The sequence below is a fragment of the Dermacentor andersoni genome, chromosome 6 (assembly GCF_023375885.2).
Source record: "Dermacentor andersoni chromosome 6, qqDerAnde1_hic_scaffold, whole genome shotgun sequence".
In the NCBI taxonomy this organism is placed as follows: domain Eukaryota; kingdom Metazoa; phylum Arthropoda; class Arachnida; order Ixodida; family Ixodidae; genus Dermacentor; species Dermacentor andersoni.
In genome coordinates this window covers 40,601,847-40,669,814 of record NC_092819.1, presented here as the reverse complement: position 1 = coordinate 40,669,814, position 67,968 = coordinate 40,601,847, and the positions used below count along the sequence as shown (strand labels likewise).

At 47.7% G+C, this 67,968-nt stretch overlaps 1 protein-coding gene across 1 annotated transcript; it reads left to right on the top strand.

The window, feature by feature from the left end:
* Positions 1–33,253: 33,253 nt before the first annotated feature.
* Positions 33,254–66,705, top strand: LOC126521947 (uncharacterized). The gene is made up of 5 exons (XM_050170695.3): positions 33,254–33,837; positions 55,933–56,037; positions 60,769–60,924; positions 64,493–64,735; positions 64,995–66,705. Exons 1-5 carry the CDS (start codon positions 33,351–33,353, stop codon positions 65,807–65,809), a joined length of 1,806 nt encoding a protein of 601 aa, XP_050026652.2. The 5' UTR covers positions 33,254–33,350; the 3' UTR covers positions 65,810–66,705.
* Positions 66,706–67,968: the final 1,263 nt, after the last annotated feature.

Sequence of the window (67,968 nt, the reverse complement as noted above, 5' to 3'; positions counted from 1 at the left end):
CGAACGATACCTATGTACTCTCGGCTAATAATAATTTAACACAAATTTACACCCAGCCAATTCGTGTTTTACTCGAGAAAACGAGCACTTCATACAAAAGCCTAACTATGATACATAACAAAAAATAATACAGAGAGAAAATAATCAGACACATAAAAAAATCAATTTTTGCATTGAGCAATAGGGTGCTTTTGCTGTCCACAAAAGCCACTTTACGTGAACCTACGGCCCGCCGAGTGTCAAGGCGCACATCTCTTGACTAAAACACAGTTCACGTTTCACACCGGCTATATAATATGTACACCTGCGACAAAGCATAAAGGATGGAGGCAGTTCTCAATGGAAAAAAGAGAGAGAGAGAGAAAGCAAGAAATACGCGGACGGCTCGACAAGTTCCATCAAGGTGAATTTTCCGCCTCAATGCGGCGTCGATGTAGGCTTCTACGCACTCAGGCAGCTTAGGCGCTCACGCAAGTAATGCCTCGAGAACGACCACTTCATTCGCGGCTTACGGTGTTTGCATATTCATGAACGCGAGAAGAAGCTCGTTCCCCCAAAACTATCCCTGCCGCTCGTCGGCCAGCAGGTGCTTCCTCCTGCACGCTCCCAGAAAAAAAAAAAAAGAAAGAAACGAAGGAAGCCCCGTCGTGCGCAAATCAAACACCACCCGCCGTAACTGCTCGAACTGCGTGTTTTAAGCACTTTACAACAGATACCACTTACTCGTTTTATCGCATGTCTTTTCGTTTTATCCCGAGCACCGTCTCCCTTCATTTCATTCATGCATGAAAATGCGGTGGTGCCGCGAATTGAAAAGTTTTGGCGAAGAAGAAGTATAGTCGTACCCCTTTACCAACTTACCTTCGTGCGACTATGTATAAAGGACTGACGTATCGCGAGCATAATGTGCAAGAGCAGACAAGAACATGCGCCATTGCAACTTGGGAGCAAGTGCAGCATTCACGGGTATACGGAGAGATAGTCGCGTTTATAAGCCAATATGAACCCCGTTTCACGTATCCTCAAACGGCGAGCGTCGTATACTTTCCAATAATGCAGCGAATTCTCTTAAATCATTGCAGTCAAGGAGTAGGAGTCGTGTGCACAGGAGTAGAAGCAGGGACCCGGAGTTCTTATCATAAAATTATTATTATTAAGCACAACGACAGTACAAAAAAAAAAAAAACTGTCAAAGCAACGATGCGAACAGCCAGGATTTGACATAACACAGCGGAATTAGAAACAGTAAAGCATGCAGCAGCGCGAACCACAATACGATCACGTGTCATACACAGCGACAGTACCCCCCCCCCCCCCCATAAAAAAGAACGCTATTATAAACAAACCATTTTCTTCGTATGTGTGTGTTATTAACACCTAACAATGCTGATGTCTTTAAGAAATATGTGCTGTTTTGCATCACACTTGTTGGTCACGGGCCCAATTATTTCTTTAAAATGAGTGGTCTACGGTCTGATGTCATTGGGGACGATTTGAGTCGGCGTATTAGTGTGTCATGATGCCGTAATTTCCAAAGGTTACCAACGTCTCTTCATCAACAAAGCCACGATCATACCGCAGAATTTTACAGCGTGGCCAATTCTATTTAAGAATTGCCTTTTGTGTAGGTGGTGCCCAGCCGTAACCTGATAACCGTTTCTATGTTTAAAACTTATTAGAATATTGAATTCAATAAGCGGATCAATATAAAATATAACGGATACCTCCGAATTTTAGTCGAACGATGTCTTTCTATATACACAATCTGTAGCCCACTCCTCTCTACAACGCTCTTGCATTTGAGGGTATATGGAATAAATAAATTAGCAAATAAAGAAATTTTGAATGATGTTAGAATACACAACAGTTCACTTCCTGATAGTGCGATATCTCGGCGACATGTGTACGTGTTTGTCATGCTGCCGCATCGGCTGCTGTGTTGCCTGGAATAATGCAATGTCCCGTTATGCACCGAGATACTATTTCGGTTGCATCATATGCGTGTAAGGTTAAATAGCGATTGTACTCATATTTATATACGGGACGGGTACCTCTTCGATTCTCCCCGGGGTACTCGGCAGCTTAGTCTACGAAGTCCGCAACGGGATTCATCTATAGTATGACCCCATGCCACCTCAAGCTCAAATATGCACTACGAGTACAGTGTATTCCAGGCCACTCAACAACGGGAACCTTGCGTAACAGTTGCGAAGGCCGTACTTTCCCAGATGGCGCCTCAGGCACTCCGCGTATCAATGGCGGGCACAGGGAGAAGGAATGAAGCGACAATGGCAATGCGAGGATGTGGCCCTACGTAGCCAAATCGTAACAGGCCCCCTCGGTTGGAGCCTCAGAGAGAGAGAGAAAGAGAGAGGCTTTACTTACACGCTGCAGGTGTATAAGCCTGGCTGATCGCCACGCTAAGCTCGGGTGGAGCAGTTTGCCTAACTGACGCTGGTAAACGAGAGGTTCATTTCCCCATTCTACCTAATTCAATAAAATAGAAGCGAAATATTGGCTAAAGAAAGGGGAAAAAACGTGCGCAGCTTGCACTAGTGGTGCAAAGAGTCAACAGCGGAGCTTGGGATCACCTAGCTTTTACGTGGTTTGCCTAAGTTGTTTGTAGGTTTTGCGAGGTTATGCTAGGTTTTGCTAAGTTGTTGGCAGGCTTGGCTATGTCGTTTCTAGGTTTGCGAGGTTATGTTAGGTTTTGCTAAGTTGTCTAGGCGGGCTTGACACTGAAAGTTTCGAGCAGTCTCAGGCCGGGATGGCTTTCTCGGTGACGTCGAGCGTTCAGGCGCCGACTCTCGTCTTCCCTGGACGGAAACTCGGAATCCCCGACTCGGCGTCGCCTCTGCTCAGTCGCATCTGCAGCGTGGTGTTCCGGATCAGCTCGGCTGCGACGCATCGCTTCTCGCTTGGCAGTACGGCGCTCTTCCTGATAAGCCGCTTATTCTTCGTGCGTCCGGACTTTCTTCGGTCTTCCCATGGCAGCAGCACGTACGCACGGAGTATAGGAGGTGAGAGGTGTATCGCCGCGCCGGCTGTTCGGAGCTTTTAGTCGCCTGTGACGTCACGAGTCCGTCCTACGCGCGTGGGGTGCGAGGAGGTTAGGTGGTTCGGTGCTCTCGCAGGTGGTTGCTAAATGCGAGGTGGAGCACAGCTGGGCTGAGGTTTCTGGTAACGCTCGACGGCGGAACTAAAGCTTAAACAGCTGCGTTCTTAAAAAAACATCACATGCGTTTCCTTTCTCCGAGCGTCACAGAAATCGCAACGAACGAAACGAATACACAGCGGTACAAACAACAGAACGAGATCCTAAAGTGAGGACGAAATCGTAGGCGCGAAATTTGGGAGTGCCTTAACCATGGAAGCGCAAGCTGAATAGAGAGAGAGAGAGAGAGTAAAATGCCTGTAACGCTATACTAGCGTAGAGAACCTTGTAAGATATCGATTTGCGGCATTGAAAAAAATTATCATACGACGGGAAAAAGACAACAGAGAAATCTGAGGACAGGGATTTCAATATGCAATAAGCACAAATACGATTATGGAGCAAGCTAGACAGCAGTGTTTACAGGGAAATGTTTTACAGGCACGTTTTAAATACGAACCAGCGTAGTAAATCAACCATAAGTATACCAGCACGATGTCGAGACCATTGACACATCCGCATTTTTTTTTTTTTTCGTACAGATGGCTTACGCGAAATTTCATCATAGAAACACATTCTAGTAACTGCAGATTCTCTTACTTCTCACGCACTTAGCGCGCGCACATGCAAGCACGTACAAAACGAAGGCGTTTACAAGGCTACTTTCCTACTTTATTTTTTTCATGTACCTTTTTCGGAGCTCACACTTTTAAAAAATAATATCGTCTTTGTGTTATTCCTGGAAACTGCCTCGCACTGCCAAGTCAACCAATATTTCTGCAACCTCACCCCCAGCTCTAAACAAACAAACACACACACACACCACACGTGCATTCTTTGTGTGTGAGCCGACGGCGCAACATTTCCTACGTAAAAAGAAAGTATGCAAAATATACACAGTACACGGAGGAATGTAACATAATAATTTATAACTCTCCTGTAGAGGCGTGACAGGTAAAGAATAAGCTGATGTTCTTACCAAAAAACATAAGTATATACCATGGCTCAAATGCTAGCACAGGTAAAAAAAAAGGAGAATGGGTAGAGCGAATCTATACAAAAGAAAAAAAAAAGCCAAACTACGTTTGTTCCTTCTAGACAAAATGGATACTCAGCCTTAAAAAAAAAAAAACATTATTCTTAGAAAAGTGTCTGCCCAGCATAACTCACCATCATGCACAAAGCCGAATAGCCTGTTCTTCTTGCTTACTCTTTTTTTTGCCGCATGGTTAGGCATCCCAAGAAGTGTTCATTTTTTTTAGTTGCTCATTTTTACCTTTTACGATTGACGCAGCTGATAACCCGCTACTGTTCATAGGGAAAGCACGACTAACAGGCAAAGGTCGGCTTGTAAAAAAAAAAAAAATGCTGATGACTGCCGGTACAGAAGCCGACCACTTCGGTTTGTGTCTAGTTGACAGCGAGGCAAGAACAAAAAAAAAAAGAAAGACGACGGCTATGAAAACGGAGGGTAAAAAAAACCTCGGGTAAGTGAAGAAGCGTGAGAAATACAGGATTTTTTTTTTTTCATTCCCCCTTTTTCGGAATGAAAAAGAAAAAAAGCGCTGCACCATGCTGGATAACAGAAACTACCGAAAGGGTTAGGCGCGTTCACTTACCTGACAACATCCCCAGTTAGCTTTGTTACCTCCGTACTCCCCCCCCCCCCCCCTCCCCCCGTCGCCTCCTCCCCTCCTGCGTTTCCGCCATTATACGGACCCGCTCCTTTTTTTGACACCGCGAGCGCACTGGAGTGCCGGAAGCAAAGGGTGATGCGCCGCACACAGAAGCCATCGACGTGACAGACCGCGCGGGAGAGCGTGACAAACGGCAAGCTTGGCTTCTAGAGCCCCAAGTTTTCTAGCGGTGGATGAAAACGCGTAGGCGCTGAAAGAAATGCCTGGTTCTCCAACTTCTCAACACGCTAGAAGTGGTGAGATTGCTGACCACTTACTAGGCTCCTCAGTGCAAAGATTAGGAACGCTACGCGGGGCAGGGCGGCACAACTTCAAAGCGGAGACACGATGGGGAAAGTGCGAAAGGCCTGTAGCTTTTGAACGCGTAAGTTGGGAAGCCGCACGGACGACCGGTAATGAGGGACGATGACCTCTTGCGGCCTGCATGGCTTCCGCAGTTTTCACGGCCCTGGCAGCCGACAAGTGAAAGTGGTAGGTCACATATTACGAGAAGGCGGTGCTGTGTAATGAGAGGGCTGCCCCCCGATTCACAACACTTATACACGCGATGCTAACGGTTGTGAATCTGCAGTATATAAGAGCTCCGCATTTAGACTCTCGCCATTGGTACGAAGTAGTTTCAAGGCTGAGGAACCGACTGCAGCCAGCTACACTTCTCTCCTCCTCGTTCGTTTTGGTCGGCAACATTTAACAGAGCTCTTTGCGGTTCGGTCCTGTGACAGTATGAGCTGGCACACGAATAAGGAGTTCGGAAAGCGAGAGCCTCACGTTACACCAGTGGTTAAAGTGATGATCTGTTGCCTTAGCCTTGAGTGGTGCTAACGAACACTCCCAGTACTATATTCATGAGCACATACGGAAATACCGAAGAATGTGGACGGGAAGGCGGTCGCCGCAGTAGCTTAAGGGCTAAAGAAAGCACCGCATATGTAATACGGAAGATGTGGCTTCGGCTTCCGCCTACAGTATATGTTATCTTTCCGTCCAATTTCATTTCTCTTTAAATTGACACAAAGATGTGGAGCTCCCGCACCGCAGAACGGCGCGCGCAAAGGTCGGCGCCATGAAAGACGATGAAGTGCGCAAGCTGCACGCTCTTCTGGCCCGCCATTAAAAAGAAACGTCTCTTTTGTAACACCCAGTCTTCAATCTACGTTACATTTTTCTGGTGGAGGTGCTGGATACATGCTACCACTCCCAGATCGAACACCGTCTACAAGTCAATATTGCTTCTGCCATTTCATTTAAGTATAGCAATTAATTTCCTCTATACGATTTCTCTGCACTTCATTGCCCGTTGCTTCGTATGGTTGCCGCTAAAAAAAAAAAATGTAGCCCCTCGTATCCTCTTATTTTTCTAACTAGATGTTCGAGTTACAAGGTACTGTGCTGCAAAGATCGCGCTACACATTACTGACAATACGACGTTTTAACGAGGTAGGCAGGATTTAGGGTCAACTAATGCATCAAGTGCAGAGGGCGGAAGCCCTCGCTTCCGGTTATTCGGTTGTTCTCGCTAATCGAAAGAAAAATCGAATGAAACGCACGCTAGCACTTGAAAATGGAAAGAATAAACCACTGTGAACAACCACAGTGACTGCAAAGAAGAAAACTTGCGTAAAAAGTGACAAGTGATAGGACAGACAAAAATCGCAACCTATTAAAAACGACCTAGAAAGGAAACAGTTATACAAATGTCACCAAGTTAGACGCGTGCAAATTGCCAGTACTCTGAAGTTGTGACAGAGGTAAGACAATAATATTGCAATCCATCCGCTCGGTAAAGAAATTTTTTGCTGCATTAGCAGTTGCCAAAATATCAGTGAAAGTAATTATCCTTGCTTATCTCACATAAACATGTTCACACTGTTCTTTCTTTTTTTGTTCCGTCGTAATTATAACTTGGCTTTAGCGCTGAAATAGCCTGTAGTAAACTAAATTTTCAATGGACGTCAGTCATTAGGCTTCCAAAGAGTCTTAAGTTCAGTAACTCTCTAATGTAGCTTATTCTTTTAATCGTCGCTCTCAGATTTTCCGTGAAGGCATCGACACGGTTTGAAGCTGAAACCAGTATACGTTCGCGTACACCATGAAACAACTTCAAATTATAGGGGTGTGAGAATTCTTGAAATTTTTAGTACGAATCAAATGGTCTTTGATATTAGATTTGAATTCTATTCGAAAATTTCTTATTTGAAGTTGTCGACTGCTCGTTGTGTTCGCATATTGCGAGCGAATACATCTGTTACAATCTACGGAGAGAAAAGATGTGGTTAGAGGCTCTCCTGAATAATACTGCCGGTTTTCTCGCATAAAAACCAGTTCCCGAGCAAGCGCGCGGATGAGATCACTTCTGTACTATGTTTTTATCTCCTCATCTACTCTTCTCTTTTCCCCCTCCCCAAATGAAGGGTAGCCAACGAGGCACATCCTTGGTTAACCTCCCTACCTTTCCCTCTTCGTTTCTCTCTTTCCAAGTCGTTAAGCGAGTATGTATCGGCTTTGACAGCCTATATAAATGTGCTGTTTCGACTTAGGCAACGCAATTCATTATTTAGCCAGTCAAACAGCGCTTCGATTCCTTAGAACGGTGTGTAGTGCTGTTGGATTGCACTGTGGTCATTCGACGAACATGCACTAAAGTCTACTACACATGCATCTGGCGCTGTCATTTATAGCGAAGGAGCAAATATCCGCCTCAGAGAACTAGTTAACGACCCCGTGCTACAGTGTTTGTCTACGTCGACTGAAAGGGGAGCCACTAATTCTCACATTGTTTAGAGAGTGGAAATATTCGAAATTCGAAGGCCGTCTTTGACGAAAATTCGTATTCAATTCGATTCGGAAATTGTGCTATTCGAACACCCCTACTTTGAAATAAGGAAAGCAACGTCACGCCAAGCGACGACTCCATAGACTGCCGTACACCAGCCGATTGCGGTATATTTCAAAGCGCAGGCGATCGAGTCGCGAGACACCGACACTCCTCAGTCTGTCGGCAGGTACAAATATACGCGGACGAATAAGGGCTAAGCGAAGCGTTGCATTGCACGTCGCCGGTATAGCACGCGTGTAATCCACTGCGGGTGCCGCATAGACAAAGAGCAGTGCGCGACGGTCAAAGAAGGTTCCCACGCTTGCGGTCGGTTTAGTCTCCGCCGCTTCCGAGACCAAACGTCGACGCCGACCGCGACGAGACACGAAAACGGCCGCGTTACATAAACAAGTGTCGCCCGTTGGCGACAACTCTGCATAGCGTGGCGACATCCTTGCAGCGTTCCCTTGCCCGGAGAATACGCGCTTTTGCATTTCATGCGACGCCATTGGTTACACAGTATCAGCATCAACGCTGCGTAGTTGCTGTAGGGATGTCGAGACATTCCTTGGTGCATTGAGTGCAGGGCGCCATACCAGTTTGCATCAGAGAAGAGCAGTTAGACAAGTCCCTGAAACACTTCCGTCTGTCCTAATCTTTGTTTGGATGTGTGGCTGCCTTTTGACGACTGTTTGTGCTATTTTTCGGTGCATTTTGTTGCGTCAAAAACGACGAAGGCTCCAAATTGGAGTACTTTCTTGTAGAATGCACGCTCCCTAGCGAGTCGGCAAAGTTATTCGACTAAATTCCCGAAAGCTTCAAACTGCTGAAGTGCTATATGACCGATGGTCTACCGCGATCTCAGGCCTGGTGCGTATTTCCCACTCTTGACACAGTGCCCCATGAAGTCCCTCACTCTGCGATGCATCACTATGGGTTTAGCACGCATTACGCTCATCCCACGCCGCATAGCGAGCCTTTAATTTCTCTTATTGCTGTATGTACTGCTATTATAGTATCCCCGGACAAATAAAAAAAAACACCATACTAGTTTTTTCAAAAGAAATGTTTGCTTGAACGTAACCTCTACAAGTACTATTTCTTTCCGCAAACTATAGATGACTTAAATCAGCTGCTTCTTTTTTGTTTTTATTGGTTTTCCTTTAGCTAAACATGTGTATCCTTCCTACTTGTTGTGTTAACTATATGCGCTTTAGCCTTAATATTTCTTGGTACTTCGCGTGTTATCATATGTAATAGTTCTGTGTTCGCACTCTTAGAAACCTCGCGTAACAGTGTCTTATTTTTTTTGCTTCGTCGTAACCAACCTGCTTGGATTCCGTGCCTGCAGGTTCTTCAGTAAAAAAAAAAATTACCCGATTACCTGCTTGCGAGTCGACCGAGCGTACGTGAAGCATATAGATGACCAATACATTTGGCTCCACCTCGCGCACATCTTCCTTATTTCATTTATAAAGACGATTACCGCTTCCGTGGCAAAGCGTTCAGAGACACTTATACATAGATGACTCGAACACGAGGCTACAAAATGCGGAGAATAAGTGCAGGAGGCTTCTCTCGACAATGTTTCCTACATCGCGAAAGCTATAACTTGCGTTGTCGCTTATTTAGCTAGCTATGCGCGCAAGCATGACACAGCTTTTGGCACGCCTTTAAGACAATGTAAGATAACGCACCGTCGTCACATCGAACATGGTCGGGCACTTCACGCATGACAATTGATATAGGGTCGCCTCTAGACAGCGCCCACCTCTCTTACGGTGTGATCGTTTCGTCTGAGACAAGCAATCTACAACTTCGCAGAAACACCTGAGAGCCTCGTTCAAACTGAATACTTTCCGCTGATCGCGTACAATAGCCTTGAACGTACGTATATACGCCGTCTATCGCATCGTATTCGCGGAGGTTTGGCCCGCGATAGGGTGCACGCACTTCAGTGAATTCGTGCTGCAGTGCATGGTCATGTTCATCGCGGATTACGAGTACAGAGTGGCATTCGGCATGCTAAAAAAATAATAAGTAGCAGCGCTTCGTGACTATAAATAAGGCGACTCAAGTAAGGTGAACCTAGAATTTATAAAATGGGAGAGCTGTTCTGAAGCAGCGTCACCTAATGCTTGAGAGAGCAAAACGTAATTACAGAGGCTCACTGCGTAACATTAAAACAAAGCCACGCTAACATGTCCTCGCAAGTTCAGAACACTTTTGAATTACTGACGCGTTGCTGGAAGCCATGCACTGTTCACGGAGTTTCGTACAACGAAATCTTGTATTAGCTCGCCCAGCATCTTTCTCTCATAAAAAAGAGCTCTAAATAGGAAAATCACGTCACAGCATCGTTTCAACATCAAGTCCATTTGGTTCAAAGTGCTTTTTTTTTAAATTGAAAAAAGAAAGAAGAGCCCCTGGAAGAATGACACCAGCGTAAGGAGCACAACTGCGCTACTTCTCATAACGACTCGTCCCTGCGAGGTTAAGGACAAAGGAGGTCCGAGGCCCCAGGAGACCAAGTCGCAGGCCGAAGTTATGAAAGACGCAGGACCGGGACCCCGGCCGCGCTTTAAAACGCGATACGGTGACCTTCGGGCCTCGGAGGGAAAAAAAGTGCGAAGGCGCCCGCGGGAGGGGATTCCGTAATGCACGCCAAGCGATCGTGAACATTGTGGAAGCGCCGGCACAAATATTAACTGAACAAAAGATGAAAAAAAAGAGGGAAACTTGGGTGGCGAGAGGGGAGGGGGGAGATCAGCATCATACGGTATGGTACGCAGCTCCCTTCAAACCGTTTCAGTGTTCCCGTTCCCGCCAAACCCGACAAGCAAAAAAAAATAAAAATAAAAACAGTCAGCACTTTAAACCGAAAGCGAGGGTGGTGATATGGCTAGCGCGTGGCAACGCAGGGCAGACGTGGAATGGGATGCGAAAACGTTTTACTTGGAGCTATAAACAAACAGTGTTAGCCCCTCAATCCGGCTTGCTTCCCTTTCCTTTATTTATGTTTTTCCCTATTTTTTTTTTTACACTCGTCCCGACGGATTCCTTTTCTTCATTTTTGTACAAAGTGGCTTTACTTTTCTCCCCCTTTTCTTTTTTTAAGCATTAGTCCTGTTGGCCGGCTTTTTTCTTCCTTATGTATCAGGTGCTTTATTATCGAGCCCTTGTGCGTTCTTTTCAACGCCTCGTTGACTTCCGTCTAGCATAGGATGACATTTGTTGCGCTTTTTCCTTTCTTTCTTTTTTGCATTGGCGCCTTCCATTCAGTGATGCGCTCCTGCGCGTCATCTTTTAAGGCTTTAAAGTGAAATATGAACTCGGCACCGGACGCAGGTTTGTCCCGCTGCGCTCTGCCGCGATTCTTCATTCTCTCCAAAAGTACGGCGCGCGGGGAGTCGCTCGTTCCTTGCAATTTCTCTTGGTCCGGTAGCTTCGAAAGAAAGGCGACGAAGAAACGCCTCGATGAATGAAGGAGCTGGGCACGGAGTAGAAGAAAGCGATCTGGGAGTTAGGCTTCGAGTGATGATCTATATTCGATAGCGGCCAGCACTCGACGTGAGAAGTCGAGTGGATTTTAGTGAGCGGCTACTTTTCTGAAAAGTCGCCCCGACTCTGCGAGATGTGTGCGTTTCGCACTTACCCTCCCTCTGCTTATCAAACCAAAACCTGCGAATTCAACAGTACGTTGAAGATACGTGCGCAATTCAGACACGCTTTCGCAGAAATAATAATATTACAAGGACTTTAAAGCGTGTTATGCACTCTTCCAAGTGAGGATCACGCGACAGCTTAAGATGAGAATCAGCTTTTGGCCGCGTTGCATGATTACGAAAGGAGTGAAGAACCCTTATGTGTGGTGCAGCACAACTGGAACAATCGAGACGAAGAAGACGCGCGTACATGGTGCTACTAATAACTCACGAGATTTTAACGTCCGTGTTTGAAATATGGAGGATCGCACTACAGTACTGTATACATAATGTCATACCAACTAACCCGTCAGTCTATCTTGCTAAGAAAAAAAAATACATTTGCACAGTTGCACACTTGATACCAGTCTATGCTCTCTATATATAATTTATCGGCGACTCCTTACACCCCTGCCGACTACATCTTTCTCATGTGTTTCTAATTCGAGTTTCATATACAGAGTAAGAAAAAAAAACGTCTACAACCTAGCACGCGAGTTTCTCAGCAGTGCATTATATATATATATATATATATATATATATATATATATAGTCAAAGCATAACAAGCCAACAAAACAATGTTGGTATTCACGTCATTGTTTGTTTGCTTCTTATGCTTTGACTAACTCGGGCCCCTCAGTTTACTTTCTTCTCGTTCATTACTTAGCGTGGGTCTCGAATCCGGCAACTCTGATGCCTTCAGGTAGTATGTGTGGGTTTTTTGACCAGTTAGCTTCACCAAGAAAAGTTCATGTACCACGTGACGCCAGCGCTTAATAGGATGTTCCACATCCACTGTCATGGCCGTGAGCGGTGACGCAGGCTGACACACCCAGGGTTAGTGTTGTAGTAGACAAATGTAAACACCCAAGCAAGTGTATGAGAAAGCGGCGCCGTGGTAACTCAATTGGTATAAGAGTATCGCACGCGTAATGCGAAGACGTGGGTTCGTATCCCACCTGCGACCAGTTGTTATTTCATCCACTTTCGTTTTCATTCATTGATCATTTCGTTATTTCAAATAAGTACTACAAATAATTTCCCCTGTCCTGTCCTTTGTGTCAATGGCTGTTCGCGTTTTATGCTTTGACTACATAAATCGGGCCCTTCAGTTGCCTTTGATCTCGTTCATATTATATATATATATATATATATATATATATATATATATATATATATATGAACGCGGAGAATGGGAACGAGAGTCCGGTTCATCGAAAGCTACTACGACACAAAGACAAAAGACATTGACAACCAGAAAAGCCTAGGGAAAATTACTTACTTACTTAATTTAAATGTAGATATCTTAAATTATTGACAGTGACAATTTGTGTATGTGTGCGTGTGTGTGTGTTTAATACTGCCTATAGGCCAAAGGTGCCGCCAATTTGATGAACAATTATCGAACTATCTCTATCCGTAAGAGCATTTTCTCGAAGTGACATTCTGAGCAGGGTCAGACTCCGCCATATTGAATTCCGACATCCTGGAGTTCTGAGACATTCGCATATGTCAAATTACGCCGAGCCACAATCTTCGTCGCATTATACTAACTGCCAAAGCACCTGACGTTCCAGTAACTTCCTGTAGGCATTCATCAGTACCTAAAAGAGGTTCCGGCAAAGGCTGGTAAGCATTCGTATAGTTAGCCGCTGACATATAAACAAAAAAAAGAAAACATTTAGAAGCTCTCTAGCATGAACGCAGTTGCCTCTCTCCATTTCAAGAGTAATAGCGTCCCTCCTTTTTTTTCTTACTTTTCCCCCATCAGATCTACATATTCCGAAATTGGGGAAACGCCGAATCACGCACTAAAATAACTACAAGATGAAAAAAAAAAATTGAAGTGAAGAACCGTTTTAAACAGTGTTACACAGGAGACACATCCAAGGAACCACACGACATAGCGCTGACCAGCAACCAAATTCCTTACATGCAACTTCTGGAAGCAAAGCATTCAGTTGTTAGTCAGCGCTATGCCCACGTGGTTCTTTCGCTGTGTCCTGTGTCGCGATGTTTAAAGCCGTTGTTTACACGATGTACCGACCTGCCCAAATTAACTCGCTGACGAAACAAAAGTGCGCTTCGAAGTCCCAAGTGCAAGAAACTGGCGCCGGCCGGACGCAGGACTACATGGCCGCACGCACGTGGGCGCCTCCGATGCGCCGGCACAATCGCGTGCGCGCCCTCGACCCAGCGGGACTCCGCACGCGTCCCGTTCCACAAGCGGAGGCAGCAACCCTCCTAAAAGAAAAGGCACGGAAAGAAAGAACGAAGATACAGAGAAATGGGGGGAGACGCAGAAAGATGCTGCCAGCACGCCACCATCGGAGCCCGCAGCCCTCCACCACAACCATACTGCAGCCACCTGCTGAGCGCCTGGTCCATGCCAGAGGTTGGCAAAAGAAGCCCACTCACTCGGTCGGGGCGGTGCCGTGGACAGAGACGGTGCGCCCCTCCCCCTTCGCACTGCCTCTATCACGAGTCTGAAAAACAGGACCGTGACTGCGGCGTGTAGCTAGGGGGTGGAAGGAGGGAGGGGGAGGGTGGAGGGGGAGCACACGCGTGAAAGTGGGCTAAAGTGGCGCTGAACGCGGAACAATCGCAAAGGGCGCAAGCTGGCCCGGAGAATGGGCCCCACTCTGCTTCGCTTCTCGTGCTCCCGGGTGTCCCCGTCGCTTCTATCGCCTCCGGCGCCGCTGCCTTCGCCGCAGAAACGCGCGCGTGCGCGCGCTGTTGGCCTCATGCTGTGGCGACACGCGCCAAGCGCGCCATTCTGCGACGACATCCCCTCGCCTACACTTTCGGAGTACGTTGTTCTCCCGGCGTTTAGCTGCACGGCTGCGTCCGGTGGGGTTGGACTGCGTAGACTCGTGGAACCGCTCCCGTGCTCGTAAATCGACGCGCTATTTCAATTATTGAATGGAGTTCCTGTATTGGTATTTATTTCAAGCAAAAAAAAAAAAAAAAATGTTCAGAGATTGTACGAATTGTGACTCCTTAATTTGCAGTAGCCGGGGTGGAGCACCGGGTCACGGATTTGATTTCCGGAAGCGGCCGTGGCATTTCTCGAGAGAGAGAGAGAGAGAGAGAGGCGATCGTGTATTGTGCTTTGGTTACATGTCAAAGAACCCCGACTTGTCAAAATTAATACGGAACCACATATTACGGCCTCGATAATAACCAAATAAGCAGTTTAAAGGCTTAAAACTACGTCATTTTAGCATTTTCAACAAAGCTTGCGACTCGCTCGTCCTATTATGTATATAGAATTATGTCACGGCAGCTAGAGTGCTCACAACCCAGTGCGAATTAAGCATTCACATAATTGTTCGCACGCTTCCTATAAAGTCAAATAAGGAGGGAAAATAAGTGCATTAGCTTCATGGAGTCAGTTTTTGTCGTACCTGCTCCCGATACGACAAAAACTGAAAGTGCATACCGCACGACAGCTCAAGCGACGAAGGTAAGGAATCTGTAGACGCGCCTATAGTGAGACTCGCGAGGAAAGTGGCTCACAATACTACCTCGATACGTATTCGCAATGTACGTAAAATATCAACGAGGCTTGTAGCGCACCCCTGAGTAACGCGCAGTATAAGCAACGGCCTAGCGCTGTCAAACATCCATGCCTTCGAGAGCGCGCGTTCTAACTGATATCCCGCTAATCGTCATTGCGGCTTCCTGGTCTTCGTCGCTTGTGCCGGCGCACGCTGTGCAAGCAAATGGTTGCATCTCCAGCTGGAAGCTGTTTGGCTGCCTAATTGACAGCAGATGAACAAGACGCCTGGGTTGTGTGGCCAAAAAACCAGATGGCACGGTCTCCTCCAGAGACTGCAAAGTTCAATGAACCGGGATGCTTATTTGCTTTTTTACTTTTTCTTTGATATTTGTTTTTTTTTCTTTTTTACAGACGCATGGAGAGAAGAACCCTAATGTTATACAGCTGGAGTTATCGATTATGCTTGCCGACGGCGTTTGACTCCAAGTCGGCTTCTGCCAATTCATTTGCTCTTTCTGCAAAGTGTAAATACGCGCTAAATGCCCCATCTAAGGATAATCTGACACACATACTTGACTGGGGCAGCATGCTACAAAGGGACCTACTAGTTCCGTGTCCTCGATGAGCAAACTCCTCAATTTAAGAAAAAAAATTCCTGATCAGATGTGAATCCGGGATCAACTTCTTTTCGGGATTCTCGTCTATACCATATCTATATATGCAGCATTCCGTAACGGCGAGGTTATGCAGTAGATGGCAGTTCTTTTACACCGCGGTACAAGCGAAGCAGTCAAAGTATATGGAAGGTGCCAAAAAACAAACTGCTAATGCTACTTAACAGTGACTTTCATGATGCACTTGTACGGGATGAGTGGCCACCTTAATTGCTACAATACCAGAAACTTTCTCTCAGCTCGAAAATTTGAACTATCCCACGAATCGTATGTAGCAGATGTGATGCGCAGCCAACAAGCTGCACGTCTTTCCGGCCCATTGCCCTACTGAGCTGTGTAGTCAAGCTTATGGAGTGGATGATCTACAAACGGTTACAAACATGGTTGCTTGAAAGCCACAATACCACAATAAGTTTCCCCAAGAAATGAACGGGTTCCGCCGAAGCAGGTCTGCTATTGACAATGTCAGCACCCTCGTCTCCTCACTTGAAGAGGACATTCAGGCTGGGAGCATCCCGACAGCTGTTTTCCTTGGCATTAAGGCAGCTTTTGACACTGTTTTTCACCAAGCCATTGTCGCTGCTTTGGCAAGTCTTGGCCTCGGAGGAAAGCTATACAAGTGGAGAGAAAACTATTTAGCAGATAGGAAAATATTTGACTACTCTGAACGGTTCTACACAGTCTTACGCAGTGGAGAGGGGAGTATCCCAGGGTGCTGTGCTCAGTCCGCTCCCATTCAATCTCACTCTGATACACATAACAAGGAACCTGCCGCGAGGAGTACACATCACAATCTATGCCGATGATATCTGCATCTGGGGCGCATCAAGTTCGCGCTATATCACCCAACAACGACTTCAAAAAGCATTACTGAACCTCTTCGTGTCGTTGGCTCCCCGAGGTCTTCACCTCTCGCAAGAAAAAAGTACAGCCATGGCTTTCACAAGAAAGAAAGTGAACAAATATCTGCTCCTACTCGTAGACGACCACTGCCGTATGTATGGTCTCAGCGATTCCTTGGAATTGTGATAGACAGAAATCTCTCTTGGTCAGTTCAGGTAAAAAAAGCTACGCACGATGATGACTGCAACATCGCAAGTTTTCAAATTCATGGCGGGAACATGATGGGGCTGAAATTGCCGCCTAATGGTACTACTCGAAAAAGCCTATATTGAAGGCACATTGCGCTATTGCCTACCGATGCTTCAGAGATTATCACCAGCAAACGAGAAGACTTTGGAAGCCGCGCGGAACAACTGCCTGCGGATCTGCCTGGGTCTCCAGAAGGGCTCTTGAGCATCGGGAACAGCGGAAGCAAGATGTCTACCGCTAGACGTCGTCGCTTCCCAAGAAACAATGCGTACCCATCTTCGGAATGTGCTCCAAGGAAAGAAGCACTTTATGTACCTCGTCCTCCTTAACCATAGTAAGTCTGGCTTTGGCCAATCTGTGCAAACCTTACACTGTCCTCCGATTATTCAGCCACAGAAATTACTGCCTCCGACCTTTCCTCCCTGGGCACTTTCCCCTCTAGATACAAACCAGTTTGTACCCGGTGTAAATGGGATGGAGTCGCATGCCACAGACCGCGCTGCTGGAGACCACGCTCCTCTACTTAGCCGAGAAATATACTCAGCTCACCCACATCTACACTGATGCCTCAACCACTCGGGAGACTTCCTCCTGTGGCCTTTCTGTGCCCTCAACAAAACAAATGCTTTCTTATTGGCTGCAGCGGAGCACATCCTCAACGACAGCAGAGCTTCACGGCATTAAAGAAGCTGCCCTCTATATATTGCGCCGAGAGCCTGACAAATGGGCGATTTTCACTGACTCTAAAGGAGCACTACAGACATTGTGCAGTTTATTAAACAAGAACAATCATCAGCCCTTTCCTTTTGACATCGCTTACTTACATCACTTGGCCATTGTATCAGGCCACTGTATCACATTTCAGTGGATACCGGCTCATTGTGGTATTCTGGCCAACGAGAAAGTAGACGAAGCGGCAGGCAAAGGTCTTCAACACCAAAACTATATAAGCGGATTTATTTCACTAGATCTGAAACTTCCCAACTAGCTAAAAGATTTGCTTCTGAAGAAAAGGATCGGCTCTGGAGCTTGCCGACCCACCATTACCTTTCTCTTTACTCAATCGACCCACATCTCAGATCTAGACTCCCATTCAGCATTCTTCACTGTCTGGGAGCTCTGTATCATCGCCTTCGCCTGAACACCGCCTATGGAAACGGCTGACGGTACCGCCTCGGTCAAGTGACAAGTCCACACTGCAGCAACTGTGGCTCAGTTGAAACCATGGAGCATATTTTGTTTGAGTGTCGAGCGTATGCCGACGAGTGTGCGTTCTATGAACATTGCATGCATTCACACACACAAAGACCTTTATCATTTGACTTCGTCTTAGGCCCTTTAGCCTGCCTCACGCAACAGAGGCATGCGATGAACTTTTTATATATATATATATACTTAAAAAACATTGGTAAACTCGACAAACTTTAGTTCTACTCTGTCACCCTCATGCGCCTTTCATGCTACGAATTCTATCACCTCATTGTAGGACGGTGCATACACTGAAGAAATCTACTATTGCACACCGTTGCCCATGAGTCAGGAAACTCAGGGCCCAATTTTTTTTAACTTATTCCTTTTTTTGCGCCTCTCTCCTCCTGTATTTCTCTCCCCGATTCTCTTCTCCACGCAGAGTAGCATGCCCGCGATGTCTGTACGCCGGCTAAAATCTCTGCTTTTCAATAAAGCTCTCTCTCTCTCTCACAAACACACACACACACACACACACACACACACACATACACACACACACACACACACAAACACACACACACAAACACACATACACACACACACACACACACACACATACACACACACACACACACACACACACACACACACACACACACACACACACATTCTGCTTATCATATCGTATTGCCGTTGGAAACCTAAGTAATTCGCGTTTCTCTCCTATCTTTTTTTTTTCATATTGGATAGCTATATAACAGCGGTTACGCACGGAATGCACCATAAAAATACAGCTTCCTCAACATCTGCAGCTGGTCTTCTGCCTTGCAATTAGCGCTATACGCCTTCATTGTGTTTATAAAACAACAACAACAACGTTCTTTCAGAAACGAGTGTTTCTTCCATATAGCGGTGGGCAGCGCCACCCGGACGAAGGTCGTATCCTATCGCGTTCGTGTAGTGCAGTTCCTTTTGTCCTTCGTCCGGGCTGCGCTGCCCACGCCTAGGAATATGTTCAGTCACTAACTCGCCCAGCCTGCCATGTTAATTCAGTTTGTTTCTTCCCTTCTGCTACTACACAATATTTGTTTTACCCACAAGGCACACACGATGCTGGGAGCTGACTTACGCGCTTAATCAGAAACAGACGGAGCAGGTGCTCCCAGTGCTGTTAGAACTGGACAATGGCTCGTATCTCTCAACGATACGTGCACGCCGAACACAGTCAAAGGCCAGTCAGCCTTATTAGCCGCCTGCGTACACATGCTTGCGCGCTTGCCCTGAGCGTCGCCCTCGCCAGCGGAGAGCCTCAGCTTCCAAAGAAGGGAGAGAACATTTTAGTAAAATAAAGGTAAGAGTGGCTGGCGAGGGACCCTCACTCTGCGGGCAAGAACAAAACTTTTTTCTGCGGTAAAGAAAGCAGAAATGCGGAGGAAGGGGGAGGCGGGGTGAGAGCATTAGTATTTGGCTTCCTCGTGTGGTCTCCTAAGCGCAGCGTAGGAGTGCAGGTCAGTGGCTGTTGTCCCCCTCCCCCTCATACTGTACTCTTACAAACATGGTGAAAAGCAAAGCAAGGCTCTTCGAAACTGCATTGACAAATTTAGCCTGCTGAAAGAATCGCCACGGGAGAAGATTTCAGAGGCCCGTGAGATAAGGTATAGACTTTCTTTCCTCCATGCATGCTCCTCGAATGCCGTCTAAATGTAACCTGTCACGCCACAGCAGAGTTCACCAAAAGCAGCTTAGGGGAAGAAAGCGGTAACATCATGAAAGGCCTTACAGCGTAACTACTTCACAAAAGCAAAAAAAAAAGAAAGCCTTAGTTTTTCATAAGCTACTAGTCTGTGGCAATTCTTTGTAGTTTTTTTTTTTTTTTCAGACTTAAAACGATAACAAGCACGCGTGTTCGCACCCTCTGTCCTCCTGCATCTGTTATATTGCTTGTGTGTACAGATCATTTTGAGACCGGAAGACGTACGTGTGGAGGGTGAAACTTTGCAGGAATCGAGTAGAGCTTGTGTGATATATGTTGCTGAGAGTCCTGAAGGACATTGCGGTAACGTTCTAGGCTGCGGTTAATTACCACATTCGCAATGAAACACTGTAGAGCGGACGCCGCGGCATCCGGAGGACAGGATTTTCAAAGTTTCTGACGGCCTTCGTGTAATCTTCTGCAGACCTGCGCAATAATCTCTGAGAAGGCTTCAGCATCAGCCTGCAGCAATGCATTTGCTTTTTGTGCCGCTGCTTTCAATGCAAACCTCTGGGAGCTTGCGTAGATCACTCGAAGTTTTTTATTTTAACTTTTATTGCCTTAGGACACGCATATTCTGGTTAGTACAGGTCTTTTCTACTGGTTAACGCTCAGTTGCTACGTAAGGACTTCTGCGGCTGAAAGCCGCCAGATAACTTAGTCACCGCCACGCCAAGGCGGTCACTACAAGCACCACCAATCAATGGAAAGCAAAGAACCAACATCCTGAAATAACAGCGACACTGAAAAGAATAACAGAAAAAGAAAAGGAAAAACAAAAACCAGGCAAATAACCAAGGGAGCCGAGAACACGGGCACCCGACAATTACCGGCAAACCGAGCGTCAAAACACGCCTAGAGGCAACAAAAACGTCGCCCTGTCCTGCAGCGATGAATTCGCCCAGCCCACGCCCCCGCTAGCATACATACGCACTAGATGCCGAAGATGGCTGCTTTCTGTGTGCTTTGGGATTCTTTTTCTGGTTTGCCTTCTTTGTTTTCATTCCCTGCCTTTCTCGCCCGCGTGCGTTTCTATCTTTGACGCGGAGCGCGGTTCCTTCACAGCTCCCCGAAGCGTTTATTCAATCTGGGATGCATGGTGTTTTACAACCCATATCTCCCCATGGTGTGCGAGATGAACAAAATAAAGGGAGCGGCGCAGGCACAAAGAAGTGATGCCGGGATGTGAGGACGGGGGAGGAGTAATGATGAAAAGCTGGCTCACCGGAGCAGGGAGGGTGTGCAGGGGGGAGAGAGCACAAGACGCGAGCAAAGATGCAGTGCAGGAAAGTGAAACGCCGGGCGGCATAGAGAGAGATACGAAAGCTACGGTGCAGCGGGAAGAACGCACGTTATAACAAAAATAGAAGACAGAGCGCAGCAGGCAGCACGTGAGTACAAAGAAATGCAGTGGAACGCAGGAATGGAAAGCGGCTTCTCGTGCGTAAAACGACGAAGAAAGAGCGCAAAAAAATAAATAAATAAAAGATGTTGAATGCAGGGAAGAAGCAACGCATACAAGGACACTGGAATACTTCAAATCCATGCAGCGTGTTGCGGGCTGCAATGAACAAGCGCCGCGCCAAAACCAAACAGGAGGGTGGAAGGAAAGCAAAGGAACAGCAAAGAAAACATAGAATAAAAAAAAAGAAAGCAAGTCCCGGCAGGAGGAAAAGCAGGAGCGAACGCGAAAGCTATTTAGCCCAGCCGAAAGTACTGGCCACTCTTGGGTCCGGTTTTATGGCCTTGTAAAACAGAAACCGAGCACTCGGATGAGAAGCCACGAGGAGAGAGAGTGGAAGAAAGAGAAAGAGAAAAAATAAAGGCGCGAAAATGCGGAAGAAAACCTAAAAGTCCCACCACCCGCAACACCGCCTCGGGAGTCGGCGACGTACGCCAGCGCGACAAGGACAAGGATTGCGACAAGGATCGCGGTTCGCAAAGGAACGCCGCGAGGTGGAGAGGTTCCTACGGCACGCATAGACCGGGGCGTAGCAGTCCGCTGGTGAGGCAGAAGGAACGGCTAGAAGTCACAAGGGTGGGGCTATATAGAAAAGGGAGGCGAAGAAGGGCACAAAACCAAGACAGCGCCGCAGGCGCCGGCTGGAAGCCGTCATTGTTTGGCGGCACAGTGAGGCGCCAAAACCGGCGCGTGCCTTTAAAGTCGCGTGCTCGGCGACCGACCTTTCTCGGGCGGCGAACAAACAAGCCTGAAGCCCCTAGCAAGCGTGTTCACCGGCTTGCGAGAAGACGGCGGCTAGGAGTAAAGACAACGTTTCAGTTACGTGAAATCGTGCGTATTGTTCTGCTCTCCCACGTTGACGTAATGCTCAGATTACAAACTTGGAATCGACACCGGTATTTCGCAAGATGCAAGTTTCGAACACACTGGTATCAGACTGCCGGACTAACATTTCGCTGCGAGGTCACTTGAGGTGGTCGTAGTTCATGTTGTACTGCGTAGAAAGCCATGGTTTGAGAACATTATTCCACGGAAGTGACAGTTTTCAAAGCTGCCCTGCTCCCCGTAAAGCACAACCTTGGCTGCTCCCACTCAACCCCCCCCCCCCCCCCCCCACTTGCCATACCTCGTTCATCCATCTGCACGGCCGTTAAGCCCGCGCACTTGCGATCACAAGACGTGGCGCAGGAACATCATTTCACGGATATCTGTATTTCAGGTTGTAATATGATTTGCCTGACACAATAACAGCTGTGTACCCACGTGTACCAAACGTGACGCAAGGACACATGATTCATATAACAATATACACACACACACACACACAGAAATGCAAGAAATTCGCTGGTGGACTCAACGTAAAGCTGCAGACACACTGCACCTCCCACGGAACCACTTATGGCGCGTCGAAGTATAATCAAGTACACAGATATTGTACTTCAAGCGCAATGATTTTGGTCTTCCGCGTCCGTTTGATTTTTCTCATTTGAGTTTTGTTCGTCTACAACAGAACTCTAGAAACGCAACGTCGCCAGCTCACTGTATACGTCCATCGAGAGACGTGGATCGAGGCGGGCACCACATGCGTGGATACTGACACCTTCAGCTCGCTTCGTATCTGCTGCGCACTTGTTTCTAATTTCTGAGCGATTCCCCGCGCACTCTGTGCTTTCTCCTTCCTTACCCCCCACTTCTCTTTCTCCGTCGTTCTTTTCTTCGCTTTATCTGCCTAGTATCGGCTCTGCCTCCGTCATTTCCCCCACTTGCGAGGAAAAAGAAAAGAAGGCCACGGGGGCGCAAGCCTCCTGGCTGTTTTGCCTTTTTTACCGCCCGCTACGCCGCAGCGGTCCTCACGGCCTGGTGTCGCGCGCTGTCGCCTCGCTGGCTGCATTTGCCGCCCGCGCTTCTGAGAAGAGAAAGAGAACAACAACACCCCATGGAAGGAAGGGCGGCCGTGTGCGGACTGGGCCTGGTTTTATGGTCGTCGCCGGTGCCACACGCCGCCACCGCCGCCGATGCGTCGCGCCTCCGGTCGCCTCGGGGCTAGCGCGCGCGGCCGCAACACTCAGGCTGGGCCACTTCATTTAGTGCAGCCAGGCCGGAGGAGGAGAGGAAACGTCACCCAGCGGAAGCGAAGAAACGCGCGCGAGCCGGCGCACACAAAACGACGACGCAAAACCAGATGGCAACAATGGAAGAAAAAGAAAGGAAGAAGTGAGAGGGGGGATGGAATAAGAAAAGAAAAAAAAATACACGCGAACAGTTGTGCAGCAGGAACAAAAGCGTGAGCTCGAGCACGCGTTTGCCCTCAGTCTTTTCCTCCGCGAAAACCGGTGTGCGGCGGCCGGTTTGGTATTCCGCTCGGGTTGATACTGCACAACACGTGCAACATGCTTCACTTTGTTAGTTACTTTCCTTTTTCTTATTCTTTCGATCTCTCTCTCTCTATCTCTCTCGCTGTCTCTCACTTTCAGGGAATTACCCTTGGTTTGCGTGCTGTCCACACGGCAAGTGCATTTGGCCCTCTCTCGTTGCTGTTTCCTTTCTTTCTTTGGGGTGTTTTCGTTTCCGAGGCGTGAAACACCCTGGCCGGCGACCAGCTTTGAGCAGTGGCTTAACGAAATTTTGCCGAAAGGAAAGACCGACTGTCATGCGCTGTTGACACCCGTAACACTGATGCATAGTTGCCTTTTATAGGTTGCCGCATGTCACTCAGAACGTTTAAGCGGCGTAAGACTTCGATGTAGTAGTAGTAGTAGTAGTAGTAGTAGTAGAAAAACTTTATTATATACAGAAACCGGACGGGCTCCTACTCCAGTTCCCCAGAGGAAGTAGGGGAGTGAAAAACAGAGTTTTTCCGGCAGAGTAGTGCCTCTATTACAGCGCCCCACTGGCACGGGCCATCCGCTCAGCCCGTTGGATCGATCGTAGCTTATCTTCCAGGGCCGGGCTAGACAGCAGCGCCGTTTGTTTCATGTTCTTTTCCGTGTTTTGCACACTCCCATGGGATGTGAAACAGTGTTGGTGTTGCTGCACACCACGTGCACATGTCTCTATATGCCGCGGAGTAGATCAGTTGGAGAGTGTGCAGATTTATTTATTTATGTGTTCGTCTGTAATCTTCGCAACACGGTTGTCTCCGCAGCGCTGAGTTTGCCGTGCGGGGGTGAATAGATTTTTCTATTTTCTCTATAGTAGTATTTTAGAATTGTTGCGTATCAAAGGTCTAGGGATGTAAGGCCCTCTATTGCAGAGTCCGGGCGGCTTTACAAATCACCGAAGCCTCGATGTCACAAGAGAAAACGAGTGATTGCGCTGATCTCCAATTGCTATAGTGTGAAGCGTAATCGTTACATTGCTATGAAAAAATAAGAAAACTATAGCTACAAAGAAGCTCGGGAATTGTGCTGATATTATGACGACGGCAACATTATGAGTTTGTTTGTCGTAATCTCCGTGTGTATAAACTGCGTTGCAAATACCTGCAAATATTATATTGGTGCGAAAAGTTTTGTGCAACCAGGCGCGGTGGTCAACTTCTGCGCACGACGTCAGCCCAATTTCATTTTAAGGGAAGCCATTGCAACCGCAAGCAGAAAGTCAACTTGAAATGTTGCACTGAGACGGTGGCTGAATTGAACCCACCCACGATGTGAGATATGCGTACTACAGGCATGGTATATGGGCGGCACCATAGACAGCATAACTGGAACTTAGCTCGTCGTTCTGCAAGGTCGCACAAATCTGCCGGATCTTTTCTTTATTTGTTTGTTTCTTTCTTTCTTTTTGCACCGTTTGCCTCCTCATGGGCAGCAACATAAAAAGTGCCCTCACATGGTCTCACATTAGGAAGCTAGGTTGCGAAAGATATTTTAAATTAAGAGTCATGTGAATAGGCGACGATTTTTGAGAGCTTACCTGTTTCCTCTCCGGGAAAGGGGTTACACGTCCCACCATTGCAAATATCAGTTCATCAAACCGGGTTCGCATTCATCAGCGGTCGTGGAAATGCATGCTACGACACTAAACACGGTCGATGAGCTATTGCATCACCTATTATATAATTATTATTACTTGGTTTGAAAACATACATGCATTTGAGAGGACAGAGAAAGCAAGGAGCAGGATGGCAACTGCCACCGAATGGGGCACTACGCCAGCCTTATACTCTTCAGAAAGGAGGAGACAGAAACATAGAAATGGAAGGTAGACGTACCTGTAGGAAAAGAAATTTGTCTTATCAGCGTACCTGAGAGGAAATAGATGAGACAGATTTACTTCTTAAGAATCATTTCAGACGGTTATACACATATCTTCTGCTATATGCGCGTGCATGATTCAAAAGACAGTGCACGTAAGAGATGGTGGCTATTAAAAGAAACGGAAGAGATAAATGCAATGCCGTACTTGTCTCCCATGTGAGAGCACCTCAACAGCACTGCACGGACATGGAAGAAAGGGGAATAAAAAGAGTTCAGAGTTAAGAAGAGGGTATGTCAAGATAGCGCTGCAATATCTGCTGCCCCTATCGTATATATTCATTCTACCATAGCGATCGCTGTTGCGGATTATTCACAGCACTGGAAAGTCTTTGCATTTGCAATGTGCGTCGCAATCTGAAGCTATACTCCGTTCATAACATAGCAAACAATGGTATACGAAGGTTGGGGAGACGTTTCGTATAATGTTCGCATTTGCGACCAGAAGTTGTGCGTCACAGATGAAGAAAAGGCAGAGGTACACGCGTAATGCAAATCGACGTACAAATGAGTGTCATATTTGAGTGTCGCAGAATATGCCTTATTTATTACATTGAAGGCCTGACAGATATTAACGTATTTTACCGCCAATCGAGCGGAGTGGCCCATTTCTGCGACTATAGTGGCCACCGTATACTACAGCAGTTCCGCTCGCGACCAAGACATGATACGCGTCGCATACTGCATCGAAGCACAAATATCCACAAATAGTACGTGATAAGCAATATTCGTAATTGGCTTCCATGGCATTGCCTGCTATGTAAGAAACGATGTAAAAACATCAATTGAAGACATAGCGCTGGATTGACAGGGACATGAAAGACGATAGTACGCCCTGTTGTCTTTCATGTCTTCATGTGTCTGTCAATCTAGTCAGTGACTTCAATTGATGCAGCGAACCAACTATCCTAAGAATCTGCACTCTTTGACGTATAAACAGGCTGATTCTCGACGCAGTGCTTCGTGCTATACCGACAACGTAGATCAAATGCAGCCGCGGAGGCTCTGCAGTAAGTTTTCGTGGTCGTGCAATCATCATTTCTGTCATCATCATCTTCGATTCTACGTTTATCCATCGGCGTTGTAGTAGTCGTCGTCATCGTCGCAATGGACGCCTAGTGAGCGCGCAATTTAGACGACTTCTCGTATAGTGCATGCACAAGTCGGTTGATTCATTACTCGATCCCAAAGTTTGTGCGCATTGCACGGCACTTCCAGTTTCGTTGTTTCTACGCGGTTTCACTCGCACCGAGTGAGCACGTCTCATCGCTGACACGTTACTGTTTACGAGCTAGAGCTTGGAACGCGACGTACATTGTACAAGTCGTTAGACATTAGAAAAGACAGCCTTGTTTTTACTTTCAAAACAGGCTCTAATTAGGCACCTATATACCATGCCAGCGCCCACTTACACGTGCAGATATATACAAAGCCACTAAATGGCCCCGCAATAAGAAGGCGCCCATTTCCTGGCGCACCGATTCTGATGAGCAGTAAAAGAAGAAACGGCAAAACTAGAAACAAAGTCCCACACGCTGTGGCCGGTCCAGGGGCAGTCACCCCACTGCGGTCGCTTTCTTTCTTTTTCTGCCTCTTTCTCTCTTCGAACCATGATTGCTATGCGTTACGACCATTCGTTACGCTCGCCGCATTTCGGTTGCCGTGTTCACGAGCTCGTTGCGGCACAGTTGAGTGGCAAGCTTTTTTTCGCGGCCATATAAGCGACCTGCAAGATCATCCGCGACATAAAAAATATATATGTACCGTTGATGGCGCTAGACAGTCCCGGGACATGGAGGAGAAGAAACATTCACAGCGACTTTCTTGTCGTCTATAGCTATGCGCGTCGACAGCAGGGGTCACACAAAGAGTCCAAGCCCGGCCAACTTCCCATTTTCCTCGGTGTCCCCGTTCCGCAGAGACGACCGAGAAAGGAATTCGGCCGCTAATTAAACGGCTAGGCCGTTTGTCTGTGCCGGGCGATTCCCGGTGGGGCTAACCGGCAGTCATTGCGGACCCGGGCTGCCGCAGAAGCCTGCAAGTTGCCGGCGCGGAGGAATACTCTTGGACCGTATATGCGTAAGAGGAGCGAGAGAAAGAGGATTGGGCCGGCAGTGAGGGGAGACGAGCACGGAGACGCTTGAGCGTGCGTGTATGTATGTGTGTGTGTGCGCGCGCGCGCGGCAGAAATTGCATTCCGAAACCTTGAAACCCGCGGTCCGATGGCGTTTCCGAGTCCGTTTCTCCGTTCCTAATGTCCGCGCTCGGAGCCGTAAATGTTCGCAGGATCACGCACGGAATTTCCCGCTCTCCTTTCCTCTCGTCAACGGCGCGCGCTAAACGCTGGGACGTCGTGAACGAACGTTGCCGGTCAGCTGACCGGAACGAACGCAAAGCTCGGATGTTCGCTGCCTGCACTGCGACACAAGAGCGGCCCCTATATAGTTCCCCCGGAGGAGCCAGGCACGTGAATGAACGATTGTCGAGCTGCCTCGAATCGGTTCTTTTGCTTTCGCAGATTTTTTCGTCTGGTTAAGACTGTTCCAATTGAAGAAACAAATCGAAGGAAAACGCGGCCGGCGATGAAAGAAGCGATGCTACAATAGTCCCTAGATAGGCTTCTTTTAATAATATAAGTATAGAGAAATCCTTTCGACAGGCTCTTCTGAAAGTGGGCTGATAACTGATCTCGTGACGGAAGCAACAGCATTTGAACTTCTTTTCCCATCTCCCACTTTCAGTTTCGTTCCTTTGCATTTTCTATTACGGCTGCAGTCGACGTGCAGTAGATCTGGCAGCCGAAATGCTATAAAATGCGGCTGCTGCCGTCTACCGAGTTAGGACGGAAGTAGCGGCATTTGGCGCTAACGGGCGGCACCAATGCATCCGGACCACTGACATAACCGCGGGGTGGTTTAAGAAATCCAGACTCACCCCACCCGCCGTGGTTGCTCAGTGGCTATGGTGTGAGGCTGCTGAGCACGAGGTCGCGGGATCGAATCCCGGCCTCGGCGGCCGCATTTTGATGGGGGCGAAATGCGAAAACACCCGTGTACTTAGATTTAGGTGCACGTTAAAGAACCCCAGGTGGTCGAAATTTCCGGGGTCCACCACTACGGCGTGCCTAATAATCAGAAAGTGGTTTTGGCACGTAAAACCTCATAATTTTTCTTTCTGACCAACTAAGGTAAATACCAACTGTACCAGATGTGCGCTAACAATAATTTTTGCTACTAAGATTCCTACTAATTACGTTATATCATCATCATCCTTCTGCGTTATCACAATAAGGAATCATTTACCCACATGTCTAAAATCCGAGGTTTATTTAATCTCATTCAATAATTCATTCAAACATTATTTGCTGAATTTTTTATGTTCGTGCTGCTTTAGTTGTAGATTTGTGCTTCTATATATACTGTGCTTCTATATATATTGTGTTTCTTTCTCAAGCTCTTCGTATTTTGCTTTCAGGCTTTCTTATGATTTTTTTTTTCTGTTATGCTTACTGCCATTTCTTGCTTCATATATCGGTTCTAATGTTCGCACTGCTGCTAATCCTTGTGGTATTTGTGTGTAATCTTCCCCGAGGGTCCCATTGCAGTCTTGCAGTCGTTAGTATATTTTACATGCTGTAATTAGCCTACGATGTAATAATAATATTAATAAACTGATTGATTTATTCATCACGGAAGGTGGCTGAAGTGGTAAAGAAACAGATTAAAATACTAACAGGTTTTCTTTTTTTTAATTGCATTTGGCGCGACTAATATACACCTAACGCATAAGTTACCGAAGGGGGATTTCATGTTTATTCTCTCTCTTGACATAAAACTAAGCTGCGTCGCCGCCTAATAATAAAAAGATATGGAGTCAGGGCCAAAGTTTTCCTTATTAACTTGGAAGGAATTTGTTGATTTATTATTTATAGTTCTTTGCTTGGTTTATCTTCTCAAAGTAACGCAGGGGTTATGAACGTGGGCGGGCGAATATTCCAAACTTTCGAATAAGGAATCGAATATTGCCCTATTCTATTTGGTGGGGAATCGAATATAGACACTATTCGGAAATGCGAATAGTTTTGTAATAGTTCTTGAATATTTCAAGTTGGCAACTGTGCGTGACCAAGCATAAGAACTGCAGCAGAGTTACGACAAATTTTATCCTCGCTCGACTATATATTTGTAGAAATGAAACAAGGTAAATTTTCTAGCGGAGCGAGCTGCGTCACTGAGGGAGCCATAGACAGTTTCGGCTAAACCACCGTCATTCGTATTTGCCAATGTGTCCAGAGACATTGAATATAAGCTTCCCCCCCCTCTTTCTTTTTTTCTTCCTTTTTGGCGCAATGAAAGGGTTACCGGTACGAGCGTCCAATTAGTACAATCAGAAGCCGTGGCGTCGTGCTCAACAAGAGAACGCCATATGTCGACTGAGCCGCCGTAATTATATCGAGTCCCGTCTTCGCATTTGTTACAAAGAAACCACTTCATTGATTCGTAGCCGTGCTGAATCACAAATCAACACGCGCTCTGAGAGACGCCGTACTGAAGAGCTCCGGATTAACATTGACCACATGGGGTTCTTTAGAGCTAATCTATAAGTACACTGTTGTTCTTGCATATCACCTCCGTTGTAATGCTTTCGCCGCGGCCATTTATCCAACACGCCGCCTCGACCTCAACACGCAGAACGTCGTAGCCACAGAGCTATACCGCGACGGGTAAGGAAGCAACTGTGTACCTCTGGAACTGCGCTGGAAGTTGTTTCTTAGTTCGTGGAAGAAATGAAAACCGTCGCGCGACGCAAAGTCCTAACGCCGAAGGTAGCAGCATATATGCTAATCACACTGGACGTTGCTTTTCTTTTGTATACTAGGATCAAAATAATTCAACATATTTCTACACAAAACAGATAGGCAATGACAGGAAGCAATCTTGAGAAATTTCGGGCGAAATCACAGGTCATCTTGCACGTATGTGTTATCTGTGTACGAAGTCACTTACATATACATTCACTATCGTTATAGTAGGTAAATAAGCTTTTTTTCTGAAGAGTTTAGAAATTTTGCGTCGGTGGTTCTCAAGTTTAATTATTTTGCTGCAAAATGGGCTTCTATATTTATTTTATTGCGATAGCACTTAGCACTCACACGGACTCTCCAGGCGCCTTCAAGCCCGCCACCACCTTGTGGTCCCGGGTAGGTAAATAAGTAGGTAAACGTCGCCGGGTCAGTTCTAGTCAAGAGGTATTTATGTGTGCCATAATTGTGTCCTATTCTGAGTCGTGGCAGGGTGACTTCGGTGAGTCTATCAAGCTTCAGTGGGAAAGATTTGGTTAACTGTGGTTTAAGCAGGTGCAGCTTATTTTCAACTTCCTTGTCCCATACAGCTTTCCAATGATTACGGAGCGCCTTTCGTACCGCAGGTTTCATGTCCACACACTGCACGTGCCCAGCTTACATCAGTTGTATCCCAATGAGCCGCTTGTCCAGCATTTTTGTCCGTCATTTCATTGCCTCCGATCCCAGAGTGGCCTGGTACCCAGCATACAACAAGAACAAGGTTTAGTTTATATGCTACGTGAATGTGTTTAAGGAGCTTGTTTAATACAGGATTTCGGCTTGTTTGCAATGCAATGCCGCTGGCGGAGCGCCTCACCACGCCAGCATTCTGAGACGCCTGCATGGTAGCATCCAGGGCACTGTTTCTGCATTGAAGCAGCAATTCTCTCGCGCGCTGCTCCGCCCCATGACGAGGTGTCATTAGAACGCAGTGATAGAACTCGAGTGCAACGATAAACTTTAATATATCCCTGTCAATGCTACTACGCTTTTCGGGTGAACACATAAACAATGGACACACTACATAACAGAAAACAGGCGCCTCTCGCTGCCAATTGTACAAACGCGCGAGTTAAATCACGCTCGTTCGCGATATGCTGCCAGAGTCCCTGAACATCACGTTGCTAGCACACACATATCAGAAGTGGTTGGTCTGCTCTCTATCCGAGGTTTTTTCCGCGCCTTTATACTGCCTCCTTGAAAGTTATCTGCCTGGTCTATTGCTACGACCGTGTCAATAATGAAAGGCCATACAAGAACCTATGTGCCAGCATTAAAATATTTTGCGCCACAACACACCTCATGCTGCTACGAATAACGTCGACACATTTACACTGACGGCACTGTGATAGCTGTGTGCATTCCATCAAAGGGTGTCTATTTCCCCGAACATTATTTAGCAGGTAAGCTGTAGTACGCGTGACAAAAATAAAGAAACTAGTACGTGTCAATATAGGCACGCTATATAGCAATGTGTCCAGAATCAGAACTGGCTGCAATTTCCTCTCACGAACAATTCTAGCTGTGTATATCATAATCAGCGCCAATCACCTGGAGTAGCATGTCAAGCGGCCACAACTGCGCTAACATCTCCAGCATAATAAAGCTTGCATCTCTCTCTCTCTCTAGCGTTAAAGGCTCCTTGCGAATAGGCACAGGCCCAGAGGCTATGAAGTTTCATTCGTAATAGCAATGAAAAAGTGCATCGAAGCATCCTGTCCAGGAGTCTGTACCCACGGTGACTGTTCCGCCTTTTATAAGAAACATAAACGTAAATATGTAGCAGCACGATAACTGCGGGATCAAGATCTTGTACACTGTCTCACGAATTGGCGCAGATCTCCAATCGCACGATATGTAACCACTTTCCTTCTTCCATCATGATGCAAATTAACGGTATTCTTTCAGCCGCGCTTTCTTCAGCGCCAGGAACTAGAGAGCGAATTCAGAAAGGTGCTCGAACTGTGGCAGGCGCCCAGAGAACAAGTTCTCCTATGATACTGAAACTGGTACGCATTTTTGAAACATTGTTCAGGAACTAAGGATGCGGCATTCATACAAGTCACTATAGTTTGCGAACTATCAATAAGAGAAACATGTTGATTTATTGGAATGCATCGGAAATATCTGAGAAGGGTGAGATATCGTTAGTCAAGTATACGGAGCGAAGAACAGCTCTTTTGACCGAGACAACACATATCCGCGCAAGGTGAAACAATATAGTATGACTTGCCCGCGCACATGAAATCGTCAATTCCAGCGGCCTCTGAAACTATGATCATGGCATATAAGAAACGAGTGGAGAAATCCTTATAATCCAAGCCATGTAGTACGGAGGTTTCCTAAGAGAAGAAGTGTGCCTCGTAGAAGCGGACCTGTCACCCACTTTCACGATTCCTATGACCTGCCTTCCCCCCCCCCTCTAGTACCCCCCTTCCGCCCCCTCGCCAAACTCAATGCCACCCGCCTTCGTCAAAGTGCATCAGCGGCGGGCTGCCCAGCATGGCAAGGCGCCCGTACGGGAAAACGAAACCGCAGGAGGCGAGACGCGGGCGAGGCTCCCATTGGCCGGCGCGACGCACACGTCACTCAGGTCGACCGCCAATCCGCCACGGGGCTGGCCCTCTCCGCGGGCCACGCTCGCCCCGGTGTCAATGAGGCCGGAGCGGCGGTGATCCACATCGCGGCTTCGTCCCCTTCCACTCGCCCTGCCGCACCCCGCGAGGAGCCCGCCAGCAGCGACCGCCCGCAAGAACCGCCTCGCTGCCGCACGCCAAGTCCACTTTTCCGAAGAGCGGCGCATCCGCCGTATTACTTCCGCACTATTTTTTTATTTCCCTTCTCTTCTCCTCCACCGGCTCCCAAGACTCGCACCCCGGGAGAAGTACTCGCCGCCTTTTTCTTTCGCGCTCCTCGGGTGCAGCAACTCGGACCTCTGCCTCTCCGTCGGCGCGCCTGCGCACACCGTATCCGCAAAACTCGGATCGCGCGCTCCGAGCGCGCGGCCCAAACTTTCTTCTGCCGCCTCCCCTCCTCCCGTGCTCTCCACATCCCCCCCACCCTCCCAGTGTTCACGCTCCCGAAAACTCTGTGCGTGCGTGCGTGTGGGACGTTCCGGCCGCGGACTCTCCTCCCCAGCGCGCCGTTTCCCCCTTCTTGCCTTGCAAGCCTGGCGAGAGAGCCCGGTTCGCCGCTGCCCAACCATGCATTTGCCGTGCGCCGTCGGCAACCACCTACTACCCCACCACCACCACCATCCCGGCCAGCAGCAGCAGCCGCGGGAGACTGTGATACCGGCTCCCATCTCGTCCACGTGTGTCACCCGAGACAGCGGCGGCGTGATGACGACGTCGTCTTCGGCGGCGACGACGACTACGGACCTGGCCTCGATGCTCCCGGGCGAGCGGGCCCTGACGCAGGTGCTCGCCGAGCACCCCGGAGAACTGATGCGAACCGGCAGCCCCAACGTGGTGTGCTCGGTGCTGCCCAGCCACTGGCGCTCCAACAAGACGCTGCCCATGTCGTTCCGCGTGCTGGCGCTCGGTGGCGACGTCTGCGACGGCACGCTGGTGACGCTCAGGGCGGGCAACGACGAGAACTACTGCGGGGAGCTGCGCAACGCCTCCGCCGTCATGAAGAACCAGGTGGCCAAGTTCAACGACCTGCGATTCGTCGGCAGAAGCGGGCGAGGTGAGTTCACGAGCAGCGTATCAAACGAGGCAAGCTTTCTTTGGCTTTCTGCGTGTGTTGCCTCTTTGGCAGTTACCAATCTGTGGTGGTAACAGTGTAACCCCTGCAAGGAACTGCAAGTGTTGTTTGACGGCGACATTCAGAAGTGTTTTCAACATGCTCTCTAGGTCTAAGCAGGAAAACGTTCTTGGCCTCGTTATTCGATAGACTGGGATTTCAGTATCTGTGTACCGAAGGCAAGCTTGTGGTTACGTAATATCCGAAACGTAATATGTTCCGCAAAGAGCGTAGACTATTTATTTCTACAACAGGCGAGAGCAATTTACCTGCATCGCTGAACATTATGTACGAGTGCTAAAGTACTTCTTTAGCATATAGGCAAACCGATATGTTGCTTGAAAGATGTTTTATCAGTGGTGTCTTTGAACACAGACGCTGCGTCGAAAGTAACGGTAGTTATATCTGCAATTCTCACCACACTGGCACCAACAAGAAACCATCGTAGATATTCCTATAGAACTAATAGAGTGTACCACTGAGCAACATTCAGCTACATGTGGACAAAAAAAAAAGAAAGAAAAAAAACTATTTATGATATAACACATCAGTCTGTCGTTTTCTGCTAGAACGGCATGCAGTCGACATTTCGTGTTCAAGTTTTTTTCCTTATATTTTTCCTAATGGTATGGCTTATCAGCAAAGTTTTATTTCGCTCTCATACGAAAGACAGAAGCATTCCACTGGGGCGCGCATTTTCTATGCTAATTTTGTCGACGTACGAAACCACAAGTATCGTGCTCATTGAATTGATTGGTGGATACAAAAAGTGAAGCTCTCAGGTTTTATCTGTTGATGCCACTACGCGAAAGGTGCGTAAGGATTATTGATCATTGCGCCTCTGCGTCTGCAAATATAAAAGTCTTTCGTGGTTATGACGCCTTACCTAGAACCGCGCTGCTATTTTTCTTAACGCATCTGTGTCTGAAAGCGCCATTGATGACGCGAAACTTTGAAACTTCAGAATCCTGTTACCGATTGACGAATACCGTTAGCCAGTAGGACCACATTGCGCGCTTGTCCCCTGTATTGCGACTAGCATGCGCGGTTAGCACAGCTGGCACCAACTTATACAGTAATAAGACAATGGTGTGAGTTGACATGACAAAGCAGAGTACCTATATTACTTGTGTTCAGCAAGTTGAACCATCTATTAAAAACCGTAGCAGCTGCCTCCATAATTCGATATTAATGCGAAATCAAATGTCAAACAAGTCGTTTGACAACCCACTTTCTTGAACCTAACTGAAGATGTGTGACTACTCTACGTGAAAAGATTACGGAGGCTCATATCGACGACAAGAAGGAATCAGTTTTCTTGTCTTTACACGTAACCTGGAGCGCTTATCTGTAGTTTGCGCTTCAACGTGCGAACACCGCCGTGAACAGTAATTTTAAGCCGTGTTCGTGGATTGTGAAGAAAAATTACGATATTTTTTTTATCCTTGCCCGTGATATGTAGAGGTACGACTTGTACCAAGAAAGGCATCCAACATGTTTCCAACAAATTCTCATGCGTTGGAACAGGCGGGGAGCAGCCAACTTTTCGACACGTCGCATCGGGTGCCGAGTCGTGCCACGTGACTCCTGCTTCACAGTTTGCCGAAACACCAGCGGAGACGGCAGTACTGCACCAACGCTTCACGCGTTTTCTTTCTTTCTTCTTTTTTTTTGTGTATGTGTGTGGAGCAGGCGTAAAACAATTGTAACAGCGACACGGAGAAAAATGAGCTTGAATGTCCGACTTTTCAACGAAGCTCCGGTAAGCGAAAATGACGCAGCCAGTTTGGCAAACCGGGTGCTTTTCGTGCTGAAACATACAAGTTTAGGCTTTTTTATTATGTAGTTGAGAGTTCGATGGAATATCTTTTGCACGGGTAAAATTAATGTTAAGAATGAAGCAGGTTACTGGCCATTAACAATATGACGTCTCTAGACCCGTACGGATCCCTTTTTTCCGATCTCATAACCTTGCTGGTGCTCAGATTGTAAACAAGGGATCCGCTAAAATTTCGAAACGTCATTTTGTTCTGAATATACAGGGTGTTTTTTTAGCTGCACCGAATTTTAAAAATATTGTCTGTGGCAGATAGCACAATTCAAATCCTTGATCAATTACTTCTACGAGAAATCAAAATACTTAAATAATTAGCATAGTTACGTTAATTATATTTAATTTATAACATTACAGCCACTATTTCAATCTACGTGTTATAGCCGGTGAGTTCGTAAGGCGTATCCACTTGGAACGAATTCTCAGGACTGCTCCAATTTCGAGATATTAATTTTCAAACTGTCCGACGAAATGCATTGGTGTTCCATGCAGTTACTTTTGTGCTTCAGTCAATACAACAGCGTTTTCCTTGAAAAATAACTGGAACGCAAATGATTTTGTCGGACACCTTGAAAATGAATATCTCGAAACTGGAGCAATCCTGAGAATTCATTCCAAGTGGATACGCCTTGCGATATCACCGGTTATAATTCGTAGATAGAAATAGTGGCCGTAATGTTAATCATTAAAAAGTTTGTTAACGTAATCATGTTAATTATTCAATTAAGTATTTTGAATAATCGTAGAAGTAATGCCCATCTGATCAAGCAATTTACATCACGGATTAGAATCGTGCTATCTGCCACAGGCAATTTCTAAAAATTTGGTGCACCTAAAATAAAATATCCTGTACATGGTGTTTCAGCCACATATATAGCAAGGCTTTTCAATATGTAAAGTCCAGTTCATGCTAGGTTCTGAAGTGAACTTCTCTAGCATTGCCTCTGCTATTACAATTGAATCGATGGTAGACATCTTACGGGTTACTGAAGAAAGGTTCGCATAATTTTACCGGCAAGTGCAAACAGAATAGAAAGTTTAGCCATGCTCCCTCGCCGCGTGGAAAATCACCTTGTTGTACGGCAAATCATTTCGTCCGTTACAACAGAGCAGGTGCGAAGCACACAACTGTCGTATTACCTCACAAGATGATACGACACTTGGCAGCGCTAAAGCTTTCTAACATAGAAGCAGACGGGAGAAGTTAGATGCAGTTACGACTCCCTTTTGAACTCGACGTGACAGTGGCAATGCAAAGCTTTCACTCTAAAGCCCACCCAACAAACACGCGGCGTGCGCTGTGGTCAGCCTCCGCGGCTTCCGGTGAAGGGTAAATTTGTTCCCGGAAAAAAGAAAGCCTTCCCGCCTACTGACCACGGCGAGCAAACTTCCGAGAAGGGGCTGCCCACAACAGTCATATTGAGCGGAGTCCACCCAGAAGTTTCAGTGGTCATCAGGAAGAACCCTCTTCCATACTGCTTTCAACACGTCCACTCCGGGTCCTCCCCAAAGTGGACAACGAGCGGGGAAACTGAACATGGGATCCAGTTTCAAGCGCATCAGGGGTGCACGCACGGCGTAGAAATGCGGTGGCGTGCGGTACGGTGCAGGGTCCGCCGAAAATGAGAGGCGCGTGGGAAGGGGTTCGGGAGATCTAATGACCGCACGCAGCAAGCGGGACCGTCCATTACGCGGAGCGAGCAGCGCAGACTGGACACTTGACCGCTCCAGCGGGGGTCGTGGGGTAAGCGAGTGGGACGTCGAGCAGATTTGTCGCTGTTTTCTTATCCAGCTGGGCGTGGATGGGGTAGGCATTTAGGCTATACAATCTACCCAAATAGGCGACAAAACGGCACCGTTTAAGAACAGTGAACGCTTTGCCGGGTGCAGCTCATGAGAAATGGGGAAGACCGGTTTGCCGAAAGGTTTGGCGTCTCAAGCGACGGCGTCGTTAGTTAACTCGCCTCCGCGCTGGACATCCGTCCTTTTTTGACGCTTGTACACAAATGGCTCTTCTGCACTGACGGCGGTAGCACGTGGGCTGCGGGGAGCGACGTATAGCCACATCTATGCGCGAGCCACAATGGTCACGTGCTTGAGTTCACAGGAACGAACCTCTGTGGACGCGAATTCTGTGCAAGTATATGTGTGCGCGTCCGTGCGTGCGAGAGAGAGAAGGAAGATACAATCCACGAGATGGGGAATGAACGTGTTTTAAGTGGTTCAGCGAACAGGCGATGGCTACGAAGGCCGGTGTCAGCGCGTTAGACAAGTCTTTGAGTGGTTCCTTATGCTCAATTGGCTGTTAAGCGAGCTGATGTCACCGGGGAACGCGCCTAATTTCGGCAACTGTGAAGTGATTGTACACGACATCAAGTTCTGAAACGGATTGTACGAAAGAGCAGTTATACTCAGTATTTCGTTTTTCAGCCATTGGTACACAAACGTTTACGACCTCGGTTTATTTTTAAACACTTGCATGGTATGAATCTGAGCAAGATGGTGATGTCTTGGTTTCCATAACTTTTCCCGCGCGGGAACCAGTTAGATAGGAAGGAGCTTTGTCGCCTTCTTCTAAATTACCTGCAGGACACGGATTTGGCCTCCACACGGTGACCTTAGGAGCGACTATGTGTAGTTGTGTGGTCTGTGTCTGATTTATATGATTTATTTATTTTAAGTGTCGCTACGGTGGAGCAATTGCCGGCAGCTACTGCAAGGCTAATCGCACCAGTAGCCTACAACCACTCAACTCAACTCCATAACTGATTCACGTCTGCTCGGCCGATGGATGGACGTGCTTAACACTGTAACAGGAACTGAATACCGCTCATACGTACCTATAAGGTGTTGCGCTGCTGAATACTATGACGCGGGTTCGATACCAGGTGGTGGCGGCGGCCGCAGTTTGATTGGGGAACAATGTAAGAAATACTCGAATGCGCATATATGAGCGTACGTTAAAGCCCAGCGGGTTGTCAAAATAAATCCGGCGCGCTCCTCAGCGACGTCCCTCATAGTATTATTTTGGTGCGCAGCTTTGACACGGCTGTATACAGCCGTCAATTCAACATCTTTCATAGTAATTTTAGCTTCACATTATCTTCGTACACACAGCATAGGGGAGAACAAACGTATAGCACATACTGTTTAAAGTCCAGCGAAATGCTTTCAAACTGCTCGGCCTGCACTTTCTCATTACGAGGTTCTCTTACCGTCCACTAAAATCGTAAATAGACCAAACACGCAGAAGGTGCTGTCTTCACGGCGGCGCACGGATGACAATTACGCACCCTCGCGTGCCTCGGTGGACACTAGCGAGCGAGTAGCACTCTATAGACTAACGTGCCGTCAACGCGCCCTTCCGTTTCCTCCTCCGCGCCTGGATTTAGGAGCGGAATTAGAGGGCATTAAACCTGCACAGGAAACAGAGAGCAATGCATGCAGTAGACGGGAATTAGTGTAAACACCGCACGATTCACAAACAGTACAGAGAGGACGTCTAGCAAAGTAAAAAATAAAGATAAAGCTATGGAAGAATGGACGAATGCCTGTAGCGTTTCGTCGCATGCGCTTCGAAATCTCCTAGGCCTGAGGTTCTCTCCTTTTTTTAGGTAAGAGCCATGTCCGCACCCTGTACGTTGCTCTGTGACGATTGGTTAATCCTTTCGAGGCAGTTCCGCGCCGCGGTTGAACGTACAGATCTGCAGTGCTCGCGGAGCTCACAGGCAAGTGGACATGTCCAGCCGTCTATAGAGAGCTATAGAGCAATCTGGGGAAACGTGTGGGATTAGAGAAGCGCAGACAGGGGGCGCGCTTGTTTGTACAAGCGTATAGGCAACTTAATTTGTTTAGCACCGAACCAGCTACGGGATGCGCTTGCGCGCAATCACGAAGAGCTTGCCGAGGGATTTGCAATCCGCGCTACAGCCCGGTGCGGTAAAGGACAAGAACGAGTGACGGCGCGTGCGCTTGGAGACACTTTCCCGAGCCTGCCCCGGATGGACATGGCGGCAGATTGTTTTAGTTGGCGAGTTAGTCGAGATAAACAGGAAAGCGAACGTAGCCAGCAGGAAAGCGAAAGTGAGCGCTGCGAGTCCGTCGATATTGTAAGCGATGTGAAATGGAATGCGCCCCTCTGTGTCGCATTCTGTACTGCGGTGATTCGCTAAGCTGGTAGAGAGAAGAGGGTAAGGCTGGAGAGAGAAAGAGCATGACTGACTCAGTGATTGTTGCTGCGAACATCTATAGGAGTCCGATGAAACGCGAGCAGAACGCATGCACTGAATTGCCGTATAGGTGTACATTCTGCGCATTTGAGGCAGCAAATTGATGACGTATAGCTATTACCGCCTCCGCCTGCTCCGATGCCAATTTCGCCTTTTCTACAGTAAACCATAGGAAATGCTGGTCGCTGATCACACCGCGCCGGTCACTGATGTCAGGAGAAAGAACAACAGCAACAACAGAGATACGGCAAAACTATAATCGTCTCCATTCTGCATCGGCGAGCACGAACTGACGACGAGTATAATGCGGAGAACACCTACACCCTGCCCTTAGTTTCCCAGAGAGAAAAATGAAGAAAGCAAACATTTAGGTGGACTGTGTGCGCGCTGGAATCAGCGGGGGCAAAGATTTCACGTCATTTATATCCTTCTTACTTCCGCACCCGTGGAAAGCGGCCCGGATATCGGACGAGAACTGAGCACCTATTGTTTCCGCCATCCGACGCCGTGGGCATCGCGATCGGCCCTCGATCAGTGCCGTCGCGTAGCAGATATCTATCGGCGTGTAGCCGCCGCACCGCACGCTGGGCCTCGACCCTTCCCGCTGCCGAATTTGTGGGTTGTGCGCCCGTCCTTGGAGGGGGGGGGGCAGGGGGGTGCACTAGAGAGAGCACGCTGCCGCATTTTGCTTCGGCACCGCAGAGGTTCGCCTCCGTCGGCGTGCGCGGGTGTGCTGACCGAAGCGAATGATCCTTAGCTTTTTGTGTTCGGTATCATGCTTTCGGTCGGATTAAGGAAACAAAGCCTTCTCTCGTTACAGTGTTATAGTCTGCTGCGCCGACATTTTGCGATGGGATTGATAGAGCACTGAATTCCTGTACTCTATGTCACAAAGTACACATAGTAAGCACAGTGCTTTTATGGCGAAACACTGCGCTGCCTGCGAAGCAAATATATATATAAGGACAATAACGTGATGAAGAGAGAGACTATACGTATACAGTTTAACAGAGGCAGGTGTAACAGATAAGAGGTAAAGTCAGGTGAATTCGTGGGCTGCAGGCATTGTAATGTAACGGACTACGCGGTTTCGCCAAAGTTGGGCACTCAAGCTGAAAAATTACAGCAAGTATTCCTCAATTGTACTACATTCAGAGATGCCGCGGTTACATCTCCGTATTCTTATCTTTTCAATCTTTCCGACCTGAGACCGTGAATCACGCGTATATATGCATACACAGAAGACCCGGCATCCGCAAAACAAATTTACCAGTGGCTCGCTCACAATAACCGGTTTACTACTCCGAAGCTGCGACGCCTAATGTGTTCAATGTGGCCGCTTTATAGAAGATCTCCCCCCTTTTGTTGATCGTTCCCTCGTCGGTGTGCTCTGAAGTGGGGCGTCCATCGCTTCGATTGGCGGCGGGAGAGAGCGACGCGGGAGGTGGTAAACGAGCCTCCATTTGTTATCGGGGAGCGCTATCCTTGAAGGCGAGCGTTCGTCAGGCCCTATACTTGGGGCACGGCGGGCTCCGGTGCGAACCGACCCTTGAGTGAGGAGCTCTCGGTGCACGGGCATGTACCACGAGTCTTTCCGCCGACCCTAATGGTTTCGGTGGTCACCGGATCGGCAGGGATGACCCCGGGCCGAGATCGGTTTCGCGTTGGTTATCCATTTGTCTATCAACGCGCTTTTCTCTGCTATTTATCGCGTCCTCGCCTGTATACCTGCTGGTGGTCAACTTCGTGTATTTCTTTTGTATTTTTGCACTCCCACCTCGAACGTATCCACGTGTTATTTTGTTATTTGTTTATTCCCATCCCTATTTACTTATTTATTTGTTTTCATTTATTCACTGTCGTTCGGTCTTCTACTTCGTGCTCCCTGCAAGGAATGCACATAAGAAGCATCGAGGTTATCAGAACCAGTCGCTTGTTTGTATCACCGTTCAAGAAACATGCACGTGTAATGCTCTATCAGGCGGTAACCTAATACGACAGAGAGTCGAGAGCACCGTGTCCGTCCCACTGTGCACGTTGAAAATGTTGGTGAGTTTACGTCTCCTCACGTGAACTGCACAGGCTTCGAGGGCGCATAAGCACTACGCTTTCGTCCGGGCTAATGACAAGGGGAGTGACTGGCGGCTCATTTAACTCGAGTAACGGCATTGTTTCATATTTAACCTCATTTTCGAGATTACTGTTTTATGGCACCACGTTACTGGAGTACGCACACACCGATTGGGCACAAGCTGGCTAAAACTACACCTATCGAAGAGTACCAGAGCTCCAGTTCAAAAATTTGGAAAAAGTCTTTACTTGCGCAAGAGTATATAGCTTCTTAGTGGATCATAACTTTTGGAGAGTATCACTTTTATCAGAACGATGCTCACTGGGGAGACTGACGCGTTTGAGAACAAATTATTTTTGATGTGTTTGAAAACGCTGGCCTCAAAGAACAACGGCAGGGTGAAAAACGAAGCTATAAACATTGCGCAGACTTTTTCTACAGTTTTCAAGCTGCCGTCTGACGTGAAATTGCTGTCTGTGAGGCAACCCATGGTAGTATATGTAGACTATAGCGCTAAACAGCACGAAGCATCGACAGACTGTCTCAGAAGTGTCATGGCCACCGTTCTAGTCACTGGAGCGTCCTATATACATCAAAGCTGCCGGCACTCGCCTGTGGCAAGGCTATAGGGTTCACTAGCTCGGAAAAACGTATAGCGAATAGTGTATAGTGAATAGCTCCAGCGTGTACAAGAGATGGTACGCTCTGGTTGCGAGAGCGGCGGCCTTTAAGCTTTTTCTACAGACTGTACGGCAGCTACGCGTCTGGAAAGCATTGCAGACTATACATACGGATACACGTGGCGTGCAGTGAGCCAGCTGAAGCGTAAAAATGGTACATCTTTAGCATGTAACAGTATCCATCGTGCATTAAATGTGGACATAGTCAGCCTGTTCAAGGTTTTGAGTATTTAGAGACCAGTAGGGTAGACGTAAGTAGGCCTGGGCGCTGCAGCCTAGTAATAGATGGCCGACAGATTGGTGGCACAAAATTTACTAAAACAACTAAAGAAGCGAACATTCTACTTCTTTAAATAACGTATCTTAGCGTGTAAAAGTGTATCAGAACTCAGATGCACAGTACAAGGGTAAAAAGAACAAATATGTCGTAGGTACCGATGTTTCTAAGAGGATATATAATCATCATCATCATCGATAAGTCTATCACCGACAACACTTGCTGGAAACACTGTGCTCAAACCTATTGCAGAGCTTGTGTTACAGTGGCGACTACATACACCAATACACAGCTTTATTCTGGAATGCAGTCTAGCGAGCCTGAACAAACACTTTCGCGTATGCGGTGCAGGAGCTGCCGTTTCACGTTGTGACCGAGTAAATCAGGAAAGTCGCCTCTGAAGCGCGAAAGAGCCCTGTATACACGTAAAGGAGAGGGGGGATAGACACGGATGAATGATACCTGAAGAAAGGGGGTTAGGGGGGAGGTATACCGGCGTAAAGAAAGGGCCTCCCGAATTGAGAGATCACCTCGAAAATAAAGCGTCGCTCGGTACGGCAGGCGTGCCAAGAGTGGCGCGACCGAACGGCGGTGCAAGAAAAGGCGAGCGTGTATAGGTAGGTCCGCGGATGTATTCAAGCCTCGAGACGCGGCACCCCGCAGACCAGAGTGGTTTCGGGGACGGCGAATACACCAACGAATAATAGGAAAGGAGGCGTCGCTACAATGACCGCAGCAGTCGCGCTGCAGCAGGAAAGGTAAAACGAGGGCGCAGTTACAGGTCGGGAGTTTAAAAGAAAGGAGAAAGAGAGAGCAATGGAAGAGGGAGAATAAGGTGCTGGTATGGCGAGACAAGGTGGCTGCTGGGTGAAAAAGGACGCGTCTGTTCCCCCGCACCACATATATAGCGTGTCCGCCTTGGGGGAAAAGGCCACTCCCCGGAACTTTTTCACAACGCGAGGCGCTGCGGATCCTTCTCAACGGTCCAAACTCGGGCGAGAAGTATGGGCGCATATTCTGGCACTCGGCCGTTCTTCGACGAGCGTTAACGAAAAAAAAAAGGGAATTCGGTAGAAAGTACAGGACTTTGCCAATCTCGAGGGGCACCATAACCATAACTCGGCGTTCGTGCTCAAGATCTTTATCGCACTCACACTCTCCGACATGCTTACCAATCGAAGCTAAATGGAGTAAAACCGCACGGGACGGGACAAATGAAAGAAACGGACAAGCACCATGTCCGTTCCTTCTGTCTGTCCTGCCCCATGCGCTGTTAATCTGTTCAGTTATAACGCTTACCAACCAGCCCAAATGAGTGCTTTTTTTCCCCCCAATTTTCCGCGTTGGGTCAACGCATCAGCGCGGTTGCGCCAATTTCTAGCAGAAAGAGAGACGAAAGAATAGCCAACTCTAAAGTGTCCTGCCTTCCCATTTTGGGATCATTTAACGCACAGAAGCAAAAAAAAAAAGAAAGAAAGCGACAAATGGGGCAGAGGTGTTACACAACCTTTGCGGCGCACTTTTCACGAGCTGCAGGCCCCATTCGCGCGCGGTATACGTATAGTGGAGAACGTGCCACTGGGAGTCCACGACGAACCGGAGAGGCGAACGGGGAATTGAGACGGCAGGCGTCTTGACTGCGGGCTATAGACCGGCAGCGCTCGTATATACTATACTTGTTCCTAAGCCGGAAGGAGAATTGTCATCCACGCAGGGAACCGGACGTCCGTCCACAGGAGCGCGCGCGCCCCCAAAACGTATATATACGGACCGTGTCTGGAAAGAGCGCAGGCACGGCGGATTTCCTCGTAATAACCACGCAGCGCGCCGGCGGCTCCCGAAGCTTATAGATCAGGGAATTAGGCGAAGCAGCGCCGACAATGTGGTGGGAAACGAAAGGAGCGCCCGGGGGGGATTAGAGAAGTCGCGCTCTTTTTGGCCCCGACGTCCATCGTCTCTATTCTAAAGTTTGATGGATGCGAAAGTGGTCTTTCTTCAGCTTCCTTCTCCGTTTCTTCTTATGTTACACCGCCGCGACAAAGGAAGTCGCTTCTTTTCGAAAAGAAAAGGCGCACACTTGCGGAAAATTCGCTCGTTTCGCAAGTTAGACCGGTCAAAACCGTGGCTGAGCGCGCCGCGTCTGTATACGCCACAACGCGCAAACGCCACTAATGTTGGAAGCCCACTGCGGGTGTTCATATTCACTCAGATTCACTTAGATTTAGGTGCACGTTAAGGAACCCCCAGGTGGTCCAGATTTCCGGAGTCCCCCCACTACGGCGTTCCTCATTAACAGATCGTGGTTTTGGTACCTAAAACCTTTTTGCTTTCTTTTTTTGCGAGCGAGAACCAAAATGCGACGCAATTATTGTCCGTTTTTGAATGGATAGATGCGCTGCTGATAAGCGGCCGTTCCCGGAAGACTGCGCCTCACTCTTTCGCTTTCGAAACGGTGCCTGTGCAGATATGCCACCGCGATATGCCGACCGCAGAAGGCTGTCCTTGCCGCATGAAAGAAGAAGTGTCAGCCGCTATACGAAAAAGCGGCCGGAGCTTTCTTCCATATGTACTTTTTTTCTTTCTCTCCTTATCTGGCCTGGCCTTGCATACGGATCAGTCGGCCAGCGTTCGATAAGGTCTACCGAGACGAGCAGAATGTGAAAGCGGAGAAGACAATTGGGCATAAACACGTCGTACTCGCCAAGGTTAGGAACGCGACGCCGATGGTGCGGCGCGGTCAACAGATTTGCCTGCCTTGTATATACACTTCTATCGCGGATAACGAAGCCCGTAATCAAGACGCGTGACATGAAATCACGTAAGGGGAAGTGTATCTGTAGTCACACTTTCAGGTGCGCCGGTGAAGCAAGTACAAACGAACGTTTGCGAAGTCAAGTCAGGCTGGCATCGCTGCCTCCCGGAAACCGTGGCACAGCGAGTACAAGACCAAAGATGATCAAGACAAGCAAGCGTTTGTGTAGTAGTAGTTAAAATACTATGAAAGCGCGACGTGCTTTTATATCTTCTATACCACCTGGGGATCTTTAAATTGCACTCAACTGCATGTTACACGGGTGTTTTTGCATTTCGTCCTCATCGAAATGAGGCTGCCGCAACCGGAATTCGATCCCGCACCCTCGGGCTTAGCAGCGCTACGTCAAATTCACTACTCCATCACGGTGGGTATATGTGTGATGGGGATATGACAGAAAACAAAGGAACACGAAAATGATTCATTTCGATAAACTACAAAGAAACTACCCTCCAGTAGTTATACGTCTAAAAATGTACATCAGTAATTGCTCAAACAACACGTTAAAGCGCTCAGCTGAATGCAGTCTTGAATAATTCCAGCGACAAAATACGACAGGCACTATACCTATTAACAGCGAGGATGCCTTCGCATAAATGTAATCTCGTATCACCGGGTGCCACCATCCACATGTACGTCTTTCGCTTTCATGATTGCGTCGCGACCTTCGGAAATACACACCTCCGTCGCATTGTCTCTAACACCGTTCCAGGGACAGCCGAATGCGGCGTGATAGTCCTCGGTGTTAGAGAACAGGTAATTCGACTCTTGTCCCGTCATGCGCTGCCTCCAGATACGGCCGGGGCAGTAGTAGTGGAAAAGGAGAAGCAGGAAGAACAGCCGACAGCGCGACGCCCTCGTTAAGGCATCCACCGGGAATTCGTCTAACCAATGCTTGCTCCGCGCTGCCTCCAGGGTCACATTGAAGCTAAGCTCGGCGTACCTGAACACGAGTTTCGGGAAGAAATGTCCCGAAGCGTTCCGACACTTGTTGACAACGTCGAAGAGACGGCTGGACTCGAAGTTAAAACTCAATTTGAACACGCTGTTCCAGAGTACGTCGGCCAGGGACATTCCGATTGTGGCGTATGCGACAACGGGGTCGTAGTCGTCTGATATGTTCATGGCGGTGTACAGGCCCAAGGACACGAATATGGTGTCGCCATGCACTCTGAGGTGCTTGGTTTCTACGGCTTCTTTAAGCGCCCGTCGCGGAACGTTCTTCGGCAGAGGCATCCGCTGCGCCGTCCATCCGGACGCTTGCAGCGACATGTAGTTCCACGCGTAGCGGTCGCCCAGCTTCGGTAGCGGCGCTTTCATCCGGAAAATGTCGACCGGCAGGGACATGCGAAACCGTTTAACGTACTGCTTCAGAAATTCGGCGTCCTTCGGCGCGCCAAAGCGGGGCGCCGTGTCCGCCACGATCCCAGCTATCTTCTCGAATACGAATCGGAACTGCTCGGCACGCTTTTCTCCGGACTTGATCATGCTGAGCCTGTGGACGGCCAAGAGCGGGACCAGGGTCTTTCCTTCGTCGGTGCATCGACTAAAGTACCTCTCGTGGATGCTTGTCTTGAGCCTGGAGTTCAGCATGCTCAGTATCAAATTGGAAGTGGCGTCGACCAAGAGGAAAGCCATGGTCGTGGGCTGCCGCGCGGTGTCCAGGAGTACGCCAAGCCGGTGTTTGATCTCGTCTGTCGAAGTGTGGAACACGTCTTCACCGAGCGGTGTTCCGGCGATGCTCCCTAAAAGTGCTCGCCATTCGGTTTCTGGCACACTCGGGACCATGAGTGTTAGGGCGCCCATGTCGCTCGCTGAAAGAGCTTCCTCGTCCTTCACGATCGTCAGGTCCCTAACCAGTGTCTCGATGTCGTGTCTTGTCACGTTGGTCGATAGCGCTTGGTTCACGGCATCGAGTGCTTCCCGCTGAACGCGAGCATACAGTGGTGCCATGGAGCCGTTAACCTGCAGTAGGATGGGTCGCGTGATGACCACAACCGCGCTAGTGTCTGCGCTTAGGCGTTCTTTGTACGTCTTCACGTGCTTTTTCCAGATGTCTCGCAGATCGGAAGTCAGGAACAGCACGGTGGTTTCGAGACTGTACCTGAGCGCCATCTCCACGACGAAATGGAGCATGCCCCTCTGCGTCTTGAAGGCTTCAGTGCCCATAAAATGGGTGATGCTTGTCACAGTTTCGGGAGCCAGTTCTTCGGCCCTCGACATGGCTTGCAAGCAGACCTGGTAGTGTTTATTAATGACCTTACCCGCCTCGCTTCCATCCGGCTTGTAGCGGGCCGATTCTTCGCTCAAACGCATGTCGCGGAGCGATCCTGGCATCTCCTTGCGCCCGTAGGTGGCGCAGACGTGAGCGAATATGTCGCGGCATGGCTTGATGGTGTCGTTGACGAGAAGAGACAGGAGCCGCAGTTCACCGAGGCAGCAGGCCGAAGTGCGCGGCGGAATCAATATGGCCGCCGGTGCGGTGAGAGCTACGATGAACAAGACAATGAGTCCCACCAAGAGAGCGAGCGGCAAGAACGGGAACGCCAGCCACAACCTTGCGGACTTTGGTGGACGTGGCGTCTCTGGCGATGCTGGGCAGCTCGCTTGGGCAGCTGGCGTGGCTACGTTCATAGCGCCGAAGTCACTGTTCTTGCGACGAATCAATGGCGACTGTCGCGTGCCACAGCTGCGTGGCCTCGTCCTCGCGAGTTGGTGCCATACTGATGATGCCTGCCACGTGACTCGCGGCCGCACTCAAGTGTCAGGGCAACGAAAGAAAACGACAAAGTTCTCTAAAATAACCTGTTGCAAGATTACCTTGCACACGTACAAACAGATAACATATAATAGCTACAGGGGCTTCAGTGAACAAAGAAAAGACGGGCGTGGGCATTTCGATCACACAACTCTTGGCCAATCTCCCCTTGAGCATCATAATCATCATCATCATAATCTATGGAGGGCTCACAACGCATTCAGCCTAAATAATGGCGCTTATACTGTGATCCAGAGCAAGTATAGCCACATTTTTCGACCGAATTTCATTTGCAATCCCCAAATAAGTCCTTCTACAATTCGGCTATAACGAGACCTCTCCGGTGTATCATGCGGAACAGGAATCAGATTGGAGCTCATGTTGTGGCTCGCAAGAAACACAGATGGAGCTTGACTCCCGTGCTCTTAAACGCCGCGCATCTCCTGCGCAGCACAGGGATCTACAATGTCCCATAATATGAATAAAAAATAGACCAGAAAGAAGATATTTCTAAAGAAGATTTTTTGAAGGATAGCATCCTAGACAAGGCAGTTTCTGCTGCCGGACTTAGCGCAACATAAGTACGCTAAAAATATTTCAGTGGAATTGCCGTTCCATTCATTCCGCTGCAATCGACTTACGTTACCTCAGTACCCAACACTGCCCTGATATCATTGCATTGCAAGAAACCTGGTTATCAGCAGAAAATACATTTCATGTAAAAAAATTACCGTACAGTTCATTTACACCCTCCCTCTCGTGATGGCGGCTTAGCTATCTTTATCTCTTCAAAAAGTGCGCACCGGTCTAAAATGGCTTACCAGCCAATGACTTCAGAAAGAGAAATTCTAGCTATAGACATTTCTATTCCAGGCCGCGTCGCTCTGACATTAGTTAATGTTTATTTCCCCCAGACATTCAGAATACTACAGCGTTCTATATACAGTAATTTCGCCCTGTAGAAAATAAATACTTTTTGTCGGATACTTTATCTCCCATCATACTTCGTTGGGGTTCAAAACCAATTCGAGTGGCAAACGTTTGTGGGATTGGGCCGCTAACAACAATTTATCACGCATTAACGCGAGAACACCCTCATTTTTTTGTATTTAGTCACTTGCCACGACAGAACTCACTTTCTCTGGCTCAAATTTGTCTATCTCGTCGTGGTCTGCTACAAACTCGGGCACAAGCAGTGACATTCCTATACTTGTATAGAGCTTGTATGCCCGTTGACTCAAATTACTATGCATTCAAATACTTCTGTTAATTTCAGCACATTCAAAAAGGTGTTACAGATGTTTTGTTTATCTAATCAGCAACGGAATAATGAAGAAAATGCTGTAGATATATTTTCTATTTTAAGAGATTCCGTAAAAAAGTCTCAGTTGACTGTGCACTCCAGCTAAAAAGTGCGTCTTCTAACCTTTGGAGAAACGCAGAGTGCTCACGTGATTACAGGATAAGAAAAATGGCGTTGCAAAAGCTACTTATAGGCCAGTGTCCTAGCAATTGGAGAGACTATCGCGGCAGCAACATTTAAAAGAACAGTTGCAAATGCGAAAGACAACTTTGATTGTAAGCACTTCGACTTTCTTTCAAAGGCCACCAAGAGAAAAGCATTCTTTCGATTTCTGAGAAATAAAAAGGTCCTTCCGGCACAAATAAACGTCTATTTTGTGGTTCCAACACCCTGAGCATTGGCCAAATTACTGAAAGATATTGCTAAAGGTCTAGAATGTCGCTTTAAGTCAATTTTGCCCTATATCACGCTACGCCGCCTACTCATGGTGAAGACTTCACCAAAGTTACAGTTTCGGAGCTGAAAAATGTACTCAGCCAGCTGTCTAATTCAGCGCCAGGCGCCGATGGCATTACTACGGCAATAATAAAAAAATAGGATTTCGCCGCTCACCTTACTTACCATGGTAAACCATACTATTAAAAATTCATGGTTTCCTCCGGTATGGAGACTTGCAAAAATAATCCCATTATTAAAAAAGCAAGGTGCTAATTGTTTCTTAGATAACATTAGGCCAATACCTCTTACATCTAACCTAGTAAAACTCATTGAAAGAATCTTACATGACCGCATATAGGTAATTGGCTGATAGAGAACATGATTTTAAGCCCATGCCAATTGGCTTAAGACGTGGATGCTCGATTTTATGTGCCCATGCCGACCTGGAAAGTCGCATCAAACTAGCTCGATGTCATAAAACATATGCAGCTTTAGTCACTTTGGATATCCCTAAGGCGTATGCCAGTGCAGAACATGTATGCCTAATAAACGCGCTTCGGAAAGCATGTCTGCGAAATTATGTTGTCGCGTGGTTTTGTGAATTTCTAAACGGCAGCGAATTTTACTGCTCTCAACGCGGATTGTGTTCATTAACGTATCAACAGTCAAGAGCTCTACCACGAGGATCAGTACTATCGCCATTGCTGTTTAATGTTTTACTGAGAACTGTAACTTTGCAACAGCATACGCATATATACGTATACGCCGATGACATAGCATTTTTTGCTGCATCGGTAGATTTGCTTGCTTTGTACCGAACTCTACTGTCCTATATGGGCCGCCGGCAATAGTGGCTTGATGGCAATAACCACTCTCTTAATATCAGAAAAAGCGCTGTCCCAATTTCTCCTCAAAGCGTTCCTGTGCAAATTTCGGTTCTTTATCGACCGGACAGTATCCCACAGGTGAATTCCCCTATAAATATAAAAATAATTGTGTTAATTACTTAGCTACCAGTGGATATCGCTCACGTTTCCCTCAAGTTGTTTTCGTACGAAATCTATTGGACCCATTAAATCTTCACCTAAGCAAGGTGGTCTAACTAAATTCCTCTGTTCCAGTCACTAAAACTGGATATTTTTGCAGACAATGCTAAACATTTTTTCTATAAATGTCTGAAAAGTATTTTGGAAGAACACCTTGCAAACCTGGATACAAAGACCGTTATAGCTACTGATGCTTACGTCTTTGAAGAAAAGGCAGGTGTGAGCATTGTATCACCACTTCTAGATTGGTCTTTTTCCATTCGGATATACCTGACTTCACACCTATCTTTCAAGATTATTGGCAATTGTCTTAGCTTTACGCCAGTTACCATCATCTCTGTCATCTGCCGTAATCTTAACTGATTGTCCGTCTGTCTGTTCTTCCCTAACCACATCCAAATTGTCCGATTCATTAGAAACTGTCCACTCTCTTCTCCCAAGACACTTACGTCTCGTTCTTCTAATGTGGATGCCAGGCTAGAAAAGTCTAGCCTTAAACGAATGTGCAGATGCACTTGCAGTAGCATCCCACGATGGTCCTATAATCCCCATTTAACCTATGTCAGCTTTCATCACTGCGGCGCGATTAAGAAAATACACTACTGCAAATAACTTCGCGCAATCATCATTGTCAGCATTTGATTTCCAGCATCTCAATTTTTCTTGGAACAAGAAATGGTGCTCCTCTAGAAAACGTGAACTAACGATTACGAGACTACGGTGCCGAGTCCCCCTACTGAACTTTTACCTCCACAGGTCTGGTCTGGCTATATCGCCCTTGTGTCCTTTATGCAATGAGAGTGAATCTCTGCAAAACTTCTTTTTGACATGCCGCCGTTTCATTATTCAACGGAAAATGTTTTTAGAAGAACCCTTCCAAAAGCTTGGCTTGAATTTGGAGCTTCCTGTAATTCTTTCCTTTGGGGCTACCGTACTGGGTTAGAGCCACAGGAACGTTTGTGGAGCACTCTGCATTTTTCTGCGTGAGACATACTTATACTTATTATGCTCACATAATTTATTTTTATGTAATACTTCGATAACTGATTATTCATATCTGCAACAGTAGACACTTTAAATCCCATTTGCAAGATACTTATTTCATTTCACCTTAATTTATTTTTAAAAAAGACGGTAACAGTTCTCATACCTCCGGGTTCGTGGCCGATCCCCCAAAGTCGGCCGCGCCATTTCACTACGGAACAAGAACAAGTTCACTAACTGGGCAAAGCAGTTCACTGGGTATAACTCTTTTTCGACCGTTTCTAATGCAACGAAAAAAAAAGTGATAATGACAACAACAAAAATGCCTCAAGATTTCTCGATGCAACGCACCTTTAATGGTAAGCGTAAGCACGACCACGTCGACTGCCGTATGACGACTACGACGCGATGATCCCAACGACGAAGGCGCAGTGGCGTAACAATGGCACGACAACGGTGACGGCAGCGTGACGATAAATGACGACGACATCGATGACAAAGGTGGAGGTGGGATGATCATGGGTGCGACAAACGATGACAAAGACGGCACCACGACTACAATAACGAGGACACTTCGTCGACTTAGACAAAAAATTAAATTATGGGGTTTTACGTGCCCAAAACCACTTTCTGATTATGAGCCACGCCGTAGTGGACGGCTCCGAAAATTTCGACCACCTGGGGTTCTTTAACGTGCACCTAAATCTAAGTACACGGGTGTTTTCGCATTTCGCCCCCATCGAAATGCGGCCACCGTGGCCGGGATGTCTACTTACATCAAAGGCAGACTACGTTTGTAATACGAACTATGCGCTGTAAGTCGCGCTCCAAACCACTGCGCTTCGCTTGGCCAATGATGTCAATCCTGCGCATTTCTTGTAGCAATTGTCTATGAATATGCCAGTTATACAAGGACTTAGATAGCTTGCTAATCTTATCTCGATTAATTTACTCTCTCTACGCCCAATTTTATCTATACTTACCTAGTCTATATATTAGCACGATTAAGAGTTCGCGCTCTGAACGTTGCCTTGTAAAGTGTGTTCGCACAATCAGCGTTACGCTGTAACTCGGTTCCATGTAACATCAATGCCTGACGCAATAAAAAAAATTGCGAGAGTTTTCTGCGGCGAAACGTCATGCGGCCGATTGTACCAATTAGGTCAGTATGGAAACGTTCTGAAGGCAGCGACAGAGACCTTTTGAATCATTTCCAATATCGGTCACCGAGGTACATGCACTCCCTATATTCGCTGCGCGGTCACTAAATTAAGTTGACTTGGTAAAGAGGCAGCAGCAGGGGAGTGCTGAAGCGGGAACAGCAACGACCACCCGTTACGTGTAACTCTAAAAAAATAGAAAAATCATTTGAAATTGAAGAAATTAAAGAAGAAAACGAAAGTTCATGCGACCTACCCCTGCCCCACTGCGAAAAAGATAGCAACATACAACACAATACAGTTCCTCGAAACTCTGAAAAGAAGCCACGTCTTTTTTAAGAGCACCGTTTAACAGCACGTTTTGTACAAAGCCATTTCAGCTAAAGGCGAGTGTACATAGTCGGTTCCAGCAGTTACACCCAAGGAAAGCGTGGGTGACCATGTGCTGCATTAAAAAAAAAAAAAGAACGTCACGACGTGCAAATCACACTGATAGTATAGACAAAGAAGTGCACGTACAAAAAAGGAAGACATGTCAGCGGCAAAACCGTGAACGACAGTGAATAAGGAAGAAGTGACAACGCGAAATAAAAACGTAAGCCCACCCTCACGCACCGATCTAAGCAGAGGCGAGGAAGCGAAGAAAGAGCGACAAACCATGGGTCTTATAACACACGGTGTAGTGAAACAGCTTAGAAGCAAGGCCTTCCCGGCTGCCGGTAAAAGTGTTCGAGGGGCGAAAACATCAAATAAAGGGCATGCCCCTTTAGCCATGCCCGCGAGTGCTGATGTTCATCTTCCTACTTAGTACCCCACATTAGAAATATTCCAGAGAGAAAAAAAAAATAAAAGAGGCAGAGGGAGAGACGCCATGCATGGCAGCCGGCAGTGCTCAAAAGCGAAAGAAAAAAAAAGAAACACTTGGATGTCGACGGGCAGTTCACTGCTGCTGCTGCTGCTGCTGCGGCTCTCTAATGCGGGGAGGCCAGAGTGGTGCGCAGGGGTTGGTGCATGAAACCAGATGAAAAATGGCGCAGGCTCCGGTAAGTGCTCTGCGGCAGGCGAGGCAAGTGTACACAGGGTGGTAGCCTCGAAAAGTGGTACGCGTAGCACTGCTATGGAGTTAGCTCGGTGGAGCGCGGAAAAATGTTCTCCTCGAAGGGAACGCGAATACTTAACACTGCACAATGCCATCAACGCTCACACCATGTTTCGACGCTACGGAAGCGGCATCATAAAAAAAAAAAAAAAAAAAAGCACGCGGTGCTTCTCTTTTTTTTTTCTTCTTTTCGTTTTTCGAGAGCATACACATGAAATAGTCTCATATGCGCTGAAGATGAGGCGCGAGATGCTTGGAATTTAATGAAAGAAACGAAGCGGCGACTAGCCGGCGGAAAAGTGAAGCAGACCTTTGGTTCCCTCGTTCAGTGTTACCATGTCCCTGAGCAGGAAAACCTGTACCAGGGATGCCCTGCCAGTTCTGGCGGGAATCGCGTGGACTTCGAGGTCGAAGAGTCTCGCGGTGAGGTTAAACACATCTAGACGAAAGAGCATCACAGCACATTTTCCAGTCAACCATAACAAATGCGAAGCAAAAAAAAAAAAAAAATGGTATAAAAATCAGCAGACTTCAGCAATTCCTCCGGCTTTGAATTCATGCACGCAGCAGTTGGAGGCTTTCATAGCGAACATCGCAATCTGCTCAAGAACAACTTAATCGCGATACCCGCAAAAACGCTGTCCGCTGTATACAGTATTTCACATACTGTGGCCTCCGAAGTATACGCAACAGACACTACCACTGTCAAAAAAAAAAAAAAAAGAATGCCAAGCTCCGAAGCAGTGCGAAGGCGCTGTGGTTATCACTTTCCACGTGCACATACGCAGAACTTGAACCTGTTTGATGCGAACTTATCGAGTTTATAGCGTCGCGTAAATCGGGCCACAAAGGGTTACGGAACACTGCAAAATAATTTACACCCTTAAAAGTGAAAAAGGGTGTAAATGTGTCTATAACTCACACCCTTAGGGTGTCAGTTATATAAATCACACCCTAAAGGTGTGAGCTATAGACACATTTACACCCTTTTTCACTTTTAAGGGGGTAAAGTATTTTACTGTGAACACGTGAGTTGCGCCAAAAAAGACAACTCCCGCGAAGTCGGGGCACATATAGTACCCGAATTCAAAGATTCAGACTGTAGTACAGCTTTCTTACGACCCACACAGTGATCCAGTAAATTCGAAGCTCCACACATTAACAGAGCGAAAAAAAAAAAATCAAATTTGTCGTGGAACCTCGTTTTCTGGAAACATTTGTGTCCCACTGCATGTGCCTAATTGGAGCTTGTTTTCTTTTTCTTCGATTGCTTCAAACGTCCGCTCGCTTAATGAGTCGCGCGGCGCATACAAACCACCTATTTTTGTTTCCTATTCTCTGGCGCAGGCAAGAGTTTCACCTTGACCATCACCCTAAGCACCAATCCCCCCCAGGTGGCCACGTATGCCAAGGCCATCAAAGTCACCGTCGACGGACCCCGGGAGCCAAGACGTGAGTTAACAAAAGAGAATCGCAATGAAAATGCGCTACCATATGTCCAGCAGGTTGTCAAACTGGCCTCTTGCAGGCTTGAAACTGCAATCTAGCAGCTTTGGTGGTTACTAGCTCGGTGAGGCGTAAGCTGCTACGAAGCACCAAGTACAAATTGAAACAAGGGGAAAAATGGTTTACGTGTACAGTGAATAATAGCGTGATTCGCAGTTAAAATACTGAACTGATCAACCCAAAGTTCTACAGAAACTAACAACTCCTCTTACTGTAGACGAACAGGGGCGTTTCTCGTCAACAAATTCACTCGCACTGTCGGTGTTATGCGGTGTGACTGCAGGGTTCTTTCTAATTTCAGTAAACGTTGTAATGTAGATCTCGTTGTTCTCCTTCATTCTTGTTTACGGCGCACTTGTTACACCGACAACGGCTGAAAACATAAATAAGCATTTAATTCTGCAAAAACATGTCATTCGCATAGTGTGTAAGATGTGTTTACTTGTACCATACTGCAGAACTGCTAAAGAAAATGCATTTTGTTTTGAAAATGCACTTTAATTAAATTATGGGGTTTTACGTGCCAAAACCACTTTCTGATAATGAGGCACGCCGTAGTGGAATTTTCACCACCTGGGATTTTATGACGTGCACCTAAATCTAAGTACATGGGTGTTTTCGCATTTCGCCCCCATCGAAATGCGGCCGCCGTGGCCGGGATTCGATCCCGCGACCTCGTGCTCAGCAGCCCAACACAATAGCCACTGAGCAACCACGGGGGGTCTTATGCCTTTCTACTTAAGAGTTCGCACAGATATGCTAAAGCTTGTTTTGCATTTTTACACCGAAGCTTTGTTTGCGAATCTCCCCCCCCCCCTGCCCCCCCCCCCCCCCCATACTTTTCTGACCGTGGCTGGCGCACACGGCTTCATAACTCAAGAGTGCGAAAACTACATCCGAATATAAACGAAACGGAAGATCAAGTAAAAGGACAAATTGCGTAAAGGCAAAGCGTGCACGAGAGACTTGGGGGCCCTCGAAAGTGAGCCTCTCGACAGTTGTTCCTCATTTCCTTATCGCGGTCCACACACATATAGGTGAGCCGCGGAGCGCGGCCGACTGACATTCATGTACGATTGATAGCGAAAGGCACCTGCTGCTGACGCACCGATAAAAGAAAGTCAGCGGCGCGGCGTCTGTTTGCGCAGGGAGGGAAGATAAAAATGCGTGAGAATCGTCGTTTGCGCCTTTTCAGCGGGATGAGTGGTGGCGCACCAAGACGATTTGGTAAACCTCGACATATTATAGGACAATGTACTCTGTACGAGGTTGCCCGCAATACAACGGTAGTAAGAGACAAGCGCTGCATTTCGCGAAGTGAGATGCTCTCACAATACGTACAGAGCTACGCCACCAACTCTATCACTCTGTCAAGTACTTGATTCGCACATTCATGCCTTCTCATTGCTTAATCGCCTGTCACCCTCCCTTACCTCGTTATTCTACTGTCGGCAGGTTGATAGCTATGCTGTTTCTATCAGCGTTGAAACAATAGGGACATACAATAGGGACATCTATAAATAAAAAAGAAACAAGAATACATATACATTCAGTTTAACCATGTGAGGCAAACTCACTACCAACGGCAGTTGGCGCTGAACTCATCTTCATTAATGTTTGCTAACGTTTATATAAATTTTGTGAGCGAAATTATATTCACCACTGGGACACGGCGTCAATTTCTGCCAGCAGTGTCAGCTGGTGCCTCTCACCACAAGGGGCCGTGCCGGATGTTGCGTGAAGCACAGATGAAAGTGTGGCCCAAGATGCCTAATCTATAATGCATGTGACTAGATATATATTGTTCGTGTGTTCTACATAAAACGGATTTTGTGTGAGGTATGTTCTGCTGTTCAGTACGTAGACGCAAGCTAAGCTTCCGGCCGTGATGACCCAGCTTTATTTGGGTGGAATTCAATAACCCCGTCAGACGCTAAATAATTCTGCGCACTGAAAATCAAGTTTCCCAGCGTTTCATGCATCACCAGAATCATGAAAAGCGTAAAGCTGCAGAGCGGATTAGCGATTTCAATTTCTTCAGAGAGTTTCATTATTAACAAGTTTACGTAATGTGGACTCCATACGAGAACTCTCTACAGGAACGTCAGATAAGAGAATATCAACTATTTCGTGATTGGAGTACTTGGAAGGAACCTATCCAGCACCTAGAAAAAATGCCTGATGCGAAACATTGTTAAAAACAATGGAAGAAGTGAACCAGCTACATGCCGGCATACAGACAACATGAGGAAACACTAGCTGTGTGCCTTCCAACTGGTTTTACTCTAAGACAATTTTCACATTTCAATTATTTAAACTCGAAGTAGAGGTTAACTTAAAAGTAGTTCAAGGAGCACTAGGCAACTTATAAATTTCAATTTTTTTTTTCAGCACCGCTTTTGATATTGATGCTCTAGCTTGAAGTGCACAAACGTGCACACAGTGCCTGATGGCGCCCATGTGGTTAAATAAGAATAAAAGAAACTACGAGACTATAGTTTACAGAGCGAACTAGATAAAATGGTTACATCCTAAGGGAACCCATGTTTAACTCCTACAAAAGCGTTTATAGAAGCCCTTCAGAAGGCGTTAATGTTATTTAAAGTGCGTTAATGTTATTTAAAGTACGTTAACACAACAGTACGATTTCCACAGACTGCTCATCCACTGACAACTGTTTCAAATTTGCTAGTTGTCGCACGAAGAATCTGGCTGAACACACAAAGAAATTTGTCTTTTCATTGTCCCGCGTAGCATTCCAGTGCCTGCAAGGTCAGCATTGCAGCACGTGAAGCATGTGCAAATTGACACTTCTAATCGCCTGGCAGTACGTACATCTATTTGCATAACTTGTGCTTCTACAATTCAGTAACTTCATTGAAACTGCCTCGGTGCAGTGGTTGGAGCAGCTGGCGCGCAACCGAAAAGCCACGAGTTTGAGCTGCGCCCAGAGACAAGGATTCTATATTCTGTTCAGCGCAATATTGTGACGACAGACCGACCGATCAACGGAAGAAGGCACAACACGAAGATCTGGTTGCTAACATATACACTTATTTGGGCCTATTTTCTGACTTTCTACATTTTTGTGGGAAGAACAAATAAACATGCATCCTTATTGTAATCATTGCGACTATACTAGCAGACATATCTCTGCTGCAGTGATGGGAGAGAGAGATACGAGGGAAGAGTTTCTTCGCCTGTGTTACTGCGCCAAGAAGTCCGGCAGTTTTTGACAGCGATTTTGGTTTCTTGAAGCAGATATTGCGGTGGAGTAAGCGTAGTTTCTGCGTGCCATTACTTTGAATTTGCCCCAACGTCGATGAAGAAAGCAGGAAACTAAGATTTAACACTCAATGGTTTACTTAGTCTTAGTTTTCTATTATAAATAAGATTGCTTGTGTTTTATGTTCCACCGCTTAAGCTAACGATGTCGAGAATGTGGGACTTTTTTTTAGGAACCCTCTTGCGCATGCTTTGCATCCGTTAGCTTTATTCCTTTTCATTACAACGTCAGGTTGCTCAAGGAATAGACGTGTCCTCCGGTATATCACAGGGACCTACTGCTGTGCCACATCTTCGCGGGCACTTGGAGGCGCACCTAGAGATAAGGATAAGACAAAAGGGGCAAAAAAAGCAGAATATTCTTTGTTTATCGGCCGCGTAGCTCAGATCTCAAGCCGCAGACCGGTACACCGCAAGAACAAACACACATCGTGGCTTTCGTCGTCACCTCCGATCCCGCACGGAAACTGGGCTATCTCCAATGCCACGCGCCCAATCTCTCTCTCTCTCTTTCTCTCTCTGCCCCCTCTCGAAAGCACAAGCGTATATATATATATATACGTCTTGGCTCGAGCCTAGCAGATCCCCAACCGCGGAGGAGCTTGGTCGGCTTCGTTATCTGCGTTGCTTTTGAATACACGGGCTTCGCAGGACACTTAGCTTCAAGGACTGGACTCGCAAGCAGGGGCGGTGTGTTTGCGTGTTGCCAAGAGTTGCACTGTGTCGGTTGGCGCCGTCGCGCAAGTAAGAGACTTGCAGAACACGCGTGGCGTGGCATCTTGCCCTCCCCGCGATGGGAGACGCGGTGCAACATTGCGACAACTGTGGACATAACCTTCGGCTGGGTCCCTCCGGAGAATGATAGCACGTGTGTTCGCAGGCCGCCATGAAAGGGGAAAAAAAAGTCGTTTCTCAATCATGGCCTTGTTTATCAACAACGCGCTTCTGTTACCAGGGGTGCCCTGTTGCTGGCCCATTAATAATACACGTGTCACATGGCGCATTCTCGATGTCCATCGAGCCCGATCGGGATCAAATTTCTCGACAGCGATTGGCTCCCTTCCGCAGCATGCGCAAGGAAGCTAATCGCGATCGAGAGTGCAACTTGTGACACCCGTATTAGAGTAACACTTTATTGAAGCGACAGCTGCCAACCGCCATTCGTCTCCACGTCCATGACGTACGAGCCGCCTTGCTGCCTGTCATAGTTCGTTAAATATGAGCATAACATGCCAGTTCTCTAATGTTGTTCTTAAGATGAACTGTAGAGGAACTTCTAAGAAAGTTCTTAAGAACAGGCATAGTCTATAGTCACTGGCTGTCGTTTTAAATATGCAAATTTAGCAACGTGTGTGTTTTAAGAGGCTCTGCTCCTTCTGTCCCCCTGCTCAGGCCAACAGCAGCAGTTCCGTGCATTCGCCACCGCGTTTGGCCAGCGGCCCCCTTTCCTGGACCCTCTGCGGGAGTGGGACCACCTGCGTCGCAAGACGGCGGAGCAGTGGGCGCTGGACATACCCCGGAGGATACCCGGCGCTGGATCGCACCACGGTCAGTGTTTACATCGGTGACGTGAACGCGACAGTGAAGACTCCGAATACGTGAACAAGATGCATGGATAATGGACAACAAATGCGCAAACTCACTGTTGCTCATTGTTTGCTAATTTCTTCTACTACATATGCCTTGCGACAAAGCCCTCCAATAATAATAATAATAATAATAATAATAATAATAATAATAATAATAATAATAATAATAATAATAATAATAATAATAATAAAGTCATCATTCCGCACTTATTAGAAGTATACGGTTTGGGTTTTCCTTAAGCTCTACGTTTATCTATCTGACAGATCAAAAGATCAGTTGATGTGTTTCGGCAATCTGTGTGCGGAGTATGGAAATACGCATGTTAAAGTTTTCAGTAACTCGAACCGTCGATTCGTGGCCTCCTGCGAATAGCCATCGCGTGCACATGCTTGGTTTTTATCGTCCAATGGCGCAAGATTCCTCTATGACGCGAACAAGGCTAGAGTTACTGTATATGCTCACGCGGTAGCTCTAAACACGCGCAGACGAGATGCTGGCGTTGTGCTGCGCTGATTCATAGCAATCCAGAGTACGTCAACATGATTATGACGGGAGATTCGACGCCGAAGGCAAACTTTTTCGTGGAGAACCTTTCCCGCAACTGCGCAATCACCGCGACAGTTAAGGTAAATAGAACCATATTCATAGAGAAAAAACCGAGATAGGAATTTTCTGTGGGATCGCTGCATATTTAAGAAGTTTAAGGTCATATAGCTGCACGTCACAAACACTATATGGCTGTTCAATAACCGGACATATTACGCGGGATCGACGGTAACCATCTGCAATAAGACAGCACTTGAAATGAATTCACATATTTTAAATTAGAGCATGGCGAAGGCTTTCATCCAGCAAAATGAGATGAGCGAGCTGCACCGACGCGATAAAATGAACTTTGGAGAATAACACGTGAAAAAAAAAAAAAACGAACGAAGGAACAGAAGGACACCGTCAGCGTGAGCAAATAAGAAAGAGCGAGAAATTCAATTTGGATGATAATTAGGGTCGCTGTGAGGAAGCTGTGCCACGCTGCTGCCGCATCTGCATGGATTGTTAAAGAGAGCCCTTCCGACAGGCCTGCCAACAGCCCACTGCAACAATAAAAAACGGGGCCAGCAAGAAAAGGAGAGGCACAAATCGATGATGAATGAAGACCCGTTCTGCGCTCAGAGCGATCGTGCATAACAATGAGTCAGATTGGCTAAGCGGGACGCCTCCGATCCAGGTTCCTCAAACCTCGCGTGTTTGCCAAGGTGACGCGCAAAGCCCAGCACATTACGGCCGCGAACACAAAAGGTCGTAAGACGGTTCCTGCCGGCTCCGCAAAAGTCGGGACAAGCCGAATCGCGAGCATATTGTAATGGTCGATTTTCCCTTCGGCCGTATATATATAAAGCGAGATGTCCGCACTAGAAATTTTAGCGCGCTACCTTACGACGCTACGGACAAAATACTCGTGGCTCAAGGTTGGTAACTGCAATGCAAAATGTAGCACTGCGCACTTTTCACGTTTAGTATTCACGACAACATACTTATACCTTGCGAGAGCACCAAGAGGCACAGCGACATAAAAAGTTCACGGCGTCAAACGTTGCCTCGTAAAAGTCGTCACAAACGGAGTCGAATCGAGCCCAAAGCCACGCGCACGTCTTGTATACACTTAAGTCGCTCTAAACACTGCCCCCTTTTGGGGCTGCATACAACAGCTCGCGCGTCAAGCGCCTTTAAGGAAGCAGCGCACCAGGTATATATACGCGGCTCTACACAATCCCAGCCGTATAGCACGTTCGCCGCTAACTTCCGCGACTCCATAACGGGGATAACCTGTGGCAATCCGTTTGCCCTTACGATCCATTCGTCAAGACCGCCAGATTACCCCCCTCGCGCTGTACGTTTAAGACCCGAGCGTAAACAAGTCTCGCGTCTCAAGACATACGGGCGCACTCCGCGCGCGGTCCAGACTCCGAGACACGAAGGGGGACCCCGAGTCAGAGCCGATTGTTCCTCTGCGCCCCGAGCGAAGAGATGTCGGTGTAATAACCTTATCCTTGCGGAGCAGGCAGTGCGGCCGTCGCGCCCAGCCGCTGCAGCCGCTTGCACGGTCGCTTCCGCCCCCGATGCCTCGAGGAGGGGGATAGCTTCGGGTCAACAATGTTTCCTCGGGTCTTCGGTAGCAATCCGCACGGCAAACAGGGTAGATGCGCCCGGCCCTTGACGCTTTAGTCAATACGTCGGGGACGGACCTGCGCTTTGACTCCCGTTGGCTTTCTTCGTGTGCTTTGTCGTGGGTCAGAAAGTGGCTCCCCGTATTGGTCTCTATTACGGTCGCGAAAATGAACCGTTTCTTCCGATGGTCGTGTAGCATATAGTTGAAATACAAAATTGTGAAAAAGAAATGATGATGAACGATAAGTATCGACGATGAGATCGTTACTTCTCTTTTCTCATCCATCTCTGAAACACGGCGAAGTGAGACTCGCGATCGCAGTCGAGCATTTCTGTATACGCAAGGTCACGGCGCCTTCGATACGTTCGAGGAAAATCGTAACACTAGCTTGACGGTTTAACGATACACGTGTTGTGCTAGCAAAAAAAAAAAAAGAAAATGAATGAAAGAAGGAAGAGTTGCGATTCAGCGGTAAGCGCGAGATAAATGCGTTAGCATTACATTGCACTTATTGGAGGTCACAGATCCACGATTTAAACCGCATTCACCACAATGCAAAGTTTTGATCGGGAGCTCACTCCTCGACAACAGAGGTCCCGCCTCTTCGGGTAGCGAAGAACAGCTGACGGTAGTTGCTATATATATATATATATATATATATATATATATATATATATATATATATATATATATATATATATAACGCTAGTTTTCGGGCGAATGTAATTGTTAATTCATGCTTCATGAGGCGTTCGCTAGGTCACTGTGATAGCAAGGTCGTTTTACAATATGGTGACCACTCCCTTGTTTTAGAATGAATCCTTATAGTCTTTTAATATGATGTACGCTTTAAAAATGTTGTTTCCCTTTATTCAGACTACTTTCAAAGCTACTCTTTAATAACACGAGCGCTCACGTTTCACACCATGGCTAGCCTTTAGCAGCAACACACGTAGCAGCGCGCTCAGATTATGCTATATAGTTTGTATGACAGCGCTACCAAACTTTCTTATGCAGATGTCTTCATTTCTTTTTTTTTTCTTCTTACGGACCAGACTGAAACGTATACCAAACTTACAACGAGCTCGTCGTAGAATAATGCGCTGACGCAAAAAAAAAGAAAGGCTTTAGTAATAATAATGGTGACAAGACTGAAGAAAGATGAGACTAATCTATAGATAGAAGCAAGTCTCTGTAGGCCGGCAACAAAACAAATCAAGCATCAGTTTACTAGTAAAAGTTATTTTATCCTTTCATGTTTCTTATAGCTTTATGACACCGAAGTGTATACGGTTGGTATCACTAACTGCCCACGTGACTTGCCCCTCATTTTCTTCCCGTCTCTTCTTGATTTCGCAGAGCTGGCGCAGGCAGCGCTGCAGCAACTGAGCGCCGCCGACGCTCACTGGGGCGCGGCTTACCCTCACTACAACCCGTACCTCGCTCCGGCCACGGCCACCGGAGGCTTCAGCACTGCGCCCGTGCCGGTCAGCTACTCGCTGGACGCCAGCGCCGCGGTGGCCACTTCGCTCGCGGCCAACGTCTCCTCCTTGGCTGCCGTCGCAGCGTCCGACAACGTTGCGGGGCTATCTCTGCACAACAGTAAGTGCATGCTATGAACCTTCGTTTTAGCCGAGCGTCCTTTCCTGCGTTGTGAGCCTAAAATGAGTGCTGCACATGGCGGGTTTTACCAAGTAGCGAACACGCATCACCAAACTGGCAAAGCATGGCGATGTCCCTTTGTCTCTGATAAACAGACTACGCGCACACAAACGTGCTGCTATACACAACGTCAGAAGTCCTAGTTCTTCGGCGTCTCGCATTCTCAACCGAGCGTTCTCCCGCCTTCTCCTGTTCGCAGCGCTCCTGGACAGCAGCCACTCTCCGGCGAGCCTCGCCTCCTGTCCCGTGGATTCGATCGGCAGCCACTCGGGGGCCGCGGCCGTGCCGTCCACGCTCCTAGGCACAGCCTCGACGCCTTCCTCCGACTCGCCGCTCTCCAGCACGCGGTCGCTGACGCTCGACGTCAACGCCCTGTCCGGAGGCAACGCGCTGCAGAGCCAACACTCGGACTCGCTCCTCACGCCGCCGCGCGTCAACAAGTCGCCGCCGTCCCTGCTCCTGGGTAGCAGCAACGGCAACGGAGGAGGCGGCGGCAGCTCGAGCTCGTCGCCTTCGTCTTCGAGCCTCGACTTCCTGCCCAATCCAGCCAACTACGGCGGGTTCCTGCCCACGCACTCCTACTACGGTAGCAACGGCACGTCGACGGGGACGTCGACGACCACGACGCAGCCGCACACGACCACGGGCGTCTACCTGAGCCCGCCGGTGATGCCACCGTCGCTGCTCTACCCGCAGCTGTACGGATCCATGTCCCACCCGTCCTTCCAGTTCCTGGGCAACGACCTGAAGTGTGTCATCGACGCGGCAGGGCTCGGTACAACGACGACGACGCAGCAGACGCAACAGCAGAGGCCGGACAACGCGCTCGTTCACGCGGACGCGGCAAGCATCAGGGCGCAGCAACACCAGCTGCAGTCACTGGCGCCGCAACAGCAGCAGCCGCAACACGCGACAGACGATGTCGTCGTGCCACAGACCCCGTCGCTCGCAGGATCGGTGCTGGATTCGTTACGGACGCCGGGAGACCACCACAGCGTTTGGAGGCCGTACTGAACACGCCCGAGCCGTACTGATGATGTCCGTGTGTGCATGAGAGCACGCGTCGAACGTTATTTATTTTTGGAACTGTGAGTGCTGCGGTAACGTAGGCCCGCGTTCAGTGGTCACAAGGCAACGACTAATTCACCGTCGAAGTGTCACGATGCGGCCACTAGTGGTGCGAGGAACTGAGAGAACTCGTGCTTAGCCACATGGAATGCAGTGAGCCCCTACAAAGGCCACGGTCCTCGCGCACTGGTCACTAGGCAAACGCGACCCAAGTTGAGGCTCTTCTCGACAAGATGTCGTCACGAACGCTATGCGCCATTGCGAGCTTATGAGCTAAGAAGCGGACAAGGGACCTTCTGTGACCAAGGAATCGCTGTATTGTCAGCAAACATGCGCGCATAGTGCAGGGGATGGTGAACGAATAGAACGTCGTGCAAAGGGCTCCTGAACCATCCTTACTATCAATAATGCACAACCACGAAATACGGTTACATGTGCTTGGACACCTCGACCGCTTACGTCGTGCTCCAAAATGTTTGTGCTCCCTTGGCACCTTCTGCAAGAGAAAACACAGAAAAGCATTCTATCGTAACGTCAGTGTAAGGTGTCCACGTTTCGACCTGGTGTACTAGTAGTCTGCGAAAAACCCAATAGTCGCAGAGCTGGACCTTCGCGTATAAAACGCACCTCTTCTCAGAAGATCCGCCCGCGCCCAAGTTGATCTATCGAAACCGAAATGTTCAACAACGTTGTGTCGCGTCATCCTGAGTCAAACTGTGCTGTACATAGTATGTTCACCTCAATCCAAAGACTTGCGTATCTGTCATGTAGCATCCCACCCCCGAAGGAAATACTGACATGCAATAAAACAGACCACGTCTGCCACTGTTATGTGTTGTCGGCGTATTATTCTCTTTGTTTCATTTTTTCCCTGCGCTGTACACGGCATGTATCCAACGTGTACAGAGTATAGGCGCTAAACCCAACAGCAGCGTTTACATGAATACGACAATGGCGCAACGCATCGTACTTCTAGCGCATCGCATCCATGTTAACGGTGGCAGTGGTCTAGGTAGACAAATCTAATCAATGCGCGAGGAGATGCTAAGATTGAGAAGGAAAAGTTGACACACGTGGTGCATGCAAACGTTGACGTATCGCACTGAGGGGGAGAGTGAAAACAGACAGCTGTGATGTGACTCTTCCCCATTCAACGACGAAAGGCACTCGCCAGAAACTGGTTCGGCTTGTTTCGGGCGGTAATGCGCGAGGGGGGTGCTCCACATATAAACGCTGTCGCGTATATAGGTTGTACCAGCTAATGTTAGCCAAACTGTTAAACGAAAAAAAAATATTTAGCAAGCACGGCGCGAGATACAATCATAAGACCTGAGATGTTCGGTCGTCAGACCTGCGACAACCGAACAGGGTAGGTTTTATAACTGTATCCTGCACCGCTTTTTTGACTCCTTTTTTTTTTTCGTTGCGCAGCTGACTTCGCTAACGTTAGCTGAGACACACGGTATTGTACTGCTGCGCTACGGCAAGAAATGCGATACGCTATACTATCGCATTCATGTAAACGCGGCTAATTAAATTTACACACACAAAAAGTAGTCGCAACCACGGATTAGCAAATGACCAAGGCAAGCGACACAAGAAAATGCTGTAGTTGGCAGTTACAGTAATTATCGCATCTCGCTCCCTATCCCATCTTTTTTGACAAAGCGCGCCCCCCGTCAAGGGGCTCTGAAGCACAACATACCTAATGTTACTGCGGATCATACACAGTAACGACAAAACGTGTCTTGCCGTGTCTTGACGCTGGCTGATTGCTGGGGAACTAAATGCAGTCACAGTCACAATGCCTTCGCAAAGGCTCGCGCCTTTAACGTATACAACAAGTAATCAGCACGGTGTCTCCAGCACTCAGAAATGGCGGAAGAAGCACCGGCAGTCACAAGCTCCGAGTATAGCGTTTCAATCACGCGCTGAACACTGTAAGCTTGGGGGTGTATTAAGGCACCATTATAGAACCGCAGGGCTACGGCAGGGAGTAACTAGATGAAATCTGCTCACCATGTTTTTGGCTTGTAAGGGCACATCGACAACTTTGACTGGCTCATAAAGAAGGCGATTTCGCACATCAACGCACATCGTGAACA

Bases quoted from the DNA above. Each gene is read 5' to 3' on its own strand.
- LOC126521947 (XM_050170695.3), top strand. From the start codon at position 33,351: ATGCATTTGCCGTGCGCCGTCGGCAACCACCTACTACCCCACCACCAC. The intron at 33,838-55,932 runs GTGAGTTCACGA...TCTCTGGCGCAG, and splicing joins CGTCGGCAGAAGCGGGCGAG to GCAAGAGTTTCACCTTGACC. The intron at 60,925-64,492 runs GTCAGTGTTTAC...TTGATTTCGCAG, and splicing joins CGGCGCTGGATCGCACCACG to AGCTGGCGCAGGCAGCGCTG.